The following is a 72,089-nucleotide window of genomic DNA, read 5'->3' as shown; positions in this document are numbered from 1 at the left end:
GCAGTTATTTAAAATTGAGCAATTGAACTGTCTTTTTTTTTTTTTTTCCTAATAGCTGTCATTTCAAAAACTGACAGTGCTTTTTTAAAAACAGAGAAAAAAGCAAACCTTCTTCAACTGGTCAGTGTGTTCCCTTGAAACACAACAGATACTCTTCTATCCATCTATATTTGGATTTAAGTATATATTTAGACGCTTTATCCTCGGGAGCTGAGTGCTCTGCAGTCCGAAAGCATGTTCTCTTCTGTTGTTAGTCATCTTAAGAAACCAGTATTGTTTTCCTTTCCAACTTCAAAAAAAAAAAGTGGGGCTAATAAAAAAATCATTTGATTAAGAGCAAGAAAAGAGGACAAGCGGTAAGACAAAAAACAAAAAAAATTATAGCAAATTAATTTGCTTGCGTCTGTTATGTACACCCATGTGCTCTCCACAAGAAATCATTGTCTGCTCAGGAAACTCTCCATGATCCCTGAAGTCACAACTAACCCCACCTTTCCTCCGTGGACCCACAGATGCTACTTGAGACTCCAGTTGACGCTTACTTTATTTTGTTGTATATTCCATTACGTTAGTTAACTGTTTGTCTCCTCCATCAGAATTATTTTTCTTTAAGTATTGTGTCCGAATACGGTCGAGTCACAGTGAAGAAAAAGCTAGCCATTCCCCAATTTAAAGCTCACCAAATTCTCCTAAAATGGGGGGGATGGATATTTATGTTCTTTGAATAGCTCCTTATACAATGATTTCACAAAGTGGATCTCAATATACACTTTGTTGAACTAAATTCACCTGTGAAATCATTCAGTTAAGCTTATCAGATGGCCACCTTGGGTTAAAAATTGGCAAGAATTCTATTACTCTGGTTGCAAATGATTTTCAGAAACTCATTGTTTAGCATTATTTTCCTCCCTCCCTATAAATGGGCTGTCCTATCAGGTACCTCACCTTCAAGTGATTTTTGTCAACATTATGAAAATTACATTACATTAAATTAGTACTCAATTTAACAATTTTCACTAAGTCATTTTAAATTTACAGAAGCATTTTAATGATAAAGGCCACCATTTGAAATTAATCTCCTCTTATATTTCACAGATTTGGTATTTAAGAAGTGTAGCAGGGCCAAAATGGCCAGTAAGAATGGAACATAAGGTGAAACAATGTTTCTTAGTTTTTTGAAGCATTATAGAGCCCTCCAGACTCTGACAGAAAATAGGGACACACTTCCCAGAAAAATGTACACATACCATTTTGCATATAATTCCCGGGGATAACAGATCTTTCCATCCACACCAAGCCATCAAGTAATAACTTCTTTTCTACAGGACTATATGCACAAGATAAAGAAATGTTGAGTAACTGTCCAGTAATTTCAACCATTTCCCAATTTCAGAACAAGGAAAAAAAATAAGTTGATTTTTACCCAATCCACAAATTACCAGGTGGTTGCTACTCTTGCCTGGCCTGTATAAACACAGCTAAATTAGAAGAGGATATGATATATTGTTCAAACTGAGATACTTCTGAGGGTGAAAAGAGCACTAATAATTACACCAAGACAAAGGAACCATGATCTATAAAAAGAAAATGTCATTGCTAAATATTTGTAAAGCTTATTTTGAAAATGTGTCAGACCTCTCTTATCCAGATGATCATCTCATTTCTCCTCTTTCCACAAGGGGTTCATGTCTACCACCATAAAAGACAATGACCAAATTCATGGATTTTCCTTCCCTTTTTTTTTTTGTTTAACTAGAGTAAGTCCTTTAAATTCTATAGGACTCTGTCTCCTCACCAGTAAATTAATAGATGGAAGACATGTTCTCAAGTGTGGCTCTACCATCCTTTAAATCCAATTGTAAAATAAAGTTAGTTTTTTTTTTTTTTTTTGGTAAAAGAAGGGTTTTTATCAGAATGTTTCTAAGTAAAAAGATTTTTAAGCCTTCTGCTTAGGAAAAAAAAACATTTAAAATCACAGTATATTTTTAAAAAGCAAAGAAACTTGATAAAAAGTCACTCGTAGCTTACAAACGTACAGTCTATCATCTATCTATCTATAGATATATCATATAAATAACTGGTCTGTAATTTTGAAGTGTAAATTGTTAAAATGTCTTATTATTGATAACCGTATCACTAACTTTCACAGAGTGTTTATTGTGTGCCAAGCACCATGTTAAGGACATCATGTATTTTCTCATGTAATTACCACAATGAGGTAGGTACCTTAGTCCCCCTCTACAGACAAGAAAAAGAGAACTTTGTTAGTGAATGAGAGAATCAAAGTTAAAACCCAGTCTGACTGCAGAGCCTCATCCCTTCACCCATGAACTAAATCTAATGATTTGTCCCAGCTTTGAACTTAGCTGTCATTCTACGTGTAGCCCTGGCATATATAAAAATATCATATTCCCTAACTTCATAACAGATATCTCTTGCATCCTCACTTAACTGCTCATTATCACAAGTGATAATAGTCATGCTCTTGGTTCTGATGGGAGGAAAACTATATTCAATATTTGTTAGTACATATTAAAAATATGAAGTCTGTTGAGACCAATTATCTAAGAAATAGTTTATAATGGACCATGTCCTTGAATACAAAATAGCTACAATGATGAGGGATATCATTCCACCTGAAGGAATTTTTTAAATGACAACCTGTGAACCTCACTCTGTATTTTTACATGTGATAGTTAAAATGAACTTCTATCAAGATTTTTTTATGTTAAAAAATAATATATGTAAAGCTGTCAATTTTTTTCAGCATTGGGAACATATATTAGCACACCATAAGGCTGCTCTCACTGCCACTTTAAAAGGTATTACTTTATATTACCTAAATATGTACTACCTTGGAGAAAGTATTTTTAAACCTAGCTGATTTTTTATTTAATTTTTAAACTGAACTAATGACATGTTTAATGTTTCAACCTTGAAACCTAAGGTTATAAGTTAAAATGCAAGATTTTAATGCAGATATTCCTGGAGATAAATTAAAAAGTCAAGCAAAATTTAGTAAAGGATGTTTCATTTAAAAACCTAAGTGAACCACTTCACCAACACTTAACATAAAAAATGTGAGGATTGTGCCATTTTATATGCTCAGGATTATACAGTAACCAGTTAACAAATAATCATACAGTTTCTACATCTAAGTACCTTCTTCTCCTTACATGAATCTAGAACAAGACAAAATGAAGATACTTTATCAGAATAGAAATCTTTGAAGATCCTATAGATGTTCTACTAAATTTTTTTTGACATTTTCTCAACTCTAAAACACGTTCTTAGTTGTGTAAATGCTTTAGTCTCTATTAGATTTTAAGCACCTGACAACAAGGACGATCTCCTAAGCAAGTATGTGTTGCTAGCCAGCAAAACAACAAGAAAAAATAGTATCAGAAGATATAAATGTTAAATTAGTCTATATTCTTGGTGACCCAAAGCCATAAACTTTAGGAAGTTATTTTAGAAAAAATTTAAAAATTTCATGCCTTCGTCCAGAATGTAACTTAAGTCCCTCTAAACACAATATGAACAAAAATGATTACCAATTTGTTTCCCTAAAACACACAATTAGGGTGAGAATGGTGTAAATTTTCCTTGGGAGATCACATTACATGATTAAAACCGAAATAATAAATATGTGCATAAAACGTATCTATTGGAAAACCAAAGCTGAAGATAAACTGTCGTGTAAAAGGTATCAAAATATAGGTTCCAAACCAAGGGCCATCTTTAACACGGTCCTGAAATCTTACTAAATCAAAGGCAACACTTGAAGGTTGTTTTAGCGCAACGATCCAGAAACTTAAAACCAGCTGGGTACTGAAAAAAACAGAAAGAGGTTTCTTCAAAACCACCCACAGAGTGGCTGTCTTCCTGCTCCCAGGTCTGCCCATGGAGACCAGCTTCCAGCTTAAGCATGAGGAGCACACGGTGCACTGGAAAACTGTGGAGTCAGCCAAATTCCCACCCACACCAGTTCCTCTTCTCAACAGCACCCTAACAACCCACAGAAACCAGTTGGCTCAATGTGATGATGACATGAAAGCAGGACCCATTCTCTTGTAAATGGAAATGTTTAGGTACATTGCAGAGACTCAACCAGCCCACAGAGCAGAGGAATGAGGAGGTATCCAGAGCTTTCACAAGCAAAAGCTGAAGAGATGCATTTCATTAGAAATGGAAACTTGAGGCATGAAGGAATGGAGTTTTCCTAATTATAAATGGAAAAAAGGAGCAAAAGATAGTAAGTGGCCACATAAAGAAAACTAATATGAAAAATAAAATCCGGAGTTCCCGTCGTGGCGCAGTGGTTAACGAATCCGACTAGGAACCATGAGGTTGCGGGTTCGATCCCTGCGCTTGCTCAGTGGGTTAAGGATCCGGCGTTGCCCTGAGCTGTGGTGTAGGTTGCAGACGCGGTTCGGATCCTGCGTTGCTGTGGCTCTGGCGCAGGCCAGTGGCCACAGCTCCGATTGGACCCCTAGCCTGGGAACCTCCATATGCCGCGGGAGTGGCCCAAGAAATAGCAAAAAGACAAAAAAAAAAAAATCCATTTCAAAGAAATTAGAAAAGGAAAAAACTACTTTGAGTAATGTAAATAAAAATTAAAAATTGAAGTCTCTCCAGAATCCTAGTGAATGAATTTTGTGTAAAGATTTCTGGAGAGCTGAACATTTACTCCTTTAACTAACACAACTAAAACAAATTTAACCATCTTGAAGGCAAATCTTTCTAAAATCTATTATTTTATTATCTATTATTATCTGTTACTTTGACTTCTTAAATTAATGATAAGGCTCATGATAAGAAACACTGCAACAATTTACAAACTCCAGTCTAAGATTAGCTTTTAGGTTGACTTATAAGAATCACCCGGGAAAACCCCATAAAAATATGAGAAAGATATTCTGATTTATTTGGGCAGGAGTGAAGTCCAGAAGAAATCTGTGCTTTTTAAAACCTCCCCAAGTGATTCTGATGCACGGCCAGTTTCTCTAACCAAGAGTTTAAGAGGAATAACCCTTGTCTGACCATTAGTATTCAGGTAGCCTTATTTCTTTTTCTTTGTCTTTTTTTTTTTTTTTTTTTTTTTGTCTTTGCTATTTCTTGGGCCGCTCCCGCGGCAAATGGAGGTTCCCAGGCTAGGGGTCCAATCGGAGCTGTAGCCACCGGCCTACGCCAGAGCCACAGCAACGCGGGATCCGAGCCGCGTCTGCAACCTACACCACAGCTCAGGGCAACGCCGGATCGTTAACCCACTGAGCAAGGGTAGGGACCAACCCCGCAACCTCATGGTTCCTAGTCGGATTCGTTAACCACTGCGCCACGACGGGAACTCCAGGTAGCTTTATTTCTAATAGCTGTGTATGCATTCAACACACATTGATTGGACATCTAATACGCCCTAAAATGGAGCGCCTAATGTGGTCTGCGGTGTACAAAGACGAATAAAACAAAGTCTGTCAAAGTCCTCACATTCAAACAAGGTAGCCAAATACATAATTATAGTGCAAGTCAATCCAACAATAGGATGCAATGAAAATCCATCAATGGACAGTGAAAGACGTCCTGTCTTAGTCTGAGCTTCCTGAAGGGGATGGCATCTGAGGTGATTTCTAAAGGTTAAGGGGGAATGAGGAGGGAGTAGGGGGCAATGTGTCAAGTCCCCAACATTATAGCATAAGGAGTGGTAGAAAGCAGAAAAGAACTGGATAGGAGCTCAAAGTTCATCCTGAAGGCAATGAAAAGTGTTGCAATAAAGTGGGTGAATGTCACCATCAGATTTGCATTTCAGCCAGATGTCGCCACTGGCTGGATAAGCGGTATGTAGATGTAAGGATAAGAAATGGAAGGAGAAAGATGAGTCAGGAATCCATGAAAGAATTCCGGGCAAAAGGTACTAAAGGTCCGATACAAGGCACTGAACACTGAGATGGAAAAGGGAATCTAAATTTGAAGAAAATGGAGGCAAAAAGATAAGGTGATGGATTAGATGGAGATAGCATGTGGGAAGGATGGAAAAAGTGAGGAAAAGAGTAAAAAAGAGTCAAGGCTGAGCCCCTCACACCCACCAGACTGAGGCAAGTCACTTACCCTTCCCAAATGTCATAAAATGTGGAGCCTAGATCTAATGCTAAAATCTAGGAATCATTTTGCAACACTGATTACTGCACTATTCAATGATGTCCTCAAAGCCTCTTAAAGTTGACCTTACACTAAGTGACTCCTGGACATTTTAAGTTTACACACCTACTTTCTAGAATATTGCTAATTTTTTAAAATTTATTTTTATTTTTTTTCCATTATAGCTGGTTAAATGTTGCTAAATTATTGACATCGTGCCTGCCTATAGCAGTTCTTCCCTCTTCTTCTTTTTTTTGTCTTTTTGCCTTTTCCAGGGCCGCTCCCATGGCATACGGAGGTTCCCAGGCCAGGGGTCTAATCAGAATTGTAGCCACCGGCCTACACCACAGCCACCACAATGTGGAATCCGAGTCGAGTCTGCAACCTACACCACAGCTCACGGCAACGCCAGATCCTTAACCCACTAAGCAAGGCCAAGGATGGAACCCTCAGCTTTCATGTTTCCTAGTCGGATTCATTAACCACTGCGCTACGACAGAACTCCAGTTCTTCCCTCTTCTAAATTTGGTCATTCAGATGTACACTGTAGGTATGGAAGTTAGGTAATTAAGTAATCTCCCTCTCTCCTGAACTACATAGCACTTCATTTTTAATTCTTTATGATACTTTCCTCATTCTACACTGCTTTACTCTTGGTTGAATAAATGCTTTATATGGTTTAAGCACCTGAGAATAAGAAGGGTCTCAATATTCTTTGTGCCCCTTCACATAAATCATTCCATATACAGCCACCTTGCATACAGAATTTAAACAATATGTAGGTGTCTTTTTGCAACAAGACTGGTCGAATGCGAATAAACCAGATGCTAAGGACCTAAGCAGCATGTTTTTTTGAGTAGAAGAACTAACGTGCTTAGGAGGCTTAGCAATTTTTCAGAAGGCCTTTTGTTTAGTTCCTTGTTCTCAACTGTATTCTAGATAGATAAGGTTATTAAAAGGCAGAAATAGGGAGTTCCTGGCGTGGCTTAACGGTTAACAAACCCAACTAGTATCCATGAGGATGTGCGTTCAACCCCCAGCATCACTCAGTGGGTTAAGGATCCGGTGTTGCTGTAAGCTGTGGTGTAGGTCACAAACACAGCTCGGTTCCCACTTTGCTGTGGCTGTGGCTGTGGCTGGAAGCTGCAGCTCCAATTCGACCCCAGCCTGGAAATTCCATATGTCGCACGGGGGGTCTTAAAAAGACCAAAAAAAAAAAAAAAAAAAAAAAAAAGCAGAAATAGAAAACAGCATTAAATCAAGAAAAACTGAAGCTATTCAATTACAACTTGAAAAAAGAGGCACCTATCAAGGAAAATAAACATAGGCAGTCCTCAACTTTGGCATAGAATGGATTTCTGAAAATCCATATGAAAGTTATATGTGTATATATATTCTCAGAAGACTAAGAACCATAAAAATTCTTTAGGTATATCTTATTGGTGCCATTTGAAAAGATATGTCTAACAATTTGTACCAACTCTACTTTCACCCTCCATGACGAACCTCCCAGATAAACTGAAAAAGCCAAAGCTAGACGGTGTATTGTTAATGCCAAAATTACACCATTAGAGACATGCCTGTTTACCTTTGCTCAACTGTAACCAAGTTTATGAGGCCTATACCTTTTATGTAGGTTTCAATAAAACTTTCATTTTTATAGCACACTGCTTCATATCTATTAAAATGTTATGTCAAAATTCAACTGAGTAGGAGTTCCCACTGTGGTGTAGCAGGTTAAGGACACGGTGTTGCCATGGCATTGGTCGCAGCTGTGGCTCGGATTAGATCCCTGGCATAGGAACTTCCATATGCCACAGGCACAGCCAAAAAAAGAAAAAAAAATCAACTGAATAGTTAAATTGTCAGTATTCTTCAGAAAAATAGGGCAATGGTCTTCTTCCTCTAATGCTTCAGAATAATCATTCTCCAGCTGCTGAATATAATAGCATCTAATTTATTTATGAGTGTCAAAGATGCAGAAATTACAAGTTGGACAGAATCTCAGAAATTATGACTTAAGGATTACCTACCTACAATTTGAATAGTTAAGGAATCAGAGAATTTTGATTTTTTTTTTGTTTTTAATAGATATTTTAATGGGTTGCAGAAGTAGAAAGGAGGAGTTCCCCCTAAAAAGATAAAAATAATAAAAGTAGAAAGGAGTAGAAAGTAGTATTCACAGAAGGCCTAAAATTTGCATCTCCAGGGTCTTCCACATCTCTTCTCTACCTGAATTCTGTACTACATGAACTCTGAAAAAGGTTAGCAATCAGAGGCTTACTGTTCTTATTCTCTCTCTTTTTTTTTTTGTCTTTCTTCTTTTTAGGGCTGCACCTGCAGCATATGGAGGTTCCCAGGCTAGGGGTCTAATCGGAACTGTAGCCACCAGCCTACACCACAGCCATAGTCACACCAGATCCAAGCCATGTCTGCGACCTACACCACAGCTCATGGCAACGCCAGATCCTTAATCCACCAAGCGAGGCCAGGGATCGAACCTGCAACCTCATGGTTCCTAGTTGGATTTGTTTCCACTGCGCCACAAGAACTCCTATTCTTTTTTTTTTTTTTTTTTTTTTTTGAGCCGCAACCACAGCATCTTGTTCTATTCGGATTAAAGTTTGGCAAACATCTTTTCACTCTTAGTTTACTTGATAGAAGTTGGGAATTTTCCAAATATACTTTAATAGGAAACTAAGCAGAGCAGGAGGCTTCAAACAGAAAAACAGAGCAGAGCAAAGGAGTGAGTTTAACAGGGTAAGGACTTTCAACCCAAACCTAATCAAAATTTGGATATAACAAAATCAGGTCAAACACTGATTATGTAACTGCTGCATAACTACACTTCGTAAAGCCACAAATGATAATAGTGGCTCTTCCTTCTGGAAACGTATATTCCAATTGGAGAGAGGAACACATAGATAAAGGAGTTACTATAATGTGCTAAATGCTAGGATAGACATATACAAATATTACTGATTTACTAACAGAATATTTTATTTCAATCTACTAATTTGACAGAATATTTTATTTTAATCTACTAATTTTTCTCTCTCCCCAGTCTTAACGGTATTTACTAGCCAGGTGTCAAGTTCCCTCCCTACTCCTGAAATTAGCCTTCTGTGTCTTTTAGACCTAGATCACAGAGGCAAACACATGGCACTTGTGCCATCACTCATATCTTCCATGCCACGCAGTCAGTCATTCTTTCCCAAAAAGCTCTCACAAGCTATCATATTCAGTGTACCAGGTGGCCACAACGAGTAACTGGCACATGAGATGGAATCCATCTGCTTTCCTTAACTAGCTTTACTTCCACTAGTACTGTATTGGCAGATGCTGTTTGAAATTTTCAGCATGGGGTCTAATTTCTTGCCCATCCAAAAACACATATTCTTAATGTCTGTTTCAGCTTTTTGCATTCCCTTTTGGGCCGACCACAGATTTATTTCCCATGTGAGGCGACTCAAGGTCCAACTTCATTTGCAGAGCACAGATAACTAGGGTTTCCCACAAACAATGAAAAATCATGCACAGAGCATGGGAGCTCTATTCACATAATAACACTAATTAAGATGTTCTGAGTATGAACTTAGGTACCAATAATCCCCATATTTTGCAAATATGAAAACTGAGGATTAGAGAGAGCCAGGATTGAAATTCAGGCAAAGTTAAGACTCAGAATTGTTAACCCCTACCCTGTACCACCTCCTCTTCCCCACACCCTTCTAAATGTTCCCAGGTAAAGGTAGCACTCCATTTAGAAATCCTTAGTTTTATTAATATATGCTATTTTAAACACACATTAAGAGGAATGTATTTATTCAGGAAAACACACAGGAAAGCAAATACATAAAAATACCCACAAGAGGCCAATCTAGATGAAAGCTCTGCAGGTATGCATTGTAATATTCTTGCAATTTTTCTGAAGTTTTGAAATTTTTCAAAATAAAAAGTTTGGAGACAAAAGAACAATAGATTTACTTTTCACTGAGCAAAGGGAATTACTTCACGACAAAGTCTTAAAATTATAGATGCCTTAGAATCATATTAGGACAATTTATGTGTTAGTTAAAACATTTTAAAAGATTAGGGGGTAAGGAAAATAACCTTAAGTAATTTAAATATGATTGATATAGACGTGGCATAGAAACTTCCTTCTATCCTTTTGCTTTTGAGAATTAACCTTTCCAATAAGAACAACCTGACCAACTGGAATAAAGGCAAAGGACAAGCAACCAAGACACCGAGGTTAGATCTGGCGGCAGAGTCATACAGAAATCATCACATTTTAAAGCAGGAAGAGATTTTTCAAATTGTCTAGTTAAACTTGCTCATTTTACTGATGATGAAATTCAGTACCAGAGACTTTAAATGAGCTGCCCACATTTCTGCAGTCTGACAGTAGTAGAACTACTCATTTCTTCTGTATCCTAGATTAGAGCTTATTCATCTAACTTCTTTAATAAGTAATGAAAAGCCAACCCAAGATGGTATATGAGGGGAAAAAAAGGAGGGAGAGCGGCATTACGGTGATACATTCATTGGCTAACATAGTTGGAAAAGGCATACAGGGGTAGCTTAACTTTTGGAGTAGTTAAGAGCTGCCTTTAAAAAGCTCATCTCTCAGGCATGCATTCTGCTGGACAGACTTCATTCTTAGGTCCTATAAGGTGGTTCGGCTGTAGTTCCAAGCTCATATCATTATACACCAATTCTGCAGACAAGACTTTGCTTTTCCTACAATACAAACAAAAAAATCCCAGAATTGCATTTCATTGGCCCCAACTGACCTGATTTGGGTCATGTGCCCATCCTTAAACTAGTCACTGTGGCCATGAGAGGTAGGAAGTGTGAACTGCGTTTGATTTACTTAGTAAAGTTTATATTCTCTACTCCTGGGTCCATCAACTTCACTGAAATCACAGATTGAGAGTGGGAGAGAGTTGGATCAATTAAAAAAAAAAAAAGCTGGGGTACTGTTAATATAAGAAGTAGGTACAGATAACAAATGGCAAAACCTACAAATTTTACGTCTGTCCATAAACAACAGTTGAAAGAATAAAGGCTAAGAAAAGATAAAAACTGCTTCTAAAAAACATCCAAAAGACTCTTTTATAAGGGAAAAAAATTAATCAGTTCTCTTGTACTTCAGGAAAGAATTAGAACCAATAGGCAGAGGAAATAAGGGTACAGATTTAATTCAGTAGATATAAAGAACTTTCTAACAACTAGACATCTCCAATAATTGAACAGGTGGCATCATGAAGTCATGAGTCTCCCATAGTTGGAAGCCTTCAAACAGAAGGACGGTGACCATCTGTCGACAATGTTATGGGAGGGATCCCTGCACTGGGTGGGATGTTGTTCTAAACTGCCTCTTAGAGTCTTTCCAACTCTAAGATTCTAAATTATTGAGACTAGCATGAATAAAAGATCCAGACCCATTCAAGAACTAAATTATTCAACGAAGGTAATAGAACTTTCAGCTATGAAGTTGAATCAACCATTCGTTGCATGCCAGCCATCCAATTTTACAAAGAAAACAGAAACAGATCTTTAAAAATGATTTTTTAAAGTTACAACATTAAAATTAATTTCACAGTGAAACACACAACCCAAACATTTCAAAATTTTCTCTTCCGAATTTGATCTACATGTTCACATGATTTCACTTCTGTCAGGTTTATTCCTTAAACTGAACAAGGTTAAGTTCCCTATTACTCTTTTTACCTTCCCAGATCCTGAGTTACACGATAACTAAGTGGGTTGGCTACTCTCAGGCTGTACTTTTTCACTTATTGTTAAACGTTTATCACATGGATATAAAATCTTCATCATTACTGTTTTAAGGCTGTATACATTTAATTGTGTTGGCATATCATACTTCACTCAGCCATGTCCCTAGGGAAGGGCATTTAGGTGTCTTTCAGCATTTCACTATAGTCCTGCCTTAAACATCAAACAGTTTTTTTACTTCTTCTGAACTTTTTCCTAGGTCTGTAGTTAGTGGGCCAAAGGGTATGGATATTTTTATACTTCTGAACATGTACTGCCAAAAGAATGCCAGCAGTGCTACTAGTAGTAATTGATTTTAACCATTTCTCTTAAGGCATTAGACTTAAGCAGTCACGTTAGGTTTTATTCAACATTCTAAAAATTGCTAACATATTTTAAGTGGTACTTTATAAATGTTTACATTTCCTTTTTTTCTCTACTAGTAAGTTTGAATGGACTTCTGAACTCTTTTTTTTTTTTTAAATAAAAACACAACTCTTAATTCTACTGTAAGGAGAAAACTCAGCAATATGTGAGGATGCAAAGAAGTCACATCAGAGAAAGGGAATAAAACAGTTGAGGTAAGCAGATTAAGCCCAAGACGGAGTCACTCACACTAAACTCCACATCAGCAAACCAAAATTTAGAACTAAGTTTCAATGCTCAGAAAAGGCAGACCTAGGTCACCTGATCAGCGATTGCCCACCCAGCACAAGTCACTTCATGAGGCCCCAAGACTTCCCTTTGCACCATATAAGGGAATAATCCTGCATTAACTAATCAGCAAATGCCCAACTTTCTTGTTTCTGCTCACTTTGGTCTATAAAACCCTCTTGAATTGTGTAATTCTTTAGAGCTCCTTTCTATCTGCTGGGTTGGATGCTGCCTGATTCATAAATGGCTTAATAAAGCCAATAAGATCTTTACAGTTTACTCAGTAGAATTTTGTTTTTAACACATAGAGTATAGAAATTAATTCCAAAAGGAAGGGCAAATTTTTCCTTCTCCCAATCAGAACTGACTTTCTGAGAAGGCTACAGAACATTAAGAAAGCACTGGTTCAGCATGTTTCTGACATAGCTTCCTTTTTAATAAAGGAAATGAGTATTTTCCAATAAGCTTCTTTTCCTTTAAATTCATGTTGTCCAGAAACCATAGTTTTTCCTGGGATTTTTGGTTAAGATTCCAAATAGCTCAAAAATTATTTGCCATACCAAAGGCTTTACTAAACAGGAAAGAAGAAGTTAAAAAATAGCATAAAGGGCAAAAATTTAAGCATAGGAAGCATATAACAACATCACAGCATGTCAAAAACTAAACTGAAAAATGAAGCTTGGCGTAGTTTCTACAAAAAACTGCATTTGTTCTTAATATATTACTAAATGAGTACAGGCCACTCTGATTTGTTTGTTTTTCTCTCCAGGAAAGATGTACACATAAGAGTGGAAGAACATTCAAAATAAGATATTAAAGATGAGAGTGAGAGATTCAAAGGCCTTGTTCCTACAGCAACTGCGCAAGACACATTTGCACTACACAGGACGCTCCTTAGAGATGAATCTGCTTTTGCCACTTATTAATTCCTGGGAAAACACAAGGTAAATACACTAACAAAATCATCACTAAACTACATACAATTTGAGAACAACATGTTATGGTTGCCTAGGTAATAACAACCTTATATTACCCATGGGAAACTGGCAGTAATAGCTTTATGTAGATATTATTCATATTATGCAACAGAGTGAAAAAACCCTCCCCTTCCATACAAATGGCTTGAAAGTATGTTATCTGTGATGTTATCTGAATAACCTCTTTTTTAAAAAGAGAGGTGATTCTTAGGAGTTTGCTGGTGGCCTAGCCGGTTAAGGATCCAGTGTTGTCACTGCTGTGGCATGGGTTTGGTCCCTGGCCCAGGAACTTACACATGCCATGAGCATGGCCAAAAAATGAATTAAAATAAAAGAGATGATTCTCTAAATCTTTAGGAAAGACTAAAGTCTCTATGAACAAATGAATAACAGTTCAAAGAGAAACTCATGCACTAAATAAAAGACAATAAGAAAAAGAAAAGATTCTGACATCTATCCTAGGCAGGAATCAGAGGATTCCGGCCACCTTTTGGTTAAAGGTCCTGGCTTTTGCCAGGAAAAGCAGAATAGAATTCAAAAAAATAAAATAAAATGGAAGCTTCATAAGAGTAAAGACCTAGACTTGGGCCTAATGCCTAGAGGTATTCAATAAATATCTACTAAGTGACTGAATGAATATACTTGCCAAAGAATCAAAGGAGAAGCCTGAATCTCCACAAGGACAGACAAGCATAGTCTAAGGACATCAGTAAGACTTGTTTCCTAAGTTGAACAAAGCTAAACAGTATTATTCTTTATGTTCCCTAGCCAGATGTATATATTATATACCTTCTGAGTCCTCACATGTGCAAGGATTATTCTGTTCACTCTGTAGCCTGACTGAAGAGTGCCTATCTGCTCGACTTACCAAATTAAGATACACAAGCCAAAAGAGGGTAAATGTGCCTTTAGCTCCACAGGGTTGGCAATAAAAAGTTGATCTTCTCTGTGCTACTATATATAATCCTAAAGTTTTATCTTAAAAATATATAAGGTCGCTTTTTATTAAAAACACTACTAAGAGCCAAAAAAAATCTTCAAGAATGAAAATGTCATTAGAGGAAAGCAATGAGGCCCATCAGGGAATGCGTTTGGGTTCCCATGGTGACATTTGTTTCTGATTTCATATAAAATATTTAATACTTTCCTCTGGAGTTTTAAAGGCTTTTTAAAAAGGAAATAAGCCAGATTCATTTTCTTCCTAATTTGTGATATCCAAAGGCATATTTTCTAGTTTCTACAGTCCTAACTACCAAAAACAGGAAAAAGGTCTTTAAAACAAGCCTTTAGATTCCTCACTATTTTAATTCCCTCTCTGGGCTTAAAGACATATTAATAGAAGATCTCACACAACTCATTCTTCTCCATACCTAGGAATATTTACTTTCCACTGAAAGATAGCCTGATATTTTATCTATACAATTGTCTATCATTTTCTCGCAGTACAGATAAGAGATATACAAAATTTGATATTTACGTGCCTTCAACTTCCCTTTAACAAAATGGGTAGGCTAGTCTGATGTGTCTCTCCCAGCACCACTAAGTAATTAACTCAGTTCTGACACTACCTACCTGGAGATAAGATCAGAGATCTCATAGGCTAAGGACTCAGTTCCACAAGACTGCACCCCTGCCACCTCGCTCCAACTTCACCTCACCACACACACTTCAGATGCCAATCGTGAGTCCAAGTTGTTACCTGTGCTTCTACCAAGCAGCTCTATATTGAAGGTTCCCACCATCCCCTCTTTGGGTTCTATCAACTTGCTAGAGCTGCTCACTAAACTCATAGAAACATTTGCTTACTTTTACCAGCTTATCATAAAGGATATTACAAAGGATATAGGTGAACAGCCAGATGAAGAGGTACATAGGGCAAGGTATGTGGGAAGGGGTGCAGAGCCTCCATGCCCTCGCCAAGCTGCCACTCCCCCTCCCCCATCTCCATGTGGTCACCAACCTGGGAGTTCTCTAAACCCCTGTCCTTTGGGTTTCTATGGAGGCTTCATTACACAGGCATGATTGACTAAACTGTTGACCACTGGTGATGGATTCAACCTTCAGCCCCACTCCCCTCCCTGGAGATCAGGGTGTGAGACTGAAGTTCCAATCCTCTAATCACAAGGCTGGTCTTCTGGCAACCAGACCCCATCTTTGTTACCTAGAGGTTATCCAAAAGTCACTTCATTAAGATAAAAAAAAGATATCTTTATCCCTCTCACCAAACTCCAAAGTTTTAGGAGCTCTGTGCCAGGAATGGAGACAAAGGCAAAATATATATTTCATATGATAAATCACAATAGTAAGAAAATAATTACTAATTAGATGTGTCTTCCTTACCACACACTGAGAGTGACATATTCTTACCCATTTAAAGAAATACACACAAATGCAGATACACCACCAAATGCTCCCAAGGCTCCAACAGCCAACACACAGCAGGGAGGCACGCAAGAGAGAGACCTTCAGAGAGACACAGAGAGGAGGTAAAGGGAACAAAACAGAGAATGTGGATTACTTGCAAAGGATGGACAGCACTCGGGACAGGCAGCCAGCAGCACAGCCGGGCACACCGCCTGCGCCAGGCAAGCACAGAGGGCCCCGCTGAAGTGTGGAACTCTGTGTCTGTGTGTGTTCCCCTCTCTCACACCAACACACGCTCTCCTCTCTCCCTCACAAACACACTCTCTTACATATGCCAGGTCTTTCTTCCAGTTTTTATCACTGTCTTACACACACAGTCTCTCCCATGCACCTACAATCTCTTATACACAATCTCTCACAGTCGTACAGAATCATACACAACCTCCCTCGCAGAGTTTCTCTCACAGTCTCACAAACGTGCGCGCGAAAATACACATTCCCTCTGCTAGATCTCTCTCACACAGTCTCTCGCTCGTTGGCCCCGCCCCGCCCTGGCCCCTCCCCCGCGTGGGCTCCGCCCCAGCAGCCGAGGGCGGGGCGAGCCGGTGACAGGAGGGGCAGGGCCGCGGCCGGGCTGGTACTTCTGGCGACCTGGCCAGCCCGGCGCGCTCTGGAGACGCCTGACAGCGGCGAGTGCGGCCGGTCCAGGGCGGCCCACGGGCGGCGATCGCTGCCTCCCGCTTCGCGGCTTGGCCCCTCGGGCAGCCGTCCCGGGCAGCGGGAGTTGGCTGCGGGATGTGCTCGGCCGGAGAGCTGCGTGGTGGCGGCGGCGGGGGCAGCGGCGGGGAGCACGACGAGAACGGGGACGCGCTGGCTGAGCGGGCGGCGGCGGGGACGGAGCCGGAGCCGGAGCCCGGGGCGACCCCGCGGCGGCGCGGGCGGCGGCCAAAGGAGGAGCTGGAGCAGGTGAGCGAGGAGGGACGGCGCGGTGCGGCCGGTTTCCCGAGCCCCACCCGGCGGCGGAGGGAAGTGACCCGGCAGGTTGGCGGCGCCAAGCTCTGTTCCGCGTGGGGCGCTGCTCGCCGCGCGTTCGGGGAAGCCGCCGCGAGGAGCGGTTGGACGGCGCGCTGCGCTCGGGGCCGAGCCGCGGGGTCGCGCCTGTGCGCTGAGAAGTGCGGGCCCGGAGTCGCGTGCGCGGGGGAATCAGCGCCGCCCTTACCCACCCAAAGGGAAGAGGATTCTCAAGCCGGCGCTCTGGGCTCTGTGGAGGGCCCTTCTTAACCATCATTTACCTAAAAGCCTTCCTTGTAAACACTCCAAGTCCGCACCCCTAGGAGTGTTTCAGGGGACGGCTGCTCCCCCCACCCTCCATCTTGGGTTTCTGAACCCACATCCAGCACCTCTGAAAGGTGTGGGTGTATTTCTCCAGACACGCTATCAGTATCTGAAGGCATGTGTGGGAGCCAGTATTACAATAGATGTCTTGACAGGGACTCTCCGAGAGCAGGCTTTTCACATGAACACAGATGAGATCTAGACTTCATTTTAAAACTGAAAAAGCAAGAAAATTGCTTTCAGTTGGTACCAAAGGGGGGGAAAAGTATGGGGCTAGCCATAATAAGGGAAAAGAGAAGTTAGGTAGTTTTTGAAACTCTCTGAATTTGCTTTCACTTAAGTACAGCGCTTATAACACATCATTTACCTTCAAGATTAGGCAAGAAGTTTGAGAGAGATTGAACTGTGTGTGGGATGAATTTTCACCAGAAAATATTATAGTAATTAGACCTTCAAAAATACCCGAGATAAGCTAACCTTCAGAATCACATTAAGGAGCAGGAATTCTAATGATTGCCTTTATTACTGCCTTTATTACAGCCTATACTGTTGAGCTCAGTTGAGGTCTCTTGTTATCCTTCTCCATCCCTTTCGGTCACGTTTCTCAAACTCCAATATCATCACTAAATGTAGTAATAGATAAAGTATAACTTCTAGTATCTCAGCCTTATATTTAGGAAAGAAATAACTGTGTGGCACACACAAAATATGCCTTAGCATTTGGCTTGCTTACCATGTGGAAGTGTAGTTTTTCATTCTTTTGACAATATAAGAGATGGTGACTGAAGCAAATAATTGGTAGCTAGGAGATCTTCCTGATTACTTTCCTGGTGGTTTTCCCCCCATTAGCTGTACCATGACTCAGTAGCTAAAGAGCTCTTTCCTCTTACTTTAGTTTGTTCAACTGGAAAAGTGAAGAAAACAGCAACAGGAACTTCAGGGGAGAGGGGTTGGCGTATACATTTGAGCTGAAAGTCCCAAAGTACATTTTCAAGTGGTTGTAAGGAAGCATGTAAAATACTTTATTTAAGCTCCTGTGGATTTTTCATCATTCGTAGCTCTGGTCTTAACAAAATTGCTTGTGGAACAAAGAAAAGGGATGAAATAAAACAAGAATGACACGTATGTTCTAGAAAACAGGTACACTTTGCATGGCTGATTTTTTAACTGCATATCATGAAATTTATTTTCCTGGACTCCTTTGAAAATGTTATTTTTCCCACGATTTGTTTCTGTACTCTAAGTCTACATACATAGTACTTGAAAATTACACCTCAGATATGCATTTCCTCCTATATCAGCAACCAAAGAAGAACTTCTTATCAAGAAATCAAAAATAAAAAACTGTTACAACCCAATCCATTGGTGTAAGTAGTAAACTTTTGTGATAAATCATTTCTTGGTAATGAATGTAGTTTTTTCAAGTCCTGAAAATGAAATTTAAAATTTGCATGCATTGCCTTGCAGTGATGATAGAGATATAAAAATACTCGGAGAGGTAAATGAAATTTAATAACTATAAAACATAAGAAAATTTTTGTTTGTTTAGGCAGATGGTGTGGGTTTTTTTTTTTTTTCTTTTTGCCATTTCTTGGGCCGCTCCCGTGGCATATGGAGGTTCCCAGGCTAGGGGTCTAATCGGAGCTGTAGCCACCGGCCTACGCCAGAGCCACAGCAACACAGGATCCGAGCCGCAACTGCGACCTACACCACAGCTCATGGCAACGCCGCATCGTTAGCCCACTGAGCAAGGGCAGGGATCGAACCCACAACCTCATGGTTCCTAGTCGGATTCATTACCCACTGGGCCACGACAGGAACTCCCTGTTTTGTTGTTTTAAGGAGACATGGACTCCAAATTACGGATGGAATATTTTCAAGAACTTGGTTTGTAAACTTGTTATTTAGAACTTAAAGCGAATTTTTCTATAGAAATAATGATATAAACAGAAACAGAAGCAAAACTAATCAGCTGTAAATGAGACAGAGGCCATCTCCCTGCTGTCCTTTCTGCTTAGCACTCAGTGTTCCAGAATCTGAGTAGCCTGGTGGATGTTAAGAGAGAATTGGTAGCAGTGGCAGTGGTGACAGTAATAGCAGAGGCTCCCTTATATCTGGATCAGGGCTCTGGGTGGTGTGTTCTTGAACCCTATAGGTCCAGAAGGCTCTGACTCTTGCTCCTCCAGCTCTTTCAGTGATTTGTGTCAGCCTGCAATTTTCTGTATTAAATCCCTGTCTATTTCTGGGTTCCTTCCAGTTTGCCCTTAGCTGATAATTTGATGAAGCAGGTTTCTTCCTTTGGCCATTCCTCAGGCTGAAGTCTCCCCTACATGCATCTTTCCCTTCACTGACTTTTCTTTCCACTCCTGTCTGAAAAGCTCGTGTCCTTCCCTCAACCTGGAGGGCTCTTGCATCAGATTTGATTATACAGAAGGTATCTTTGGCTCATTGTTGTTATGATACATCATAAATGTATCTGGATTTTAGGATTTATTTCATGTAGTACCAAAATACATGGTATTTATGTAGGTGTTTTCTTAATAACGAAGAGACTGTCAGCATCACTTTTTATAATTGATCCTTAAACACTACTCCATCACCTTGCATTCCTGCTTTTTTCATTGCTTATCAGAGAGAAAACTAAGATTCCTCTGTCCTTTTGGCCTAAATCTTTCCAGGTAGGATGATTGACAAGGCAGCCTGTATCCCAGGGGAGGAGGACTTCAAAGACTGGACCGGGTCCCCTAGATGAAGGAACTGTGTCAAGTTTGAAGTAGGAGTTTGGCCTCTGAGAGAGATAAGCAAGGGTGAGAGGTAAAATACCCAGGAAACCTGAGGGACAAGGCACAGCTATCCTACCTGTGTGTTGGTAGTTGTGTGCATAAAAGATGATCCAAGTATGTTCATGACTGAATGCCAGGTCCCTCTATGTAAGTCTCTCTACCCTGCTGCATATCTGGAAGGTTAAATATCTCCAGTCCTTTTGTTGCGTTTCTGTGTGTAACGTGAATGGCATACGCCTCAGTGTAGCACTTTACAACCTGAATAACGTCAAATGGCCCTGCCATCTCAGAGCATAAAAAGGCCCCACTTATCCTTGGATGGGCTTTAGAATCATTATTTTTAGTTTTTAGATCTATCTTCACACTTATAAAAGTATGTGTACTTCAGAAAATGTAGAAATTTAGAACAATCTAAAGAAAAAAATGTTTATATGCTCCTAGTGATACTGTGCTATAAAATATGAAACATTACATTCATATACCTCTGTGTGTATGTGCATATATAACACACATTTTCAACATGTTTTAGTGTAATATTTACATTTGGTATCTTGTTTTAACTACTTAGCATGTTGTGTCATTTTTCTCATGTTATCAAAAATTCTTTGTAAAAATTATTTTTACGGCTGCCTAATTAATAGTCATTCTCTTAATGCTGCATATTTAAGTTGCTTCAGACTTTTTTTTTATAAATAATGCTGTAATGAAAATCTTTGCTTATAAAGTTCTTCCTTGTTCTCACAGCTCTCACAGTTCTACCTTGGAATAAATTCCTAGAAGTGGAAAAATTAGGTCAATAAGTCAAATTCTTTGAAGCCTCTTCAAACATCTTAAATGCATTTGGGAAAGTTGCACAATGTGTACTTTTGGCATTAGGATGTAATAATGCCGATTGGAAACCATCCATGCCAGCAATGAATAATATAATTTATAGATTAACCTTTGCCAATTTAGTAGGTACAAATTATCTTGTTGTAAGATATTGCTGGAGAGGTTTACTAAACCATTCATGTATATATTGAGTATTTGCATTTCTTTTTAATCATGTTCTTTGACCATTTTTTTCTTTTGGCATCATGATATTAAACCCACATTGTCCATCGATTATAATTATTTTCCCTGCTTGCTGTTTATCTTATGATTTTGTGATTTTTTGATTTAGAAATGCTTTTTAGCCAAAGGAATTTTTTGAGAATTTCATACGTACATCTCACACACACATGCACACACACCTGACACACACAATACATATATCTATATCTGAATGTATCTGTTTAGAACATTCTAATCCTACAGTTAAAATATCCACCAATATTTTCTTGTGTGTGTGTTTATAGTTTTATTTTTACTCTATATATTTAATCTCTATAGAGTGATTTATGTTTTTTTCCTAATCACTGAATAACCTATTTTCTACCTGGCTTTACAAACCTTTATGATAGTTATAAATACTGAATTCTAAGTTCCCATCATGAGGCAGCAGAAACAAATCCAACTAGGAACCATGAGCTTGCGGGTTCGATCCCTGGCCTCACTCAATGGGTTAAGGATCTGGCATTGCTGTGAGCTGTGGTGTAGGTTGCAGATATAGCTCAGATCCTATGTTGCTTTGCCTGTGGCTGGCAGCTGTAGCTCTAATTCAACCCCTAGCCTGGGAACCTCCGTATGCTGTGGGTGTGGCCCTAAAAAAGCAAAAAAACAAACAAACAAAAATGCTGAAGTCTATATTTTTTGTTGTTGTTGTTGTTGTTGCTATTTCTTGGGCCGCTCCCGCGGCATATGGAGGTTCCCAGGCTAGGGGTCGAATCGGAGCTGTAGCCACCGGCCTACGCCAGAGCCACAGCAACGCGGGATCCGAGCCGCGTCTGCAACCTACACCACAGCTCACAGCAACGCCGGATCGTTAACCCACTGAGCAAGGGCAGGGACCGAACCCGCAACCTCATGGTTCCTAGTCGGATTCGTTAACCACTGCGCCACGACGGGAACTCCTATATTAAGCTTTTATATTTCTGTTGGCATTGTGAAAGGGATTTCTTTTTCCACATCATTTTTTAACTGCTGGTTTCTAGCTCTTGGTTTTTGTATATTTCATTTTAAACAAGGACCTTTATGAATTCTTTTATTAATTCTAATATCATTATATATTAGTACCTGTGAGACTTGATTATTTTGCATCTTCTAGTGGATATAATTATCCACTCTAAAGATAAGGTTGGTTTTGCTTCCTTTCAGATGGTAATACTTCATTTCTATTTCTTGCCTCTTGCGATGGGGAACTATTGGATAAATGCTTGCTTATAGATATTTAAGTAAATAAATGAAGGAACCTATATAACAGCATTTATCAAAGTATATTCCACAAGATCATCTGTTTAAAAAAAAATGGTGGCAGAAGGAAACCTTATATCAGCTCTTTGACCTATGAATAAAGATATGATGAGCAGTACATATTCTAGATCCAGAACACCTAGGTTTGAATCCTTACTCTGCCACTTACTAACTATAACTTTGTGCAAGTAATTAACCTCTTTGGCTTTCAGTTTCTTCATCTGTATAAAGGGAATAATAGTTGTATCGACCTCATAGGATTGTAATATGTATGTAATATATGTAAAGTGTTAGGGCGTAAGTACCTAGCACATAATATGCATATAAGGGTTAGCGTTTAGCTTTTGGACCTAATTTTCAACCAGACCCCTAAGTGAAAAGAAATCTGAGAAATGGTAAGTTTACCAGACTCAGCCATTTAGAAAGCCACCCTAGGAGGAACGTGGAAGAGAACAGTGTTCCTAAGCTCTAATGTGCAGATGAGTCTTTCCTTGTTAAATGCATATTGTGATTTTGTTATGAGGTGAGACCTAAGATTTCTCTTCTCTGCATGCTCCTAAAGTGATGCTAATGCTATGCCCATGAACCATACTTTGAGTGGCAAGGGAATAATAAGCAAGCCAGTAGCAAGCCAATTCACAAACTGACCATACTTGCCTTTCAACATAGTATCAGTAATATATCTATATGTAATATAGATATGAATTTAACTACGTAAGTTACTTAATATATATGTAAGTTATTTAACTCTGTCCCTAGAAGGGTATATTTTCTGAACTCTTGGTTAAGTGTAAGAAGCCAACAAGCCTAGGTTCCCCAGGCCAAGTGATTTGCTATATAGGTTTTATAACTAGTACTAGAGCAGACCAGAACCCAGGTCTTCAAACTCCAAAGCTGGTTTTTTGTGGGGTTTTTTTGTTTTTTGTTTTTCCCCCAGAAGTACAAAGAGTCCTCCTTCATGATGGGAGAACAGACTGATAAATCTCCTGTCCCACCCCCTTAGAATGTGTAGTTCAAAAATAGATATTTGTTTATACCCACTTCCTTTCACATCTTTTAAAAGCAGTTTGCAAGCAATACTGTAGCAAGTGCTATGAGTTTAGGTAAACTCAGCCCTAAGCTTAATCTATTTTTTTTCCAATGGTTATCTAGTCACTCGGAGTAACTCAGAATAATTTTGTATATGGTAGACATCTTTTGTTCATTTTTTAATCATTATTCAAAAATAGAATCTCTAAATCAGTGGTTCTTAACTGGGGGCAATTTTGCTCACAGGGGATATTTGACAATGTTTGGAGACATTTTCAAATGTTAAGACTAAGGGGGTATGGTTCTATTGGCATCTGATAGGAAGAGTCCAGGGATACTGCTAAACATCCTATAATGCACAGAATAGTCACCTACAGCAAAGCATTGTCTGACCCAAAATGTCATTAGTGCTAAAGCTGAGAAACTGCTTAAAATGCATTAGGGTTACAGTGGTTTGAATTGTAATTACTCTGCTGATAGACAATCCAATGCATAGATAATAGTTTATTTTCTTGAAGCCTACAGTCCAAACAAGTACTCTCCCAACTGATCTTTTCTTGTATCTCTTCTTCTAGCAACTCCTTATATGCAGCTTTCTCCATTTTTCTTTCCCTCTGTGTTGGAAGATGGAGGGAACAAAAAGTATCTGCCAAACTGAGAAGGTATCTTGAGACTGAAAAACAGGGCAGACAGTTCCATACAATCCATGGATCCATTTGTTATAACTTACTTACAGGGTGGGAACAGACAGACAGTCATCCAGAAGCATTTGTAGCTGCACTCCGCACCACTGAAAGGCCACTGGGACAATTTTATAGTCAACCTAGGGTATGGGGGTACATGCTTAGAAAGTTTCCTAGGTCTTGATTTATGAATGGGTAACTAGTCTTATGGATACAATAAGTCAGTGAAGGGTTTCATCAATGTTGGGAACAGATAAAAAGGCGAACCTAGTCCTAACGATTATTAAACAATATCTGTTAGCTGCAAAGCGCTTGAAAACAAGTGATTTACCACACAGTACAGCCCTGAGTAGGGTCAGCAGAAGGACAAGGACCGTATGGGCCCAAGATGGTGTCAGTTATACTAACAGCCAAATACTCTTGTGTTCTTTTTCTGTCCATCTGTCCTACTACCCATTTCTTTCCTCTCTCCTTATTGAGTGTCTCATTCTCCATCATCTTTTATTCTCCCCCCTCATCTTGGCCACTTTCTTTTTTCATACATCTTCTCTACCCCGCTACCTCCTCTCTATAGAGGCTGAGTATTAAGAAACAATGAAAAAGGTTTTGGAGTATGACAGTTCTGAGTTTGAATCTTGGCTTTACTACTTCATTAGCCTTATCCTAATAACCTAATCTCTTAAAGACTGAATTTCCTCATTGTAATGAGTATAATGCTATCCACTTAAAGTTATGCATATTCAGTGACATTTTGTATATGAAATACCTAGCATATGGTAGGTCCTCAAGTGAATACTAGCTCCCTATTTTACCCTCATCTTCTCTCTCATCTTTGGTTCCCTTCTTATTCTTAACTAACCACATCATAAAACTGTACGTTTAGTACATCTAGTTTTCAGATTCGTAGAGTATTATTTATTGAATAAAGTATTTCCTAATCTAAAAATCAGAGAAGTATATCGTATTTCTTTTAAAAAACCCACCAACCTAAGTTGTGTTGCTTTTTATATAGCTTTCCAGTTGTTGTTGTTGTTGTTGTGGATCACTGATCTTTGATAGGAAAAATACCCACCCTCCTCCGTACAAGTTGTTCTCAATGTTCTTTTTAAGAGACATGGTAAAGCAAGCTTACAGGGAAAACCCAAAGGCAGTATCATGAAATTAACATTGCCCTAAGAGGCCTAAGCAGAAACTCTGTCTTTTTTCACACCTTCTTTAATCCTAGCCACACTATCTTCAGTTTCTATCTTCTCTAGTGTTGCAGTCTCAGCTTGCCGTAGCAGCCACATATCCTCAAAAAAACCTTGAGTCCCTGCTAACCATGTTTTTGGTTCATTAGGTATGTAGTGTGTTCCTGTGTGTGTGTGTTTTCAAGGGAATAGATAATTTAATCAATGGTAGTTTCATTTGAGCATAGAAATTGAATTTTTTATTTTTTTGCTTTTTAGGGCCACACCTGTGACATATGGAGGTTCCCAGGCTAGGGATCAAATTGGAGCTATAGCTGCCAGCCTACACCACAGCAACACAGGATCCGAGCCACATCTGCAACCTATGCCATAGCTCAAGGCAGTGCCAGATCCTTAACCCACTGAGTGAGGCCAGGGATCAAACCCGCAATCTCATGGTTCCTAGTCAGATTTGTTTCCGCTGTGCCACAACAGGAACTCCAGAGAAATTAAATTTCTAGTTAACTTAATGAAAAAGAAAAAGACACTTTCTTCTTATGTAATTTTCCCCATAACTGGTTTTGGTTTGGGGTTTTTTTTTTTTTTTTTTAACATCATTGGCAGCTATGCCTTATCTTGCCTTAGGAAGTGGAAGTGGTTGGCTTTGTTTTTGCTATTTTTTATGGCAACAACTATAGCTTATCAGATTTCTCATCAAAGAAAAGGTATGGTGCAAATGTTTTGAACATCATGGAAAATGAAGGATAAAATACTTAGTATCTAAACACAGTATTAAGAAAGTTAAATTCTCATTTATGGTTTTACTGTATTCCCCCCCCCCCCTTTGTTTTAGCCCTACAGAATGTGGAATTTCCCAGGCAAGGGATCGAACCTACACCACAGCCTGAACTGCTGCAGTGACAATGCTGGATCCTTAACCCCCTGTGCCACAAGGGAACGCCTATATTTCCTTTGAAATTTCCCTCAATTTTTGCTAACATCAGTTAGCAAAATTAAAGAGATTTTCTTTAATTCTCTCCTCCAATTAATCCCCCAAAATTGATTTTTGTATTTTACCTCTTGATCAAAATTTTACTCAGATGTATGCCATCTACAGAGGCAGGGAATTTAAGTTTGATTTCCCATGGCTGGCAAATTTCATTAGTTTAATTGAATTCCTTATTCCATGGTTTTCAGATGTAATAAAATATAACAGAAGCTACTATCATTGCCACAAATTGAGAAGTGAAAAGACATTTTTAAGGAAAGGTGTTTTATTTTGGCTGTTTTAAATAAACATGCTGTCCCATCTTGTGGCAGCAGCTAGCATATTGCCCTGTACAAGGTACTCAACAATGTCACCAGAAACTTCTTTAAAAAAAAATAGATTTTAAGTATGAAGTGTAGAAATTTTTAACCTGTAGCTTGAATTAATCATTTTCTGTACTTCATGGCCCACTATTGTCTGTCATTAGTTCATACACTGCCCTTCTTTTATTTTTTCATTATGGAACCATTCTCTTCCACTACAATGGGCAACTCTTTTTAATAAGTTTGATAAATATAGCTGAAATTATATTTTTGAATACTTGCAGTTTAACTTATCTAAATCTGCAACTGATTTTAAAATATTGAATTCCATTGGTTAAAATGAAAATGAATACAAACTTTAGTATTTATCTGTAAAAATAACTTCAAAGACTAATTCAAGAACTAGCTGATATTCTCATTGATTTGTATCCATCTCCCCAAAAGTTTTTTTCCCTTTTTTTGGGGAAATATGTAGCTTAGTGAAAAAGAAGTATAAATAAATGTTATAACTTTGCATTTCATTTAAAAATGACAAGTTATAAATATAAAAAAATTTTATAAATTATATATGCTGTGGTTAGGTGAAGTGTTATATCATTAGTAAAATTATATATTTATATTATTTTTGAACATTGTGTTAGGAAATAAAAAACTTCAACATGTAGTATCCAGTGAGGAGGAAAACATCCAGTCTCACTAGAAATAAAAGAAATGCAAAGTAAAACTACTAGTAATAATATTTCACCTATCAAGTTGATAAAGATTAAAAAGATGAATGGTATGGGTTTAAGGAAACATTGTATGAAATAAGAATACACTAAAGTTAGAAGTAAAATTTGTTTTATCCTCAAAACAGAACAGACCTGAAGATTTCAAGGGGAAGGGGAGAGAGTGGGATGGAGTAGGAGTTTGGGGTTGGTAGATGCAAACTATTTCTACAGCACAGGGAACTATATACAGGCTCTTGGGATAGAACATGATGGAAGATAATATAAGAAAAAGAATGTGTGTGTATATATATATATATATATGCCTGGGTCATTTTGCTGTACAGCAGAAATTGGCACAACATTGTAAATTAATTATAATTTTTAAAAATCTAAAACAAGTAAAATTGGTTCAGTCTTTCTAGAGGAAAATCTGGTATCAAACCTCATGGGTAGAGACTACTATTGCCCCTCACTTTAAAGATATAAAAACTGCACAGGGAGGTAAAGTAAAATATTGAAAGTAGCACAGCTAGTAAGTTCCATAGGTGAGATTCAAACCCATGCTTAAAGCCTGAGTTCTTAACCACCACGCTAGTGTTGATACATAAAATGAATTCAGTGGATTGTGAACCAGATAAAATAGTATACAAATTGTTAGAATACACCACAGATGGTATGAATGTCATTTTGTGGAACGTTAGTTTATATGTACTAGGTCAAGAAATAAAATATTACTCTTACTGTGGATCACAATCAAGGTAACAGCACTAGCCCAGCCTGCTCAACTCTGTCTCAGGGCCTCTGCCTGCACTCTTGTCCCCAGATCGTCCCCTGGCAGATCTTCATAGCATTAGCTTAGCTATAACCTCTCAGAGATCCCAGCTCTGCCTAATTAATATATAGAAAGAACCTCCAATCCACCCCATCTTCCTCTCTTCCATGACTGATTCCCTCATAGCTCTTATGCTATTTGAAATTATTTTGTTATTTAACATGTTTATTCTCTGCCACCTCCCACTTTCTGCTTTCCCTTCCACAGGCTCACACTAAATCATCATCTCCATGAGAGCAAAGACTGAATATACAAATGCTTTGGACAGTTATTTTGGCATCTTTGAAATAGATGAGTCTCTAAAAATGTCTATCTAAAATGACACTGCTAATAAAAACTCAGTTGATGTTTTTGCTGAAGCAGTGCATCTTCCCAAGGAAACTTTCATGACAAAAATTAGTTTTGAAGAGAGAGGATTTTGTGTATAACAGGAACATACTCTATTGTCAGAATCAATAGGAAAAAGAAAAAAAAAAAGTGGTGTTAGCCGAACACTGAGGTAAAGATCCCTGTAAAACATTTGTAAGAATTTTGTCAAGGATTGTGTGCCTTGCTGTGCTGTATTTAAACACCAGCATAATATCAAGGAGATGAAAGGCTAACAAACATAGGATCTTGGAACACTGGTATTAATTTATGTAATTGGTAAAAATATGCAATTTTGTTTTCTCTGGAAGTAAACATAGGAAAGACAGTAAATGAAACCCAGTGTAATACAGATTAAAATTCAGATCATCATACATGTATGTAACTGGGTCATCATGCTGTACAGTAGGAAAAAAAACTATGTATTGGGGAAATAAAATGAGATCAGCCATTTTAATAATGGCAGTATTAAAGGCTAAGTTTTAAGAAGATGTAAAATTATAGTGCTCATAAAATGAACACATGTTAAGTATTTTTACTTAACTCATCATTAATGAGGGAACCAGGCAAATGTTACAACCATTTCAAAGGAAAAATCAAAGAGTCAAAAATGTATATGGAGAGAAAGTATGTTGAAATGAATCAAATGGCCATAAGACTGGCTTTTTCCTAGGTGGGGAGGGAAGACAATTGAACATCCACTGGAACAGAATTTGTTTTCTTGTATATAGATAAGATTTTTGCATCACTCTTGGTTATCAATAATTTATAGACTTGTAAATATCTTGAAAGCCATAAAAACCAAATAACATTCTAGTAATGCATAGTTTTCCATGGAAACACCTATATAGGTTGGTTTTTTTTTTTTTTGGCTTATTCTTAATTTTCTTGTAATACATTCCTAAAATTTGCTACACAAGTGATTAATTGGTGGATAGTAAGGGTACTCTCCCTTTATGCCATCTCCTGCTGCTAGAAAAGATTCTAATCTTCTTCCATGGTAATACTGTATACATACATTCATTGCACATGTGGAAATTCATGATTATTAATCCCATTAATCTTGCATTGTAGTAGGGAGAGAGACAATGACTGAATGAACAAATACATCACTGGGTTATAAATGGTATGGGGGAAAAAAAAGTACAGAAGGTGGATAGGGAGTATGTGAATGGTCTTTAAATAAGATGGTCTTGGAAGGGCTAAGGTAATATTTGAGCAGAGACTTAAGGAAGTTAGAATTGCTTGCTTGGCTATGCCTCTTCTCTTACGTGACTCCCTGGAGGGTAGAGCCAAATTTGAGGCTGTGTTTTATAATCAGGGTAACATATCTTTCCCCAGTCTGGACTCTGTTCTTTCTGATCCATCCCCCCTTCCAGTTTTCTATATTTTATTACTACTTTATTCATTTGTTCCTATTGTAAGCAAATTCAAATCCCATGTGGAAGGAGGAGAGGAAAAATTATGGACTTAAGTAAATTAAAGATTTCATCTTTTAAAAAGTACATTTCCTAAAAGGTATGATATAATCATACCTTTTAATAAATTGGTTTAAACATTTGGTTTCTTTTTAATACCTGGTTCAGTTCCTTTGCACTGAAGGATTTGGATGTTTGCAATGCAGTTTATTGGAAAGAGCTCAGAATTTTTGGTCTGAGGATTCCTGTGTTCAAATTCTGGCTGGTTGTCCGATTCTGGAGAAGTTACTTGACCTCTAGAGTTCTTATAATGCCCACTTCATGGTGTTTTGTGAGGGGTAAGTGCCTGGAATATGTGTGTTTAATAAAGTTTGAACAGTAACAATTCAACAAATGGCTAATAAAGCTAATAACATGAGGAAAGAATTCCATTTAAAAATGGGGAAAGTGGAGTTCCCATCATGGCTCAGTGGTTAACGAATCCGACAAGGAACCATGAGATTGTGGGTTGGATCCCTGGCCTTGCTCAGTGGGTTAAGGATCCCGTGTTGCCATGAGCTGTGGTGTAGGTTGCAGATGCAGCTTGGATCCTGAGTTGCTATGGCTCTGGCACAGGCTGGCGGCTACAGCTCCGATTAGACCCCTAGCCTGGGAACCTCCATGTGCTGCGGAGCAGCCCTAGAAAAGGCAAAAAGACTAAAAATAAAAATGGGGAAAAGAATCAAAACTACAGGAATTATTTTCTGAAGAAATAAAAAATATTTCACTAATAATTTTCTCTTAGCCAAGGTGTGACTTAAAAAGTGAGTCTACTGAGTAATAAAAAAATATAAATAAAAATAAAAAGTGAGATTCTTAAGCATGTAAACCATATAACAATTAGCACAATCATTAGAGTATATGAAACTTCTACCAAGAGAGAGTATAGAGTAAGAAGACAGCCTGCAGATAAATCCCTCTCAGGGACTGTAGATAATTCCCTGAGAGGTTCTAACACACACTCAGAGGGCAATGAGGCAGCACAAGTAGACCAACAAGGACAAAAGAGGTGAAGCCATCTAGAATGACTAGCAGGCTTTTTGCTCATTCTCCTGGGTTGTACCGTTCACTGAGGTAGGGGACCCAAGACCAATTGAGGCAGGCGATTATGAGTTTGGTACAGGGCATGTTGAATTTGAGGTCCTGTAAGACAGCAGCATGGAAATGCTGAATATGCAATTGAGTATACAAACCTAGAAATCTGAAAAGTTGTCTGAGCTGAGATGAAAACTATGAATCTTTTATAAAAGTACTGGTCATTTTCATTGTTAAGGGAAAATGTAGCAGTGTTTCAACATGGTGCTTGGAGTTTGTATTTTTGCTTATATATTAAGTAGCTTAATGGTAAGGAGAATAGATTATTTGCTTTATGTAGCTCACAGCACTTACCTTGCTCATGGTAGGCATCCAATTTTCATTTATTGAATTGAACTTAATTGACTAAAGGATTTAGTTTGTAAGCCAAGCTGTTCTGTGAGTCAAGGACTGAAGTATCAGAGTTGGAGTTTAGTGTTAGAGATCAGTGGTACTGAAGGAGGACGTGAACACACCAAGAACCAAAGTGTGGTTTCCTGAAAATAACCAGCTGTCGGCCCGGCAAAATCAATCAGGTCTGTGCAGGTTTGCCACAAATAGGGCACAACACACGTCTTGCATAAAGTGCAGGTGCAAAACATGCTGAGAAGAGAGGATCATAAGTTTAGATGTGACTATAGACATTACTACAGTAGGCGGAAAACTTCACTGTGTCACCATTCACCCCAAATTAAAACAACTAATATACTCTACTATAAAATAAGGTGGCTTTATGTAGATGTAATGTTTTCCAAAGAATTTCTTCCATAAGAAATTTCATAAACCCACATACTTTTATTTATAAGACTAGATTCCTATTGATCCTTTAGTGCCATAAATAAAAAGAAGCAATTATATTTTTCCCCCACCTAGTCCAAATGGTTGACTGATAACTCAGTAGGCATTTCATTTCATACGAATTGCACCACAGTAGTTATTTTCAGAATACAAAGAAAAAGATCAGCCAAGTCACTGGATTAGACAAAAAAGTACCATATATAAAACAAGCTGTTATTGTACAGCACACAATAAACAACTCCAAAACATTGTTATGTGAGTGGCATTTTCATAGCTTTTAAAAAATTGTCCCATTCATAAGTACTGTTAAATTTGCCACGAGACAAAAATGCCATTATAGATCTTAGGGAGAAATGAATAGGGAAAAAAAAAAAAAGCTAACTTAAAAGGCAATTTAATTCTAATAATGATGGTTCATATATTTGCCCAGTTCTATTAGATGTACCAGCCATATTTATCTTTAACTCTCCAAATATAATATAGAAAAGATACATAGTAGCATAAGGAAATAGAATTTTCAAATTTTCATAAAGCTATATACTTTCTTAGCCCAGGTGCTAAGTTAAAACTCCTGTACTAAAATTTAAGTTTAAAAGAGGCATTCACTGGAGTTCCCATTGTGGCCCAGCAGAAATGAATCCGACTAGCAACCCTGAGGTTTCGGGTTCGACCCCTGGCCTCGCTCAGTGGGTTAATGATCTGGTGTTGCTGTGAGCTGTGGTGTAGGTCACAGATGCAGCTCAGATCCTGTGTTGCTATGGCTGTGGTGTAGGCCAGTGGCTATAGCTCCAATTTGACCCCTCGTCTAGGAACCTCCATATGCCTCCGGTGCAAACCTAAAGCAAAAAAAAAAAAAAGCATTCACAAAGTCATAAATGTTGATGACTCTTCCAATAGATAAGGTCAAGCAGCTAGAACAGCAGTGATAGATAACAGTGCTTTGAAGAATCAGTCCTCATGTACTTAGTGCTTCAGATTCTAACAAGTGCCTTTGATTTTATATCTTTGCCTTTCTTGATTTTGTCTTAAAAGGAAGTGTAACTTACCTAATGCACAAATGTTCCAGTTCCAATAAGGACCTCTATTTTGCTTCTTTTGCTTTAGAAGTGAAAGTACATTACAGTATAAAACCTATTTTTGTAGTTAGATGTATAGATGTTCATTTGGATTTATGAACATTGGTTATAGCAATAAATATAAATATCTCTAAGGAGAAGATAGAGAAGGCAAGATTTGGAACAATAAATGTAAGGAATTGGATGGATAGTTACCAAGAGGTGACTTGCTCCACTTGGTAAGTGTAGGTGTACCAAGAATGCTAAGACAACATGATTTTATAAGGAGGCATCTGAGCACAGTTTTTACCAACCACAACACTAAGCATCCTAGAGGAAGCAGGGAAATTGGAGGCTGCTGAAAGTCAGAGAGAAAACATGCGGCTATGAATTCATAATTGAAATGGGGAATTGTGTGTTCCAAACTGCAAGGAGAAAACAAAGGGCTAAATCTATAACTAATCCAGAGGCTTTTAAAATTTGTAACTTCTCCTTTCTTAATGCCTATTTTCATGTGTTTCTTCATCTCAGTATGATACTGTCTTGATGTTTTACAAGTGTGAGACTCCTGCCCTTTTAAAAGCAACAAGATCTTTTTCAAAACAGGTCTTTCTTTTGAGAAGGGATGATGAGGTAGAGTGAGAGAAACAAAATCCAGTATTTTTGGAGGGACCACTTGTCAGTCTAAAATCCCTCTGAAACTGAATCTCAGCTGGTTTCTATCATTGTTCTTCTTCCTTCATTTTTGCCTCTCCATAGCTACATTCAACCAAAAATCATGTTATTTATCAAAGCAGACTTTAAATGATCACTGGAGCACATTCTACTATGTTAGAAGGTCATTGTTTAGACTACAAAGGCAAGATTTCAAGGGGGGAAAAAAGGGTGTTTATTTTCTGTCCAAATAAGATACATATTTCTCTCTCAACTGGATATAATTAGAAAAATGAAACCAAATATCTGCCTCATGGTGTTCTGTGTACTTTATACCAAGTCTTTATACAAATTAAGTTGCTTTTCTTCTGCCAGTAGTGGTGGGACTAAGAATTAGATGTTGGTTTGGCTTTTTTTTTTTTTTTTTTTGTCTTTTTAGGGCTACACCTGTGGTATATGGAGGTTCCCGGGCTTGGGGTCTAATTGAAGCTACAGCTGCTGGCCTACACCACAGCAATGCCAGATCCGAGACGAGTCTGTGACCTACACCACAGCTCACGGCAACGCTGGATCCTTAACCCACTGAGCGAGGCCAGGGATTGAACCCGTAAGGTCATGGTTCCTAGTTGGATTCATTTCTGCTGCACTGTGACAGGAATGCCTGCTTTTTACTTTTTTATTTTTTTATTTTTTATTTTTTAGTCTTTTTAGCTATTTCTTGGGCCGCTCCCGCGGCATATGGAGGTTCCCAGGCTAGGGGTCAAATTGGAGCTGTAGCCACCGGCCTACGCCAGAGCCACAGCAACACGGGATCTGAGCCGTGTCTGCAACCCACACCACAGCTCACGGCAACGCTGGATCGTCAACCCCCTGAGCAAGGGCAGGGACCTAACCCGCAACCTCATGGTTCCTAGTCGGATTCGTTAACCACTGCGCCACGACAGGAATTCCTGGTTTTTATTTTTAAAGAAAGAATAATTTTAAATCCTGGTCAAATTTTATCACAATTGATGCCAGTTGCTTACAACGAGCCAAATGGAAACACCACAAAACCACTTTTAAATGATTTATTACTTTTGCTAAATATAAATGAATCAAGATGTGTGACTATTTGAACTGCTGTTAAAAACTGATATATTAAAGCAAATAGAATGTGAATGATTACAAGATTGTTTTGTATTCATAAGGGCTTTGGAACACAGATTAGAACAGAATGTCTGAATATGAGTCCTCATTCCACCAGTTAATAGGTGATCTTGACTAAATAATGTGATATCTCACTCAGTTTATGTTTTGTTTTGTTAAGATCAAAGTACTTAAAATACTGCCCAGCATATATAGTATTCAGTAAATATTAGGGCCTTAAAAATTAGTAAATATGTTGTGAAATCCATTAAAAACTTCACTTAAACGTTACTTAGTTGTTGGTTTAAGGCTTATGTACCAGAACATCTCTACAAAGGGCCAGCCTTTGAGATGAAGAGGAATAAAAAGCGAAAAATGAGTCTTTGCAGGTAACCAAATACTGGAGTAAAGACGTTTAAACCACAGAATTAGTTTTGTAGTACATTAGTGCTAGAAACAGTTATTCTGTTACATAAGGCAAAAGCAGTTAAACACATTTTTAGAAAACATCTAAATATTTGAAAGCACTGCATTAATTTTTTTGGTCAGCTCTCCTGATCTAATTTTTTGCCTAAATTGACCTTTTTTAAACTAAATGCTAAGCATTTTGCAACTCTTAAACACATATTTTACCTTAAAATTACTTATTTTTATGTAAATGTTAACCTTTTTACTAAACTTGTTAGCTTCTTAAAATTAAGGATATAGCTTATCTAATACATTATAGGCACCAGGAAAGTTTTGTTTAATTGAATCAGTTCTATAAAGTAGAAGTGTTTTTACAGCAAAATAATTATAAATGTTATACTGAATATACATGATAGCTTAAGGTAGTTTTATTTGCTCTTATATGTATTAATGTGTTTATATCTTTATTTTTTTCTTGCTGTGCTGCCAAGTTTTAATATGGGGAGTTAGGGAGGAAGAGATAAATTTGAATATAGAGGATTCTTTTTTTTTCTAATTGAAGCATAGCTAATTTACACTGTCATGTTAATTTTTGCTGTACAACAAAGTGATTCAATTATATACAGATGTACATTTTTAAATATTCTTTTCCATTATGGTTTATCGCAGGATACTGAATATAGTTCCCTATGCTATATAGTAGAACCTTGTTGTTTATCTATTCTATATATAATAGTTTGCATCTGCTAACCCCAAAGAACATTCTTGATTTACTTCTGACATTTCTGCATCTCAAACTTTTCCAGAGGGTTGTAAATACAGATTAGAAAGTATTTTACTATGCTAAAAATTAAAAAAAAAAAAAAAACAGGTTTGGGCATAAAACAATGTACTGAAAGCAACTAAAGGGAAAAACAGGACTATTCTGAAGTTTAAATTTCCAGTTAACCTTCCTTAGGCTTAACTTTTAAAAATGAGTTAATTACTAGTTAAAGTATTTGGTAGACTCTGCTGAGCAAAGAACTATGGTTGCCTCTTTAATGGTTTGTATGGGAGGATGGAACCTCAAAAGTTGAACTTTGATACCAGAATTTGACTATTGTAGCAAATATGAAAAATAAATACTCTTCAAAATGCTTAAAGTCCTAGGGCTGATTCCATAAAACTAGCTGAATGTACTACCTAGAATCATCCTTACAGGAATTATCCTTCAATTCATCATCAAAAGTTAATTAATGTCCAGAAACAACCATGGCAGGACTTGCAGAATCATGAAGTAAGGGACTCAGCAGACTTTATTCTAGCAAAATAACAATTTAATTAATGAAAAGTATTTAAAAACAAAATAATCATTTAAAATCTTTGGGAATCATCACAAGATCATACAGCAAATGAAAAAGCATTCATTAAAGAAAATCTACTAAATCTAGGTAAGAACAATGAGTATATGTGGCATCTGAGCCACAAACTAATCCATTGCCTCCCCATCACAGAGCTGTGTTGTAAAATCTCCCACCCCAGCATGGGTAGCCAAGATGAGGTTCCCCTTGCCCCAACTCCCAGCCTTCTCATCCCTTTCCCTTCTCCCCATCTCAGCTCCTTGTTACAGGACGTCTGTTCTAGCTAGACATGGCCAAAAGGACCAAATCTCTGTTCCTCCAAGCAACCCCCCACCCTAGGCACAGCAAGCTAAGAACACAGAGGCCAAATTACCCTGCCCCAACTCACTATAGGATAGAGGTTCCACGCCAAGAGAGGCAAGCCAAGACCAAGAGCTGTTTCCTACCCCTGTCCCTACTTGTAGAATAGGATTGTCACTCTAAGAAAATAGGGTTCTTCCCCCCAATTCCAGTCAATGGTACAGGTGTTCTGCACAGGGGAAAAGGCAGACTATAAAAGCAAAGAGATCCTTAGATCTGCCTGAAAGGACTGACTTCATTGGGAAGGAGTGGAGAGCTCCATGCTTAAGGATGTTGTTGAAACAGTACAGATCTTGATGAACAGGAATTAAAGAGGGGTCTGATAGCTCCATAATACATCAAAACAACAGAGCAGCCAGAGGTTTTAAAGAAAGAACCAGGAATAGAGTCAGCCATGAAGAACCCTCCTGGGATCATAGTCAGCTGCGAGGATCAGGCAGGCAAGTGTGCATGTGCTAGGCTGCACCCACTCAGGAACAATTGTAGCAGGATGTGGGGCAGACTTAAAAGCATTCCCTAAGCTGCACACAAACCAAGCAACAGAGGGCAGAAACCTCACAAAAAATAAGGGGCTTAAATACTACCTGTGACCAAATACTGATGGAACAATACCCTGCTCTGACCCAGGGACAACTTCTAGAAAGCAAGACTCAAAAATAATCACCATCACTTCTGACAATCTGGAAAACTGTATACATGCCCCAAGGCTGTACCCTCTCAAAAGCTGTGTGGGAACCTCAAAGCTTACTGGTCCCTGGCTGAATGTAGGGCAAAGAAGTAAAATCTCTGGACTGTGACAGCAGTATCCAAGCTACAGATACAGCCGATGGTAAAGAATAAAAGTGACTAAGGGGACTTAAGCACAGCCTCTAACTAATAAATGGCTATACTAGCCCAGAGGCAACCCCTAAGTAATGAAACTAAAAGATGAAAACAAGGGGAAAAATATGAATAGGAATATCACAGGCTGTACACTGCAGAATAATAGACTGTAGAATTAGTTGAGCCAAGTCACTAAACAAATAAACAAGCAAACAACAACAACCCCCAGAGTAGTAATAGGGGATCAATATCTAGTGTTGCTCAAATATGTCTAAAATGTCAAGTTATTGACAAAAAATTATGAAACCTGGGGGGAAAAAAAAACAGGAAGATGTGATCCATAAATGGGGGGGGGGGAAGAGCAGACAACAGAAAATGTCTTTGGTGGGGCCCAGATGATGTACTTAGCAGAAAAAGACTTCAAAACAGCTATTATAAATATATTCAAAGAACTGAAGGAAACACGCTTAAAGAATGAAAGTATGATGACAGTGTCACATCAAATAGAGAATATTAATAGAAATTGTTTTTCTTTTTAATTAAATGGAAATTCTAGAGTTGAAAGTAGAGTAACCAAAATGAAAAGTATTTCTGTGGGCAGAAGATTAAAAAAATCAGTGAACTTGAAGATAGAGAAACAGATTATGCAACCTGGAGAATAGAGAGAAAAAAGGAGGAAAAAAAATGAACAGAGCCTTAGAGAATTATAGGACATGATTAAACACATCAACATATAAATAGTGGGAATATCAGCAAAAAGAGAAAGGAATAGGAGCAACACTCTATAAGATATAATGGTGGAATTTTCTTTTTTCAATTTTAATGAAAAGTGTTAAGCTACACATATAAGAAATTCAGTGAAATCCAAGCAGGATAAACAAAGTGATCCACATCTAGACACGTCATGGTTAAAATGTTGAAAGAGAAAATCGTGAAAGTAGCAATGGAAAAACAACTTATTACAAGGAAGCCTCAGTAAGATCAATAGATTTCTCATCAGAAACTTGGAGGAGAGAAGGCAATAGGACAGCATTGAAAGTGCTGAAGGTAAAAACCTGTCCATATTCTTATATCCAGCAAAACTGTCTTTCAAAAATGAAGGCGAAATACATTCCCAAATATACAGAAAACAGATTTTTTTAACCAACAGACCTGCTTATAAGAACTATTGAAGGCAATTATAAGGAGAAAGCATGTGATACCAGGTAGTACTTTGAAACCCCACACACACAAAAAAAGCACTGGTAAAGGTTATTATGTAGATAATTACATAATATAGTGTAATTGCACATCTTCCCTTGACTGATTTAACATCAGTTGCATAAAACAATAGGTATGTAATTTTATTGTTGAGTCTATAATATACTGAAATATATTTGATAATATCAGCACAAAGTTATATCAGAGTAAGTAAATTATACTAAATAATTACTTAAATCCACGGGAAGGAATAAAAAGAATTAGAAAAGGAGGTGTCTTCTCAGCCAAGAAGCAAGAGAGATTGGAAAACTATAAATGCCTATTATCTTCTTCTGAGACACTTCCTCACAATTGCTTATGAATAGGAACCAATACCATTTTCCTGCTTATAAGAATCTACTTATAAGGACAAAGGGCAGGATTTAGAACAAAAAACAAATGTGGGGGGGTGTGAGGGAGTTTGGGGAGAGGAAGCAGGGAAAACAAATAAGCCTCTTGAACCATTATAGTAGTCTTGCCAGGTCCTATGGTTAATTCAATAATGAAAATATTACTCTAGGATTTAGTATTTTAATTGATGTCACTCTCTTTATTAGTGTTTTTCACATACTGATTTTCCCGGCACCCAGTAATTGAGATCTTCACTGCTAATTGTTTGGTTACATCTTGCTGAATTTCAGTATTCATGCATTAACTACCCATGGAGACTAAGTGTCCTCCATTTAAAAGGCTTTTCTTGCCCTGACTCAGAATTTTCATCTTACCTGAAAATTTAGGGCTTGGATTTATAAATAAATGCTCAACTCGTATTTTATGACTAAGCTATCAAGAACTTTTTACATACTGAGTTTAAAAATGGGAATAATATTACCTCACTTGTATAGTGCCATAGTTGTGGAATCCATCCAAAATTCAATCTTGGTTCTTCCAAATATATCTGTTTGAGCAAGTAGTCTCAGACTCAAAATATACTCATGAGGTTTTTTTGAATTTTAAAAAGGATACATAGGAAACAAGCATAGTAGATGTTTAATACCATCTTTGTTACCTTATGCCTTATATGTAAGGAGGATGCAGAGAGCAGGGGATGTGACTAGAATAGAGCTCGTGTTAGAGGACAGTTAGAAAGTAGGCTGAATTAGTAGAATGGTTGCATGGCCCACCTTGTAAGATATTGTAATCTGGATGGAAGTACCTAAACTATGACAAGCCCTGAGAATATAAGAGTTAAGATGGGGACAAAAAAGAAAAACAAAAACTATTTAAAACTTTTAAGGGGGAGAAGAAATCGAAGAAAGGTAATGAAAAGCCACAAACTTCCAATTACAAGATAAATAAGTACTAAGGACATAATGGGCAGAATGATGACTATAGTTAACACTGCTCTATGATATAAATGAAGGTTGTTAAGAATTTTTTTTCCTTTACTGCTTTATTATATTCCATATGAGATGATGGATGCATCCATTTTACATATATGTTAGCCAAAAGTTAAAGCGGAAGAAACAATTTATGCTTTTTTGCTGCTTACAGCCAGTGAAGAAGATAAAGACAAATCAGATAATCACACAAACAAAACACGAAATTCGTCTGAGATAAGGACAGCTATGTGGTGTGATGAGAGCATTTAATAAGGAGATTTTTATTGAAGAGGGGTCAGGACAAGCTTTCTCAAGATCAAAAGAAATAGGAGTTAGCAGTTGAAAAGAAGAGGGTAGAAAACACCAGGCAGAGGGAATAGGAATAACATAAAAAGTAGGTGAGCTTGAGAAACTCAGATTAAGACTGGGAGGCTACAGTAGTGAAAGTAAAAGAGGGATCAAAGTGTAAGTTGGGACCAAGTGAGACAGGTAGATAGAGTCATATAGGAAGAATGATATAGACTATGGTGATATTTAGGATATAGGTGTTAAAAATCAACAGAACTCACTGATAAATTGGACATAGGAACTTAGGAAAAAGAAGGTTCTACAGATCATTCCTGAGTTTCTGGCTTGTAGAAATTAAGGCTTAGATTTCATTCCTGAGAATCTGGTCATTGAATGAAGACCAGTTTTGAGGGGGAAAAGTTGAGTTTGGCCCTGGATATATTGAATATTACAGTACATGCAAGATATTTCAGTGGAGATGTCGAGATGGCAGTTTGAATATATTGGTCTACAGTATAGGAGAAAGGTCTGAGCTGGATATAATATTTAAATAACCAATTTATTGGTGGTAACTGAAACTGTAAGGTTTGAATGAGCTTATTTGAGAAAAGAATGGTTGAGGAGTAGCTGAATAGAGTTGAGAGCCTAACCAGAGGTTGAGGGAGGGTCAGCATTTAATAGCTAAGTTGAGGATGATGAACCTACAAAGCAGAATGAGAAAGGCATAACCAGAGGGATGAAAATAGAACCAGGAGAATATAATACCATGTAATGAAAAAGAAAAAAAAAATGGTTCTCATTAATGCTACTTAGAGGTTGAATAAAATGAGAACTGAAAAACTCTAATTTGTTGTTGCGGCAGTTTATTGGTAACCTTTACAAGAGCTGTTTTTGTGGTGTAACGCAGACAAAAGCCAGACTCAGTAGGTTGAGGTCTGATTGGAAGATGTTCAGAGCAATTCTCCATGGATCTCTTACACTGAAAACTCTTTTTCAGGGCTGTTTTTCAAAGATGTTTGTTACATGAACAGACTTAGAAGATAGGAATAGTGCCTCCTTTAGGAGCAGAGGGCAGATTTGTTTGCTACCCAGTGTAATAAACATGATGTCTCCCTCTGGGAAAAGGTCAGGCAGATTTGACTATAACCCGTTATAAAAGATGAGAGTTCCCTAAGGTAAGAGTTCCTCAGCGGTGACACAAACCCACTGCATGCAGCATCTACCTGTGCCCATCTCCCTGCAGAAATTTGGAGAAAAGGAGAACCAGTGTCAACATGAACCTCAGGTTGCTTTCTGTGGCATGAGTAATAAAGTCCTTTGTCTCTGACCAGGAGGCTTGTGTCCTCTGCCAATATCCCTGAAACTGTGGCAGACTAACTTGTTAACTTGCAAGTAGGATAAAACCTCAGCCCTTTCACAGTTCCTGACAGGAAGAGATGGAAGCAGGCAGAGTAGATGGTTTCAAATAGTTTGGTTATGAAGGAGAGGAAAAGGAAAGGCAGAACGAGTGGAGGATGTGGCACGGAGAGTGTTTTATTAAAGGGGAAAGGTCTAAGCATATATAAATTCTAAGAGAAGGAGCTGATTGAGAGGAAAAGATTGAATATATATATATATATATGACAGAGGGATAATGGGAAAGGATGATATAAGGAGGGAAGGATGTGAGCTTAAGCATAGGTGAGAGAAACTGGACATAGAAGGAAGGATACTTATTTATTTGTAACAAAAGAGAATGCAGGAAAGATGGACATAAACTTTAACGGTACATTTAAAATCACAAAGCTAAGGAAGCTCTTTTTCTGACTGCTTCTCTTTCTTGAGAAATGCAAGGTCAGGTAATTTGCTGGAGGAGAGGGATAAAGAGAAGGAGACAGTTCAAGATTTTTTAAAGATTTGAAATCACCTGTATAGAGGGCAGAAAAAGAAAAAAAAAAAGAGTTGAGCAGAGAAATTAAGTAGGAATGTATTTGAAGATCTGTTTAGGATTGCAGTAAACTATTGGTACCCTATGGTATGACTTTCTCTACTATCACAGGTGCTCAGGTGTAGACATAGAAAATGGCTAGGTTACTCCAAGATTAGGTTTTTCCCTATGAGACAAAGGAATTTAAAATTTTATTAAAATTTGGGTCATAGAACTCAAGCTAAATGAGGAAAGTGAAGAAGAGAGGGTTAGTGGATTGAGCGAAGTTTAGAGATTGGACTACAATCCCAGTGAAGCTAAAAACTAGTCATTGAGGATACAGGTATTACCTGCTTTTCAAAAATTTGCTTTCCACCGCTTCACTTTTACAAAAGATCTAACATAGTTTGTACCTGTTTTCGATAAGCAAAAGAAATCCAAAGAGGATTTTTGCTTTTAAGGAAAAAAAAGGGTAAAACAAAAATAGCATTCAACCTTTGTTTTGCAGCAAGCTGTTGGAGAGGCAGCACCGCCCCCCCCCCCCCCCCAAGTAACTAGAGTGGCCCGACCAATCTCCTTCCCCAGGAACTCCACTCAGCAACTTAGTACTATTCCAGAGCTTTGAACCGTGTCTGTGAGCATCTGTACTTTCTTCTCAGTTTGTGTATCCATTAGCAAGATGTGCCCTAAAATAATTGCTTCTTTGCTACACCATTTCAGCTTACAAAAGGTTTTATAGGAACCTATTTCCAGATAGTGGGGGAAACCTACAGTTGAATATTAAACAAACTGAAAAAAGAGGTTGCAGCAGAAAGGTTCAGGAGTTGTTCATTCATTCATTTCTTCATTCATTTAATAAACCTCAATTCACAGACTACTATGTTCTATCCAAAAATTTTTTCCCTTTTGCTCAGTATGCATCTTTTTTTTTCAGTATGCATCTTAATATGTATACCAGAATAAATTTGCCTTCCCAGTTATGTTTTCTGAGGGCTTGGGTTATTGAAGCTGGCTCTGGTTGATAGCTAGGAAAGGTTAACACCTAAAGTGGCAAAGAGAAATCAGCATCTTAGTTTTTACTTTGTATTCTTCTGTGTTATCTAAATACAGTAACCATTTATCCATGTATTATTACATAGATTTTTTTTGTTTGTTTTTTTAATTACTTAATTTTATTATATTTATAGATGAACAACAATCATCACAACCAAATTTTACAGCATTTCCATCCCAAACCATCAGTACATCCCTCATAGTTTATTTATTTACTTATTTGTCTTTTTGCTATTTCTTGGGCCGCTCCCACAGCATAAGGAGGGTCCCAGGCTAGGGGTTGAATCGGAGCTGTAGCCACTGGCCTACACCAGAGCCACAGCAACGCGCGATCCGAGCCGCGTCTGCAACCTACACCACAGCTCACGGCAACGCCGGATCGTTAACCCACTGAGCAAGGGCAGGAACCGAACCCGCAACCTCATGGTTCCTAGTCGGATTCGTTAACCACTGCGCCACGACAGGAACTCCCCCTCATAGTTTTTTAAAACTTTTAGAAAGTTTTATCTAAAAATTTCTGCTTACATAATCCCATTGTTTTTATATATTATTAATACATTCTTCATGTCATTTATTGCTAGTAGCAATAAAACCAAATTAATGAGGATATTTTTGAGCATTATACTTAAGAACACAGGCTTTGAAATGAACAATATTTTATAAAAGATAACTAAATGGCACAATGAATGTAAAGTGCTTAACACGCTATCCAGCATATAGTAAACATTCAGTTAATGGTAGCTACTACTACTTTTTATCATCATCATCATCACCATCTGTAGTCAAAACTCTTGGTTCCAAGTGACAAAAATTCAACTTTTACTAGATTTTTGCAAAATAGGAATTTATTGGCTCTTGTAACAAAATAAAAAGAGGTAGATGCACTAGCTGAATTCAGGTATTCAGACAAATTCAACTATGTCATTTCTTGGCTTTACGTTCTATTGGCTTTGTTCATAGCAAGTTTTCTCCTCATTGTAATAGGATGCCCTACATATTACCAGCTAATCAATAGCAGCAGGGGCGGGTAAGGGGTGTCTCTTTTTTCAATAGTTGCAGCAAAAGTCTCAGAGCTTTCACTGGCCTGTCTTAGATTACATGCTTATTCCTTAACTAATCATATGCCCATGGAAATGAAATGTTCTGATTGGCCAGAACTGGGGAATGGAGACAGTTAACCAAAACACATGGACCAAGTGTGGGTGGGAGTAGGTTTCCCCAAAATTAAACCAAGGTCATACCAGCAGAAGAAAGTAGAATGAAAACCAGAGAGGCAAAAACAGCAGATTTCCAATACTGCACATGGGAAAACAGTTAAAAGTGAATCTTAAATTGTCACCCACTCAGTGAAAGCCTGTTTATAGAATGTAGCCTGTACAGTGAATAAGCAGGTTCTGCCATACTAATGTGCACAGATTGTTCCATAGGTAAAAATGTGCTGTAGAAAACATCCCACCTCAACTTCTATATAATTAAATTGTCATAACACTTGAAGAAAAATACAACTGAATTTAATTATCCTGAGAAAGATAATCACTAAGGTATTAATTATCTCAGGCAGCATGTGACAATAGAAAGAAGTAAAAATCACAAGACAAAAATTCTACCAAAAATGTAGTAATAGTAGTTACTATATATTGAGTGATTAATGTATGTATTCTAAAAGCTTTTTTAAAATCTTTTTCCTCATTTTATTATTACAACTCTATGAGAGTAAATATTAATACATGGAGAAACTGAGTGTCAGTGGCTAAGTAATTTGCCCTTTATACATGAGGGAAAGATGTGAATTTGTTCCATTTGCTTCCAAAGCCTGTGTTTTTTGTTTTTAATAGACTGTGTGACCTAACCTCTTATTTTTTGTTTCTGAAATAAGAGACTTTGATTTAATTATCTTTAAGGATCCTTTGCTCTTAAATAGCCTATGATTATTTAAGGGGTCACCTTTCATTTCTCATCACTAATTTTGTGTATCTTTTAAAAAAGATTTTCAGTCAATTACAACACCAATATATCATTAATCATGGACAAAAGTAATAATTTCTCTATTTTGGTGAGAATACATTTTAAGGTATACAGCGCTATTATATGATCATGAAGGAAACTGTGCATTTGACAAAAGTTCTTCCTTTGGGCCCTCACATACAAAGAATAAAATTTGGAAAGAACATAAAGTGATCAATGTTAGAAGCGGGGGAAGCACCACATAGTGCTTCCTTCACAGCCTGTTGGTAAGGTCAAACAAGATACTGCATGTGCAACACGGTGCCTGCCACATAGTAGGCACTGTTAGCTGTTCTATTGATAATACTACCACTGCTACCATTACTCTGAAAATTACAGACATCTGCGAGTGAGTCAAGGACTCAAGAAGTCACCTGTTCAATTAGCCTCTTCTCTTAAATGGTTTAGGAATTGAGCTGAGCATATAAATTTTAGCTAGCAGCTACCATATCTTTAGAATTTATTCATAAATATTTGAACAAATTCACAACAGTACTCATGGGAAAATTAAAGAATTGATGCTAAATGTAAATACCGTTTTTATTTTTCAAGGAGTCTTTTGCCTAGTATGTTCTTATTATAGGATATTTCTATTGTTCATTCAACAGATTTATTATCAGCTTACAGTGGGCTGGGCACAGTGCAGTATACTAAATACTAACGTTAAAACTTCTAAGATAAGGCTCTTGCCTCTAATGGCTTCGCCTTTCTAATCAAAGATAGTGACAGGAAAAAGATCTACAAAGAAATAATTTTAAAATTAAATATTGTGGTGGGTAGAATAATGGCACCCCCACAAAGATGTCCACCATCTCAATTCTTAGTATCTATGAATATGATACCTTACAGGTCATGCAGATGTGATAAAATTTAAGGACTTTGAGATGGGGAGATTATCCTGGATTATCCAAGTAGGTTAGGCTTAATCACATGGGTCTTTAAAAGCAGAGAACCTTTCCCTGCTGTGATCAGAGGGAAAAGTTAACTGTGGTCTGAGAGCTGCAACTATGCTGACTCTGAAGATGGAGGAGGGGAACTAAGAGCCAAGCAGTATGAACAGCCTCTTGCAGCTAGAAAAGGTAGAAAAACAGATTCTTTCCTAGAGCCTGAAGAAACACAATCCTGCTGACATGACTTCTCACCTGCAGAACTATTAAGATGATGAATTTGTGTTTCAAGCCACTAAGTTTGTAGTAATTCATTACAGCAGCAATAGAAAACTAATACAAATGTAATACGTGTTCTTTACCTAAGAAGATAAAAGATCGCTTTCCAAAGTTGTATCAGAAGAGCTAGGAAGAATTTTTCCCAGAAGACCCAAAAAGTCATCATTCCAAAGTAGATCACATGTCCCTTCCAAAGCCAGCTTCAGGAAAGGGATGGGGATTACGCTTAGACCTGTCATTTCTGAAGCTGTAGATGGAATTTTCCTCACCTGAAGAATGTAGACTGGATTAAGGTTCTAATAGGAAAGAGGTGAGGTGAAGGTATGCTTAATAATATCCACCAAGAAAAAATACTGCTAATCCATAAAAATCTGTACATTGTTTTGAGATTATTGTAGTTAATGCTTTTTTAAAATTAGGACCATCTTTTCCTTGGCAAGAAGTGAAGCAGGCAGAAAACCTATCAAGATATTGTCCTAATGCTTGCCAGACATGTGGCAAATTCTCTCCATTTAGTCTACAAATATTTACCGATACCAAAAATACTGTAATGATTGTAACGTCAGTGATTTAAGAATGCTGCCAATTTTCTTTTCCATATTTTCAAGTGTCTTTTCTTTAGGATTATTTGAACCCCTCCATCCAATTCATTGCTGGATAGCTTTGATGTTCCCGCAGAACTTCTTTTGTGAAGATATGCCCCTTTTAGGCATACTTGTAGTGATTTTACTTTTTTCCTCTCCTGTAGGTTGCCCAAATTAAGAAGTGCTTTGTAAAGTGGCAGTTTTTTAGTGTTATTTAATCTGGTTGTTAGATATTTAAGGGTTGATTGTACTATTTTATCTAATTTTGTGTTTGCAATTTTTCCCGTTAAAAAGAGAAGCCGGCTACCACAGCCACAGCATATATCCAGACTAGTCCTTACAGGGCCGCTGCTTCCAGCCTCAATCCCACCAGCTACTGCCAGGATCTGAGATGTGACTCACTGTTGCCTCTCCACCTGGCCTCCAGGAGTTAACTAATTCCCTGTTTTGATTTAAGTCTTGCAACACCTACTTCTTCCCCTGAAAAACCCACAAGCAGTTGGTAGAAGAATTTAAATCTTCAGAAAGTACCATATCAGATTCGGGTACTTTATACTAAAACCACAAAAATACCAAAAAAGTCTTAAAAAGCTTTGTTAAAAACAGAAAACCCAAAAGTACCATAAGTGCATAGATTAAAAGAAATTAGAGGTGGTTTAAAAAAAAAAAAAGGAAAGAAGCAGAAAAACTTTAATTAAAAAAAAAAGAGGCTAAAAATGATACCAACAGACCCTGGAGTAGAAGAGAACGTTGAGGAACCAGAAAAAATTACAAACTCTAAATCAAGAACTTTTCAAACTCCGTCCTTAAAAAAAAAAAAAAAAAAAAAAAAAAGCCTTAATTTCCGGCAAGAACAAGATTTTTTGGTTTTCTGTCTTTTTCTTCTTCTTCTTCTTCTTCTTTTTTTTTTTTTTGGTCTTTTTGCCATTTCTTGGGCTGCTCCCGCGGCATATGGAGGTTCCCAGGCTAGGGGTCTAATCGGAGCTGTAGCCGCCGGCCTACGCCTGAGCCACAGCAACGCGGGATCCTGGCCAAGTCTGCAACCTACACAGCTCATGACCGAATCCGCAACCTCATGGTTCCTAGTAGGATTCGTTAACCACTGCAACACAACGGGAACTCCGCAATTTTCTCTTTTAACATAGTGTACTATCTTGCAACATATTTTCAAAAGTATGGAAAGCTAACAAACATAAAATTGACTTAAATCATAGCATAGTAAAGGAAAAAATAATTTAGAAGTGGAGTTCCCGTCGTGGCGCAGTGGTTAACGAATCCGACTAGGAACCATGAGGTTGCGGGTTCGGTCCCTGCCCTTGCTCAGTGGGTTAACGATCCGGCGTTGCCGTGAGCTGTGGTGTAGGTTGCTAGACGCGGCTCGGATCGCGCGTTGCTGTGGCTCTGGTGTAGGCCAGTGGCTACAGCTCCGATTCAACCCCTAGCCTGGGAACCTCCATATGCCGCGGGAGCAGCCCAAGAAATAGCAACAACAACAACGACAAAAAGACAAAAAATAATAATAATAATTTAGAAGTTAAAATACGAAAAGACAAAATTAAAAAATAAATTATAATTTAAGAGGATATTATTAGTATCAAAAAGGGTTCATATAAATCTGATTTTATGGATTATGAAGCTCAGAAAAGTGAAGTAATTTGGTCAAGGAAATTCAATTTGAGTGTTAGGAACCTGGATCTGAACATCCCAGATATCCCTTCAGTTTTTTTTTGTTTTGTTTTGTTTGTTTTTTGGTCTTTTTGCCTTTTCTAGGGCCGCTCCCGCAGCATAAGGAGGTTTCCAGGCTAGGGGTCGAATCGGAGCTGTAGCCACTGGCCTACACCAGAGCCACAGCAACTCGGGATCCGAGCCACGTCTGCGACCTACACCACAGCTCATGGCAACGCTGGATCCTTAACCCACTGAGCAAGGTCAGGGATCGAACCTACAACCTCATGGTTCCTAGTCGGATTCGTTAACCATTGTGCCATAACGGGAACTCCCAGACAGCATAGTTAATGGCATTTAATACTTTTATGTGAAACCCCGTACCCAAAGCCTTTTTTTAAATATATGAGAAATTTTCCATCTTTTATCTACTATGAGCAAGTATAAATTCAGTAAATAATTACCAGTTTGAATCATCACTCCTAAAAAATTAGGTTTAATAAATTATAATTACAACTATATCTTCAACATGTCATAGGTTTTCTTTTGTGACTGTACTAGGGTCTAGTGAGGGGACAGAAACTATACCAATTATTTTATCAAGAATAATCTAATACAAAGAATTGTTAAGTAGGCACTGAAAAACAGAAAAGGCAAAAAAGAACATTAACACACTGATACTCAAAGGATGGTAGAAAGATCAGCATCATTACGAATCACCTGGAAACTTGTTAGAAGTGCAAATTCTCGGACACCAAGTCCCACTCATGGCTTACTGAGTCAGAAACCCTGTCAGATGGCCAGCATTCTGGGCTTTAAAAGCCCTCCAAGAGATTCTAACTTATGCTAAAGTTTAAAAACCACGGCACTACAACAAGCTAAGTGCCACAGACAATAACAGCAGGAAGCAGCTACCACTCCTGGGCCAGGGGAAGCAAAGAAAAGAGGTAGAATTACTAAAACCGAGAAGACTGGGGAAGGCCCCGTCCCATAGATCTGGGACTCAGACTTCCAAGAACTGATCACTGCTCACCTGGTGCTGGTGTTTCTGAGCTCAGAAGAGGGACACCATAGATCTGGGAAGCAGATATCTGAGGAAGAGGAACCCAGGAGTTAGATCTGATATCTCAAGAAGGCTCACTGAGATTGGTTCTACAAGGCTTGGGAAGCCACTAAATTGAAATCAGTGACTGCTACCAGAAGGACCTTCTACTGCCAGAGTGAATTATCACTAGAGTAGGTAGGATCGAGAAACCCCGGCAAGGCAAACAAGGAAAGAGTAAATCCCTTCCTCCTTCTCTAACTGCACAAAGTCTCTCTCGTTCCTCTGTGGGCAGAGCCCAACAGGGAGCCAGCTATGTCTTGCAGAATTCCAAAGGGTGTGGTTGAAGCTGAGAGAAAGGAGCTTAATAACGAAAACATGAAGGCCTAAATTGTAGTAAGACTGAGATGTACTAGAAATAGTAAATAATTTTTGCTATGTATAATTGGGTACAGATGGACATCTTCTGGGGAACTCATGTCTAGGTGGACTTTGGGGTTTATTGTTCAAAATGATTCCTACTTGGAAACTATATGTTGCTTCTGGTGGGATTCATAAGGGGCATTTAGGACATGTGTTAAATTACAGAAAACTATGCAAGGGCCTACGCTGAAGTCTTAGCTCTCCAGCTAAAACTGACACATCACAGCAGCAATAGCTGAGGATTGCTCAACAGTAGCACCAAGCCCTGCTCCAGTCAGCTGAAGCGAGGTTCCTTAAAGTCTTGGAGTCAGTGGAATGGACTAAAAAGAGCTTACCTACCAGAACAGAGAAATCCAGGGCTCTACCACAAAATAAGAGATTAGTAGAAAAAGGCTGTTCTGAAATCATAGTCACTAATAAGAGTAATATGAACATGACTCTTCATCTGAGAAGTTGTCTTTGTGCAATTCTGGGAAAGTAGAAAATGAATGGAAATTAATTCTTCATCTTATAAATCAGTGTTCTGGTAGTTGAGGGTCCAGTCAATGTTGATTCCACACAAATCAATAAATCAGTGCTTTCCATATTCTTGAAAGATGGGCACAGACAGTTGTTACTATATGACAATCAAAAGGAACATTCCCAAATATTACTGAATGATTATCAGAAGTATGCCCAGTACATACTTTGGTAGATTAAAAATAACTATGAGTTAGTCATTATTCTTAAAGACATGCACCTATTTCTGATTTTATGTTTATGTTTTGTCTTTTTTTTTAAAGGATATTGAAGAATCGCAAAATAACACTGGTGAGCCTGTTGGAGATGACTACAAAAAGATGGGAACACTTTTTGGTGAACTGAACAAAAGCCTCATCAGCATGGGCTTCACAAGAATGTATTTTGGAGAACAAATTGTAGAACCAGTGATAGTCATTTTCTTCTGGGTTATGCTGTGGTTCCTTGGCCTACCAGCCCTTGGACTAGTTGCTATTCTTTGCCTTGTCATTATTTATGTGCAACAGTGAAATGTGGCAGAATGAACTATTAACATTTAGTAGCCATATGTGTATTTAGTGAAGTTAATATTTCACTACATGAAGGCTGAAAAATTTGCCTTGTTTCGAATTGTGTGCTGTTTTGTAATTAAATTCATAAGTTGATATTGTTTAAAATTAAACTCAACTGTTGATTATAACAGGGTTGAATATATATATTGTAGCTTATTCATAATTCTTGTTTAATTACTGTGACCTGTGCCCAATTTTAAGCACCCCTATTACCATGCCAGATCTTAACCACCACCAAACAGTGATCAGGCAAAATAGGAATATGAAATTCAAGTCCAAGAGTTCCCATCGTGGCTCAGCAGAAACAAATCTGACTAGCATCCATGAGGATGCAGGTTCCATCCCTGGCCTTGCTCAGTGGGTTAAGGATCCAGCGTTGCCGTGACCTGTGAAATAGGTCACAGACATGGCTCGGATCCCACGTTGCTGTGGCTGTGGTGCAGGCCAGCAGCTACAGCTCTGATTCGACCCCTAGCTTGGGAACCTCCATATGCTGCAGGTGTGGCCCTAAAAAGACCAAAAAAAGAAAAAAATTCAAGTTGGGCAAGATAGGTCTTGTAAAGAGCTCCATTAAAACATTTTAGAAGCAAAAGGACAAAACAAGGAGCTTAAAAAAAAAAATTTTACTTGGAGAATTGCTCCCCATCTTCCACCAAATGAACCCATATTATCTGGGAAATAATTTGGATTTCTACTGTCCCTGCTTAGCACAAGCCCATATAAATGCTAACTGCTATACACTACCTTAATATTTTGATGAAAATCAGTAAAGCTAGCACATTTTCTGAAGATTGAAAAGAAATATATTTATTACTGTTGGGAAAGCTTCCCAAGTTAAATGTAACTTTTTTATAAAGTAGTACTTGGGCTTGGAATCACTTTAGTGTATCATTTGATGTTTTAGACAATTTTGGTGCTAATTACTTTTTGTGAATTTTTAGTCTCATAAGCCAGGCCCATAGTTGGCTGCATCCCATGATGTTATATTTTCTTGTATCCAACCAGTTGTGTATTTTTTTTCCTAGAGAGACATTTTCAGTGTATTTTTTTCAGAAATTTACATTTTGTAGTTCTTTTATAGCAATTATTCTTAGGATTTAAAAAAATCTATTTACTACCTTGACATAGGTTTCCCCCACTACCAAAAAAAAAACAAAAAAAACAAAAAAAACAAAAAAAACAAAAACTGATTTGTATTATGGTTGAAATTCTTTACTATTCCTTTTTTTTTTTTTAAAAAATCAGCTCTTTGATATCTGTATTAGAAAGTACAGTATTACAGTATAAAAACCAAATGCTTAAAATTAGAACTCAACAGTCAATTGTATAATATTCCTCTAAGGCTAAAGCCAAGTCAGTAATTAATGTCTTTAACTTGGCACTTTTTGGGTTTTATATTGAAATGAGCATTTCTTTAAATATACTTAGAAAATGAAAAATGGCTTACTGATATTTTGGATTTTGTTAAGGAACCTAAAATCTTTACACTTTTGTCTCAAAGACTTTCTTACTTGGACAAAGGAGAGGTAGTTAAGATAATTACCTAGAAATTTAAGTTCAATAAGAGGAAAATGAAAAATTGGGGCATTTTTATCTTTGGCAGGGCAATAACTAAAGTGTGTAAAGTGTTTACTGTTCTACTTTATAAAGTTTTTACCCAATCCTGTTTTTAATATTATATAAGTTCTCAGTGTCTTCCATTCTGAAGCAGACAATTGATGAAAATGTACAATTTAGATTTCTAAAATTAGATAATCCTGAACAACAGTACCAGTCAGAGGGCACTAAAAAGTATTGTGCATTTGTATAAATACAGACCTTTTAAAGTTTAACTTAAAAAAGACTTTGTACTATATCATTGTGTTTTTATTGGGTTTCCAATATTTTTATAGTAACCTTTATGGACTTGGCATAACTGCAAGTTATTTAAGAGGTGTCTTAATTTGCATACGGTAGAATTGTGAGGTTTTTAATAGAAGTCATGAGATTTTGTATATCTTCACTAAATATTAAAAAGTGTATTCTTTTCTAATACTACTAGAAATTTGAATTTCTTTTGGAATGTAAAAAATATATAGTATGTGTAGTAACAGCTCTGGTCCTACCAGTATCTAATATTGAAAATATTTTAAAAGTAAGTTTTAATTGTAATTATTTAGTATAGTGTTAAATACTATGCATCTACAAATTGATGTTAATAGGATATATATTAAATTCTATAAAGAAATGAGCTATTTTTCTGCTATTCTTTCTGCATATATTTTTAATGCGGTATACCATCACATTATTTGCTTTTAGAGGGAAAAAAAACTTTGCTTATTTGATGGAAATATTTTATTTTATGAAATATTAGAATGTAAATTATACTGATATCCTGAAGTGAAAACCTGGTCTTTTTTTTTTTTTTCAGTTCATGGTATAAGGAATTCAATTGAAAATCATTCTCAATCACTTCAATCTCAGATTCAAGCCAACTTTAGAAACCATTATTGCTATGAATAAAGAGATAAAAGTTAAAATACTATATTAGATTATTAGTGTCTATCACTCATACCACCAGCCCTCAATTCAAAAAGGAAAAGGTCAAGACCTACAAATAAACTAATAGATGAATAAATCAGTTTTCATTAAAGTAAAAACTCAGTGTTTTGTAGAATTCAGTTGTCTGTGTAAAATCTATTTTCCATCCCTGGCCATCAGTTAGCTCATTCTTGGCCCAGTAGTGTGCTGAAGCCCCACTGGCTGGCAAGAGCCAATGTATACATTTTATCCCTACTCTGCCTTCAATGACATCAAGTTGGTAGCTTGAAGCTGAAGTTGGGGGTAGTATTTACACTATAAAAATTGGCAAACGCAGCAAATCAGAGCTCTTTTTTCCTGGCAAGCTAGTTGTTAAACATACTTGACCACACCCCTGATTAGCCACTCCAGAGGTCACATTTCCATTTCTACTCCTACAAATATAAAGGAAGCATATTAAGGCAAATCTCCGTTGCACCATCCAAAACTGTTTTGAGTTTTTCCATGTGGGAATTAGGGACCATGGTTGTCTTCTACCCAATGTATACCTCTTTCTTTACCAGAGAAATAGCTCTGAGCTATTACTGAGCTGCACATCCATTAAAGATTATCCAGTTGATCAGAAAATAAGAAGCAGTTACAGAACTGATGGAGGGCAAATTACAGCGTGAGTAAAGTTTTGTCGTAAAGCAGAAAGTTCCAAATAAAGTTAGGTATTGAGCAATCAAGGGTGGTTTGGTTTATAGTTTATATTTTAACAATTATTTTACAAATGTTTATTGATTTCAGTTTATTTGAAATGTTTTCATTGACAGTTAATGGCTTTACAAGGTAAAAAAAAAAAGAATTTAAAAAATCACTTTCATACCTGTTAATACTTCTAGTACTATATTTGACCAGGGAGAATATAAACTAATGTACAAATTATGGCTTCAGGATCATTGCTGGACTTGATATTTTTTAAGTCCTATTTCTCTGCCCAAACCTTAATTTTTGGTGTTCCAGGTGGTTCTTTCCTCATTCTACACATCGCCTTGGGCAATATCACACTCTCACAGCTTCAGTTACCATTTCATACTAACAGCTCTCCAGTCTACATCTCCAGTTTAGAGGGTTCTGTTCAGAATATAAGATTCATACATTCCATTGCTTGCCCAACATTTGTACTTGCTTATCCCTTAATACCCCAAATCCAGTATATCCAAAAAAGGAACTCAGCCTCCTTCTCCCAAACCTTTGCTTCTTCCTGTGTTTCCAGTCTCAGCAAATGACAGAACCCTCTCCTACACTGCCCATATGTAGCTAGTCACCAAGCCCTGCTCTTTTACTTCTTAAAAATATCTTTAATCTTTCTACTTCTCTCCACACCCACTATCACTAACTTCGTCCATACCACCATCCATACATACATTGCTATCTGACAATCCACATTGGTCTGCCTGCCTTCATTTTTCTACTTTATAGTCAGAATAATATAAAGAACTCCTTGGCTTAAATCTTTTTTCGTGGCTTCCTGTTCCCTTACTCCATAATATGTTTTACAAGGCCCTCATGAACTGGTTCTTACACACCTCACTCCCTATACGACCACCTTCCCTTTCCAAGACTACTATACTGATTTTGTTTTCGGCTGAAAGAGACATGTTTCTCCCTTGCAGAATTGCCTCTCTCCCACCAAACTGACCAACACGTCCATAGTTTTAAGGCCTCAATTTAGATATCATGTCTCCTGGGAAAATTTCTCTGACTCCTTTAAATCCAGTTTTGGTACTTCATGTGCTTTACAAGAACCCTCTATTTCCCCTATCAGCTTCTGTCATGCTATATTGTAGAAGCTTAAGGTCAGTTTCTTCCATTAAACAAAAGCTTTCTCAGAGCAAAAAACCTGTCTATCATGTTCATAATTGCATTACCTAACACAATGCCTGGCATAAAACATGTTCTCAAAATTTTTGTCAAAGGAATAAATCAGCTTCATTTATTAATGCTTCCCTTACAGTACATTAACAAAGAAAACCTAAAGTCAGTTGTAGTTCAGCTTTTGGACTCCAAAAATATACTTACGGTGCATAGAGAGTGGATTAGATGTATACATTTTCATATATAAATTTTATTCACTTTTGATGGAAGAATATTGCTGTTATCTGCATATACACACACACACACACACGCAGTATTGCTACTATATGATTGCATTTTTTAGGAGAAAATGTAGTATTTTCAGTGTTGTACTTGGTGGAATCACTTTGTCCGGAAAGATTATGGTCACTCACGCTACCTGCAGTTCATGTTTTTCTAGTATTTTTCAATAGGCCTTTGTCGACAAAATTTTAATTTTCTAAAAATCCAGGAACATGAGCAGGAATCCCCAAGTATCTAAGCTTGGCATATGAGGTTCCAAAATAAATTCACTACTAGGATGTCCTAGTAGCCCCCATCATATATGTTAAATAACATGTATTTAAAATACTTTGTTATTCTAATAAATAATACTCTTTCACAACTTTGCATTCTGAGTCTCCCTTCTGACTCCTTATGTTGTCCTTATGTTCTAATTATCAGTTAATTGTTGCCATATCAAGTTTAGAAATTGTCACCTGAGAGTGAAAGGAGTTTTTTTCCCCTCATTCCTATTGCTGGAGCAGAAAATCCAGGCCTGATGTGTGTATGCCTTCCTAGGCAATAAAATAGTGGGAAAATCCAGATCAAGATTAACCTGGGCATCCCAGCTGTATTCTACTTTCTGTTGACTATTGTATAAATTAGAATTATTGATGAGTTCTGCAGGAGTCTAAGATCCAGAACTTGGTCATTTATTTGCTTATTAAATTTGAATTATCTTTTCAGCAGTTAAAATTTTGTCATTTAACCTTTCACCAACCTAATTAGTTGGAAATGACCTTGTTATTTTTCCAAAGCACCACAGAATACATTGACTTTTTATCATAAAGTCATGGACCTTTTTTTGTTACAGGTTTACTCCTATGTTACAAGACACTAATTGATGGTATATATTTTAATGTGATTTTTTTATCAAAGAATGAAAATTCTGTATACAGTATACTTTATGGCATAGTTGGTTTAAGACAAAATCTTTAATGTTTTTTGTGGGTGTTGCAAGAGAAGAGGGCCGAGAGAATGGCCACATCCCAGGTCTCAGTTGAGTCCTTGGGACAGGCTGCCAAGTGAGAGTCTTTGGCTTCACAAAGAATTCAAGAGTGAGCCAAAGTAGAGTGAAAGCAGATTTATTCAGGCAGGTACACACTTCACAGACAGAATGTGGGCCATCTCAGAAAACAAGAGGACCCCAGGTCCAAGGTTGTTAGTTTGTATGGGCTGGGTAATTTCACAGGCTAACAAGTGGGGGGATTATTCCAATTATTTGGGGGAAAGGGTAGGGATTTCCAGGAATTGGGCCACTGCCCACTTTTGGCCTTTTATAGTTAGCCTTGTAACTCTCATGATGCTGGTGGGCGTGTCATTTAGCATGTATTACAAGGAACGTATAATAAGGCTCAGTCTACAGGAAGTCAGATCTTCTGCCATCTTGGGCCTAGTTGGTTTTAACTAGTTTCTGCTGTATCCTCAACATTGTTTTAGGTTGTGCCCTGCACCCTTTCCTCCTGTCTCACGGCAGGTGGGGGAATGGGATATGTGAACACTCTCAATACTTTATATCATTTAATGAGTGCCTTTCTCTGGTCTGTCATGATTGCTTCTGTTATATATTCTTCTGGTTTTACATATATACTATCAAAAATATTCATGCCTAGAGGGGGCAGTATCAAGATGGCAGAGTAGTAAGACATGGCGCTCACCTTCTCCCACAAATACATTAAAAAAAAAAATCTACCTGTAGAAAATTCACATAGAACATCTACTGAACACTGGCAGAAGACCTTAAACCTCCCAAAAGGGCAAGAAACCCTCCACATAATTGGGTAGAATAAAAGGGGGGAGAAAAGAGAGAGAGAAGAGGATAAAAGGAATCAGGATGGGATCAGCACTCCTGAGAGGGAGCAGTGACAGAGAAAAGGAATCCACAGCCTGGAGGATATCAGTGGAGATAGGGAACCTCAAAGCCACAGAGAAAAGTGCACCAGCTGGACTAAGGAGGGAAAAGCAGAGAGGCAGCCACACAAACCATTGGTACCACCACAGCCTGAGATACTCAGACAGGGGCTGGGCACTGAGACTCAGGCTCCAGAGGTTAGTTCCAGGGAAAGGGCTAGGTCTGGCTGTGTGGAGACAGCCTGAGGGGCTAGGGAGCAGTGTACCATGGGCTGGGGAGCAGAGCACTATAGCCAAGGGAGCACAGGAGGAGGCCTCAGCCCACAGGAGAGCCAAGGTGCCATTTGGTGGGGGGGCTAGAGGAGGAGGGGAAGGACCCCCTAAAAGTATCTTTCTCTGCACAGGCGCTTGAGCAGTGGGGTACCCCTTGCACCAGCTGTGGGCAGCAAGGGCAAACTACCACAGCCATTTCAGACTCCAGAGGTGAGAGTGGCCCAGCACCACTAGGGGTCCATGAATAAGCACCACCTACAGCTCCAGTCACCTCAGGGGTCATCACAGAGGAGGGCACTGCAATCAAATGCCACCTGTTGTTGCTCTCACTCCCCTGGGAAAGCCACTTCTCTAAGCCTGAGAAACATAACTTTCCACATACAAAAAATATAAGGGAGCCCCCCATAAGGATATCAGCTGATTTCTCTACAGAACACTACAGGCCAGAAGAGAGTGGCAAGATATACTCAGTTTTAAAAGGGAAAAATCTACTTCCTAGAATACACTACCCCAAAATATTATCATTTACAAACAAAATATAAAAGAATACAGCAATACTAAACCCATTCTAAAAGAAATACTGAAAGGTCTCCTCTAAATAGGAAAGAAATAAGATATATAGAATGGAGGAAATAAAAATTGGAAAGTAATCACTTAAATAAGCCAGTATACAGATCTAACAGGAAAAAAAAAAACTATTTGTAAAAATGATGATAAACACAAGGAACAGCAAAAGGATAAACATTAAGATGTAAAAAAATGACATTGAAATCATAAAATTTGGTAAAGGAAAATAAAATCTAGACTCTAGAATGTTTGAGACTATATGACTATCAGACTAAAGAAGCAAGCAGCTATAGTAAGGGGTTAACATACTTGGAAAACAGGGCAAGCACAAATCAAAACCAAAAAATACATTCAACAAAAACTAAAAAGAGGACACAAGCATAAAGTAAATCATCCAACAAAAAAAGAAAGGAACAAAGGAGAAACATAGACTCAGCTGGAAAACAAGGTTTAAAATGACATTAAATACATATTTATCGATAATTACCTTAAATGTAAATGGACTGAAAGATTCAAAAGACAGAGTGGCAAACTGGCTAGAAAAACAAGAGCCTACAATATGCTGCCTACAAGAGACTACCTTAGGGCAAAGGACACCTATAAATTGAAAATGAAGGGATGGAAAAAAAGATATTTCATGCAAATGGAAAAGACAGGAAAGGAGGAGTTGTAAAACTCATATCAGACAAAATAGACTTTAAAATAAAGGCCTTAAAGAAAGACAAGGACACTATTTAAAAGGATCAAGAAGAGGATATTATATTCACCAACATATATGCCCCTAATATAGAAGCACCCAAATACATACAACAACTACTATCAGACATAAGAGAAACTGATGGGTATACAATATTAGAAGATTTTAACACCCCACTCACATCAATGGACAGATCCTCTAAACAGAACATCAATATGAGAATAGAGATCCTAAATGAAGCAATAGAACAGTTAGACTTAATCGATATTTTCAGGACATTACACCCAAAAAAATTAGAATATATGTTCTTTCCAAGTGCACATGGAACATTCTCAAGGACTGACCACATACTGGGGCACAAAACTAACCTCAACACATTTGAGAGTATAGAAATTATTTCAAGTATCTTCTCTGACCACAATGGCATGAAACTAGAATTAACCGCAGGAAAAGAAGTGAGAAAAACTGACTACATACAGATTTAAACAACACCCTACTAAAAAACCAATGAGTCAATGAGGAAATCAAAAGGGAAATTAAAAAAATACCTTGAGATAAATGATAATGGTTGAAAACACAAACCATAGAAAATCTATGGAATGCCGCAAAAGCAGTACTTAGAGGGAAGCTCATAGCGATACAGGCCTTCCTCAAAAAAGAAAAATCTCAAAGAAATAACTTACCCTACCACCTAAAATAATTAGGAAAAGAAGAACAAAACCTAAAGTCAGCAAAAGGAAGGAAATCAAAGATCAGAGAGGAAATCAATCAAATAGAGATTAAAAAAACAGTAGAAAAAAAAATCAGTAAAACGAAGAGCTGGTTTTTTGAAAGGGTAAATGAAATTGACAAATCTCTGGCCAGACTCACCAAGAAGAGGACAGAAAAAACCCAAATAAATAAAATAAGAAATTAAAAAGGAGAAATCTCAATGGATACTGCAGAAAATACCAAAAAAAAAAAACCCACTATAAAAAACTATATGCCAACAAATTTGACAGCCTAGAAGAAATGGACAACTTTCTAGAGCCATATAGCCCACCAAAACTCAATCAAGAAGAAATAGGTCATTTGACCAAACCCATCACTAGAAATGAAATTGAATGTGTAATAAAAACACTCACTACCAACAAAGGTCCAGGACCAGAAGGCTTCACAGAATTCTACCAAGCATATAAAGAATAACTTATACCCATATTCTTAAAACTTTTCAAAAAGGTTGAAGAAGGAATAACCCCAAAGACACTCTATGAAGCCACCATCACCCAATATCAAAACCAAACATACTACCAAAAAAGAAAATTATAGGCCAATATACTTAATGAATATAGATGCAAAAATTCTCATCAAGATTTTAGCCAACAGAATCCAGCACATAAAAAAGATCATATGCACCATGACCTAGTGGGACTCATCCTTAACAAGGGTGGTTCAACATACTCAAATCAACCAACATCATACACCACGTTAACAAAAGAAAAGTTTAAAACCACATGATCATCTCAATCGCTGCGAAAAAGCATTTGACAAAGTCCAACACCCATTCATGATAAAAACACTTATGAAAGTGGGTATAGAGGGACCATACCTTAACATAATAAAACCATGTATGACAAACCCACAGCCAATATAATACTCAGCAGAGAAAACCTGAAAGCCTTCCCAATAAAATCTGGAACAAGACAAGGAGGCCCACTCTCACCACTTTTATTCAACATAGTATTGGAAGTCCTAGCCACAGCAATCAGACAAACAAAAGAAATAAGATGTATCCAAATTGGAAGAGAAGAAGTAAAATTGTCACACTATGCTGATGATATGATACTATATATAGAAAACCCTAAGGACTCCACGCAAAAACCTCTCAAACTGATCAACAAATTCAGCAAAGCAGCTCTTTCCAGAAGAAATTAACATGCAGGAAATTTATGAGGGAATGCTCTGGGGTCAGCACTTGGAAAGAAGTAAAAGAAGCAGAATTGGGTAGTTCAGCACAGTCACAGCAAGGCCCCAGCGACTCCACAGTTTGCTCTCCAACAGGGGTAGCCTTAATGACCAACTTATAGATGGGACAAGGAGCCTCTCTTCTGCGAAAAGCAATTGCCTGAGAGGGCCAGGGGCTGTCATCTAGCAGTATTCCAGCAGCTCTCAGAAAAGCCTTTTGTTCTTGAAGGGAAAACCTGAGCAGCGCAACACAGCATCCACTGTAGACTCTATTCTTTTCTCACCTCACCTTCCATGACCCTTGAGTCACTTCCAAGAACCCTACGCTTCCAAGTACAGTATGAAGAGGACTAATTTAAATCAAACTTATTGGTCAGAATACATAAGAAAATTTTAATTTAAAAACAGGGGTACAGCCTTTAGCCTGCTATGTTGCCTGTTTCCATTATGAGATTCAAGTCTTCAATTATAATAAAGTTTTAGCTAACTGAATAGTATGTCCAGGAGTTCCCACTGTGGCTCAGCAGTAATGAATACAACTAGTATCCATAAGGATGTGGATTTGATCCCTGGCCCTGCTCAGTGGGTTAAGGGTCCCACATTGCTGTGGCTGTGGCATAGCCAGCAGCTGTAACTCCAATTCGACCCCTAGCCTAGGAACTTCCATATGCTAGGGGTGCAATCCTAAAAGAGTGTGCCCAGAGTTCACAAGGCTTGAAGTTATTATGAACAGGTGAAAAAATATTGAAAGAAAAGCCCTTACTTAAAATTGAGTAGGAAATCCATGAAATTTTATATATGTAAACTACTTACACCAAAATTTATGCTAATAAATTTTGTCCCTCAGATAGGGCCTCACAAGACATCAGGAGAAACCATCAAGGCATGCCTTAGGAGCTGGGTAGCTTCAAGCCTAGATGTAAGTGCTATGTGCTTTCTAGACCCTTTCCCAAGTTCCAAAGCGGTTTTAATCCTCAAACTTTCAGAGCATGTTTCAAATAAGATTACCAGGAGTTCCTGCTAAGGTGCAGTGGAGTAAGGCTCTGGTGTTGCCACAACTGTGGTGTTATGTCACAGCTGTGGCTCAGATTCGAACCCTAATTGGAGAACTGCCATATGCTGCAGGTGCAGCCGAAAATAAATTAAAAAATAAAATAAAGATTTTCAATAACAGAGCAAATCTTACTGGTAAAGAAACCATATTCCCCTTGCCCCCAACACACTACTGCAACTGATTTATAAATTGGAGATTTGGCCCTAATCATGGCTCTTCTATTTACTTTTAGCACAAAGGGTCACAGCGGCCAAATTTGACAATTCAGTAGACACTCGAATTTTCTCCAATCTTGGTGCAGAATATTTTGGAGGCCCCAGGAGTAATTTTAGCTATTTTTATCCCTGGGATTTTAGGAGTGAGCAAGATCAAGCAAGACAGTGGCCTCAATCCAAATTACATACTAAAACTATAACATTGTTTAGGCATGATTTCCCCTTTTGGTTATAGAAAAAAATTAGGACAACGTACAAACTTGCAGACAAAACTCTTATTAGACCTGAATTTAAGACTCGGTTTTGCCATTTTACTAGCTGTACAATTTTTATTAAGTCATACCCACATCTATTTTTTTAATTATAGTTGATTCACAATGTTATGTCAGTTTCTGCTGTACAGCAAAGTGACCCAGTTATACATATATGTATATATATATATATGCACACATGTATATATATTCTTTTTCTCACATTGTCCTCCATCATGTTCCATCACAAGTGACTGGATATAGTTCCCTGTGCTACACAGCAGGACCTCATTGCTTATCCACTCCAAATGCAATAGTTTGCATCTACTAACTCACATCTTTTTAAACTGTAAGATTCTCATCTGTAAAAGACAATAAATTATTGCATGTCTTATCACAGTGCCTTACACACAGTAAGCTTTCAGTAAATGCTAGTCATTAAATATAGGAATTTCCACTGTGGCACAGTGGGTTCAAGTCCCTGCCTGACACAAGTAAGTTAATGGATCCAGCATTACTATAGCTGTGGCATAGGTTGCAGCTGCAGCTTGGATTCAGTCCCTAGCCTGGTAACTTCCATATGCCATAGGAGGGGCCATAAAAAAATTACATATATATAGTTATATAATTATTAACATTCACACATAAGGACATTCTTCACTATCTGTAAGTACTTCCAGAACCATAAAAGATGGTTATTTTATTGTTGCAAAAGGATAGATAAATACAAGGAACTCTGTTACAATTCTTAGTTCTTCATGATTGAAATCTTTTGTGAATTGTCTTATTGATTTCAACTATTAGTGCTTCATGAATCAAAATGATCATAAAAATAAGGAACAAAGGACCTAAAAACTTGAATAGAAATGAAATGAGCTCTGGGCAGCCACATCTTCTTTAATGAAATGTTGTTTTCTCTAAACACCTAATCACCCCAATACCATGTATTTTCTGTTGGTCCTTTGCCTTAATAAACTTAGCTGCAGAATCACACTTACCAACGTATACACAATTTTGCTATGGATTTGAAAAATTTACAAAATGAAATCAATTATGAAAATACTTTTCTGAGTTTTATTCCATTGCATAGACCAAAACTATTATGTTATGTTTACACAATCACAAAAAGTATCTTGCTTTGATTCCAAAGTGAAATTTCAGGATAATCTATTGGTTTATGTTATGTTTTCATAGCGTAACATACCAGAAATGTTTCACTTAGTAAAATTGCACGCTAGTACTCTCACATAAAAAAATCCAGTGCTCGCCAATATATATGGATACATTCTATATGCAGGTATACAGTATAAGCAGTAAAGATTATTTGTATATCTATGTTTAAAACAATATTACTAATTTATTCATAAAGTCTTATCTTTTTAGTCTATAAAAACATGCTAAAAGCATATTAAGATCCTAATTAATCTTTATTTTATCATCTTCAATTACTTTGTTCCATCCTGGCTCTCTCTTTCAGATAATTCTCCCCACCTGAAAAGTGAAATTTTCTCAAATCAGATGTTTACAGATATGAGTGTTTTATAATAGGCTACGGCATATCTTTAGTGCCATCTCTTAGCGCATTTCAAAACTGGTTCTCCCACATTTTCCTTAACTGTCAGTTTATGCTTTCAGCTATTTTTACAAGATGCTCAGATAGAGCTAATGTTGGCAAAATACAGCTTTCCTCAGGCATTTCCTCCTTTTTCAAGTTATAAGAGACATTTCTTGAGAGCCCCATGCCTAGGTACCTGATCATCACAACCTCCTCCCTCTGTAATGGAAACATACTGTGCTTTTCCTGCCCCTATCGCATCACTGACACTCAAGTCGATGATACAGATTTTTTTTCCACTGGCCCGGCTTGCAAAAGACCTAGGCTAACAAAGACATTATTTTTGTAATGTAGAAAGATTTAGACACAAAAGAGCCTGAACTTCAATACTGGTTTTAAATCACAGGTGCTTTACTGATATCATTTACTAGTGCCAGATACCACGGCTTCATCTCTGCAAAATCCAGCAAGACAAACCCTAAAACTACCTCTTCACTAGATGAGTCACTTCATCTAATACCTGTCAGAAATGGTCATACCAGGAAAGAGGCCCTAGTGAAAGCCCAAAGTATATCTAAACTTCGTATTTCATCTCTTCATTGCCATCTAGTCTATGAGCAAGGTTACTGTCCACCTGCCTCTCTCTTCTACTTCCTCTAATGTTTATCGCACCTCCAGTTCTATGCAGGCTTAGTGCCTCATAGAATCATGTTTTTCAATGCAATCTAATCTTCAGAGGCCTAGAGCATGAACAATGATTTTTTTTTTAGTAGATTTGTCACATATAATCATAGCAAGCCTGAAATGAAACTCGCTGAAAGATACCATCTGCTACCAAATTTTTTCTTTACGAAGCAAAGAACATCAGTATGAATTCATGTTTAGCCTAATATAGATACAGGTTACTAAATACAGAAATAGGTATAGATATGTTTTCAGGGGTGAGTATCTAAAGACTTCGGGACATGACACTCCCAAATATACTGCTTTGGTACAATGATTCTATTGAACAGAAAGCACTTGGAAAACAGAAAACACAGAGAGAGGTGTTCTGATTGCCCCTTATCTGCCTAAAGCTAGACCCTCCAAAAGGTACTCGGTTGTCATAAATCCCCTCCCCAGGAGTTTCATCAACCGGGCCAGGTTGACTCCTATCACATGAGACAAGACTAGTGGACGCCACAGCCAGACAAACTTTGTCACAAACCATCATACCTCCCATATATTCTTCTAAGAGCCTATTCATCTTTCCTAAAAATCATTTCCTAAGTTGCATACATCACCACTCCCCTCCCCTGTTAAGATTGTATATCAAAGTTTTCAAATCACACTGATTTGGGGAGGGAGTTCACTTTTTTTCCTGTGATGCTTGAGTGCATGAAGTATTAGAATTCCATGAATTTATATACACTTTTTCTATTAATCTGCCTGTTGTCACTTTATTTCATAAACCTAGCTACCGAACCCAGGAAGATAGAAGGAGAGTCTTTGCTCCCCTACAGTATACACCTATGTATTTCCAAACTGAGAGCACCTAGAAGTAACAACATCCCACTGGTAACCAGTACACTAGACCCCAGATCTTTGTTTCTAACACCTTTCTCCATTAAAAGGAACCAGGCTTCCTGAAGAAATGGCCAATTCTAGGGCTGGGCAGGAAATATACAAGATGAGCCTGGGACATCTTAGAGTGCCAGAAAGTACGGAAGAGCTAAAAACATCTATCTGCCTTTCTTTCCTTCCTTCCCTTTCCCTTCCCCCAACCCACACACTCATATACACTGAAGTGGTATCAAACTCGATTGAAAGAGTTCCCAATATCCAAAACTGGAAAAATTTGAGCAAGAACATATGTGATACTGTATTATAGCCCAAGGTATAAAATATCCGTGAGCTTATCCTAATATTTCTACAAGATCATATAAGTAAATGAGAATAAATATCTTACACAGAATTCCAAATAATTCATGTAGATACTGCCTCCTCAAAAGAAGGTGGAGCCTAACTCCTCACAACTCCTCACCCCTTAATATGGGCTTTTACTTTCCAGAGCACTCTGTAGAAGTGGAGCAGGAGGAGTAACTTTATAGTGGACAAGCCTGACCTTCAACTTGGTTATCAAGTTTAGTATCATCAGTGATTAAGTCATGTTAATAGCACATAACCTTGATATGGAGTCTTCCTCTCAAGAAACCGTCTCTCTCTTAATTATGGGGAAAACATCTAATAAATCCAAATTGAGGGTCATTCTATAAACTATCTGACTGGTACTCCTCAAAGCTGTTAAGGTCATCGAGAACGAGAAAACTGTGAGAAACTGTTCCAGACAAGTGGAAACTAAGGAAACATGATGATTATACGTAATATGGTATCTTGGAAAGCCTTCTGGTACAAAAAGAGTACATGAGTGAAAACTAAGGCATTCTGAATGAAATATGGACTTAGTTAATAATGCGTCAACATTGGTTGTGACATTCATTAGTTGTGACAAAGGTACTATATTGTATATTTGTAGTAAGATGTAGTAAGTAGTACACATATTAATAGGAGATGTTGATGTAGTAAGATGTTAAATAGGAGAAACTGGATACCAGATGTATAGAAGCTCTACGAACAATCTTTTCAACTTTTCCATAAACATTATACTACTCTAAAACTATAAGTTTATTTGAGGAGTTCCCATCATGGCTCAGTGGTTAACGAACCCAACTAGCATCCATGAGGACGCAGGGTCGATCCCTCGCCTGGTTCAGTAGGTTAAGGATCTGACGTGGCTGTGAGCTGTGGTGTAGTTGCAGACACAGCTTGGATCCTGTATTGCTGTGGCTGTGGTGTAGGCCAGTGACTATAGCGCCCCTTGGGCCCCTAGCCTGGGAACCTCCATCTGCCATGGGTGCGGCCCTAAAAAGACAAAAAATAATTAAAAGTTTATTTAAAAAAAAAAGCAATTTTAACAAATTCCACCTGAACCCTTAATCGTGTCAATAACTGTATTATCCCATTTACTGTAAATAGAATTTGAGTTATCAGACAACATGAGTTTCTAATGATTCCTGCTCTTTTCATCTTTTTATATATTATTTTATAGCACCAAAATAAAATTCACATTAATTCCCTCTTCTTTGAAAAAAATTGTTTTATTTTTTTCATTTATTTACTTATTTATTTTGCTTCTTAGGGCCGCACCCACGGCATATGGAGGTTCCCAGGCTAGGGTCAAATCAGATCTACAGCTGCCAGCCTACACAGCAACATGGGATCCAAGCCATGTCTGCGACCTACACCACAGCTCATGGCAATGACAGATCCTTAACTCACTGAGAGCAAGGCCAGGGATTGAACCCGCAACCTCATGGTTCCTAGTCGGATTCTTTTCCACTGCGCCACAAATTACTGGAACTCCCGAAAAAGTATTGACCTGTAACTTTCCATATGAGCGTTTGATTAATGTTTAATAAACTTCCAGGGGAGGGGGAAAAGAATAGGAATCTAAAGGTCTTAACACAAAGCAATTAGCTCATACCCAAGAGAGCCTTCGGGTTTGACATATACTCCTATTCTTCTGAAGGTTCCTTCTGGGTGTGGGGTGTGCCTCTAATGCCCTGAAGTGGACATGCTGCAAGTACAACAGTCTGCTGGCTCAGAGGTCGCAAAGAGCCTCGCCACTGTTGAGTATTCTGACCTGCTGAGGACACGCCAAGCTGGAACACCATCTCCTACCCCCACCCACCCCCAAAGAAGTCTTAATCTCAGAGCCTACTCAGAGAGTTCCTGGGCTGGAAATATCTTGAGACATCTTTCCAAGGCAGCCTCCGACATTCCTATCACCACGGCCCTGTGGCCTTAAAGACCCTGGAGAGGAAGCATGCAGGGATGGGTCCTGCAGCCTGGCAACCTCCCTTGGCACGCAGGGCACCCTCAGTCCATCTGCAGGTCACAAAGAGGCCCTCCCAGGGAAGAATGCTGGATACTCTGTAGTGCAGACACACGTTTCCTTCTCATTAAGGGATCTTGTACTAAGAATTTGAAACTATTGCTGCCTGGATATCTGAATAGTATACGCTCTATTTTTTGAAAGTTGGCCACTCTAGTTGTCCGATGGTGATTATGAAGACTATCTGTACATTGAACAGGTGACATAATAGAGAAAAAGGAATTTCACTTGCAATCTATTCTTGATTGCTGCCCTTTAAGAAGCAGGCTGTCTTGGTTTTCCTGTTCGTAAATGTCAATTTAATCTGTCAAAGGGGTAAAACATCATCAGATGATGTTTAAAAAACATCTTGACTTGGTTAAATATCACATTTAAGTTAACTGGATTATGGTTATATATTATATACATATTATGAATATTCTATTTATTGAATTTATATACATTTTCCAGATGATATAGTAAGGTGTTAACTGTGGTGCTCTTGAGTGGTGGATATTTTTTATTTAATCACTTTTGTGTAATTTATTTACTACAATGCAGTTCATGTACACTTATTGATAAAAGGTTATTTTTTATCTATGCTACTTTATGCATTCAGTGCGTTAAATTTCTCTACCTTCTATCTGCCCCTGCCTGGCAGAAAAGTGATTCTTTAAAGGATAATCTAGGTAATGGAATAGAAAAGCTGCAAAAATACATCCTAAGAATGTTAACAAACCGAGTTTCTATTCGTAAATAAAATGCTTCTCAAAGTTTTCCATGAGGTATTGGCCGTCGAGATGGAAATTTCCAAACTATTTTCACTTGCTACTATAAAACTGCATGAGTGGTCAGGCCCGAACACAGATGTAGAAACTTGGTGATGCCTAGATGACCAGAAGGATAATAAATAAGGCCCAGATGCTAACTTGTTTTCTTCACACTGCACCTGGTCTTTGAGGGTCCAAAATGCTCCAAAGGAGATGTCGTAATTGGTTGTTGGAAAAATGAACTTAAAGTCACAGAAAGGTTAGTGGTAACGCTAAAAACCATTTGAACTGAGATGTTCTTATCACTGTACTTTTTGAATTATTTTTATTTTTTTTTTTAGGGCGACAGGTACAGCTTATGGAAGTTCCTGGGCTAGGGGTCGAATCAGAGCTACCAGATCCAAGCAGCATCTGCACCCTACACCATAGCGTAAGGCAACGCCAGGTCGTTAACCCACTGAGCAAGGCCAGGGATGGGACCCGCCACTAATGGGTACTAGTTGGGTTAGTAACAACTGAGCAGAAATGGGAACTCCTGAACCTCATTTTTATAGTTATTTTGTTCAACTGTTGGCATACCCAGGACCAATAGTGAAAATTTAAATTCTGGAATATCCGAAAACATTTGTTAGGAAGTTCCCTACCTCTGCTACTCTTCCAGGCCCATCATAACATAATTCTAGGAAAAGAGGAATAATTCCAAACAAAGCCAAGCTAAGATCTTTTGGAGGCCCTCTTGGGTCATCCGCTGGAGCAGTCCTGTTTTTTTCCCCCTCAAATTGGCAATAATGCCTATTTTAAGCTAACGCAAATAAATAGCAAGTCCAAAATCCTTATTTTTAAATCTTAAATTCTTCCCTTTGTGATCAAAGTGTCCTGCATATCTGCTCATCCAGGCTTTGCCACATTCTAGATAGTCTGGGACTTAGGTATTAGGTATAGCAGCCAAAACGAAATAACATGGCCTGGCTCTCAGGTGATTTGCTCAAGTATAAGGATTGAATGTCTATCCACCAAGCCCAATGACTGCTTTCCTCATTTCCTTTCATGTAAACTTGTGCAGAACTTATTTAAACACTGCAAAAGCAAAAAGTTCAAATACAGATTTTTAGAATATTTTCTTATTTTTTCAATATTTTCTCAAAACAATGGTCAAAGTAAAAATTTCTCGTCTATGTGTTATCCAGACATTTGCATAGGGAAGAGAACCCTTTGGAAGCAAGTTGTGCCTCACTTGGCATTTGCTTTCTGTACTGAGATTTGGGGATTTTTTTGTTTCATTTTGTTTTTTTGGAAAAATTTTGTAGGTTTGCTTTTTCTGTTGAATTCACTCCATCTGCAAACACTTATAAAACACCTAGTCCACAAAGCAATGCAGGCATTACGTGCTGTGAGAAATACAAGTTATAAAGCCTAGCACTTACTGTTACAGAGTTTATAATCTAAAGAAATAAGAAATAAATGTGGAAATTTTAATAGCAACAAGATATAAAAATAGGCTCTAAACCCAATTCTGTGGTTGAATATGATAAAGTTAAGAATACTATTAGATGGGGACTGACATCAGCAAAATCATGGCATAGGAATTTCTAGTGCTTGCCTCCACTCCCCCCACCCCTGCCCAGCAAAAAAAAAAAAAAAAAAAAAAACCCATCAAATTGAACAATTATCCGTGCATGAAAATACCTTCTCAGAGCCAAGGATTCCACGCAAGAGATTACAACACTTGCGTAAAGCACAGAAATAAAAAAAGATGCACTTAGGAAGTAGAGATATATTCACATAATCCCCATCACTCCTCCCCAAAGCCTGGGAAACCAAGCCTGGAGAGAAGCACTCTCCCCTTGGAAGGAGAGAGTGAAGGCCGAATTTACCACAGACCTCGGTGCCAGCCTGCCCCAGCCCCAGGCCAATTCCCACAGTCCTAGGTGGCTCCCGTGAACCCAGGCCCCCTACTTACCCCAGTTTCTGCAGGATCCAACAGCCCCCCCAGGAGACTCCTAAGGCCCCAGGCAGCTCCTGCAGCAGTATTCACTTGGCTCTCGAGGAGGTAGGAGATATATAGGGCCCAGGCTAAGCAGCTGCAACTGGTTTACAATTGAGATAATTGGCCAGAGGCAAACCAGAAAACTGTCTCCACCTGTGAAACCTAAACTGCCCCTATTGCACACAGCTCACTCCGAGTTCACCTGTGTGTTCTTCTACAAGTACTTTGCTTCTAATAAATGCTATTTCTCTTTCACAATCTTGATCTCTTTGCTGAATTCTCCCTTCAAAGAAGACAAAGACCAAGTTTTTCCTTCTGGCTGCTCCCCACTAGGATCGACCTCAGCGCTGGCCAGCTCCCAACCCCCTGGCTCCCAATCAGCCCCCACAAACCCAGAATACTGGTGGCATCAGAAAGCCAGGCTCCCAACAAGATCCAGGGCTAGGTCAGCTACCAAAGACCCAGACTTTCAACCCACTCTAGCACTAGGCTGGCTCCCCAGGCCCCACGCCCCAGTCCCCCAGCCCACTCCAGCACCAGGCTAGACTCTCTAGATTTAGATTCCAGTCTGGCTCCCTCCACTAGAAAGTGCTCCTTATCCTCCTTGGAGACGCTAATCTGTCTTTCTTCCCCTACTATTAGAAATTACAGTTTTAGCTACTCTCTTATGTACTTCTGGAACCAAGAACTATTGCTCTACTCACTTAGACTGGAGATGCAGGGTGCAGGATTCCTGCATCCAGGTTTATGTGAGCCCAGAACCATTCATATTCAGAGAGCTGCATAAACCAGGGTAGAGCATGGACTCTAGAACAAAATAGACTTGGGTCTAAATCTCAGCTTCCCTAGCTCCTAATTTCTGAGCTCTCAATTTTCTCAGTTGTACCTTGTTGAGATGTTCTGACGACTAGGGATAATGAGTCTGGCTTCTTATAAAATACCCAATAGGATAGTTACTATTTTCTCAATCCTTGACTTATTTGCTTATGTCTGTATTACCAGAATTCATACAGATTT

The 72,089-nt window shown here is 38.0% G+C and overlaps 1 protein-coding gene across 1 annotated transcript; it reads left to right on the top strand.

Annotated features, from left to right (window-relative positions):
- Positions 1 to 13,389: 13,389 nt before the first annotated feature.
- On the top strand, positions 13,390 to 51,258 carry LOC125137482 (uncharacterized). Its single transcript, XM_047798143.1, has 4 exons — positions 13,390 to 13,514; positions 14,383 to 14,443; positions 16,333 to 16,877; positions 51,028 to 51,258. Exons 1-4 carry the CDS (start codon positions 13,390 to 13,392, stop codon positions 51,107 to 51,109), a joined length of 813 nt encoding a protein of 270 aa, XP_047654099.1. The 3' UTR covers positions 51,110 to 51,258.
- Positions 51,259 to 72,089: the final 20,831 nt, after the last annotated feature.

This window comes from Phacochoerus africanus, chromosome 10 (assembly GCF_016906955.1).
Source record: "Phacochoerus africanus isolate WHEZ1 chromosome 10, ROS_Pafr_v1, whole genome shotgun sequence".
Classification (NCBI taxonomy): Eukaryota; Metazoa; Chordata; class Mammalia; order Artiodactyla; family Suidae; genus Phacochoerus; species Phacochoerus africanus.
The sequence above is the reverse complement of the archived record's forward strand: the minus strand, read 5'-3'. Positions and strand labels throughout refer to the sequence as shown.

Bases quoted from the DNA above. Each gene is read 5' to 3' on its own strand.
- LOC125137482 (XM_047798143.1), top strand. From the start codon at position 13,390: ATGAGAGTGAGAGATTCAAAGGCCTTGTTCCTACAGCAACTGCGCAAG. The intron at 14,444-16,332 runs GTAAATGTGCCT...AATCTCTCACAG, and splicing joins GATACACAAGCCAAAAGAGG to TCGTACAGAATCATACACAA. The intron at 16,878-51,027 runs GTGAGCGAGGAG...TTTTTTTTAAAG, and splicing joins CAAAGGAGGAGCTGGAGCAG to GATATTGAAGAATCGCAAAA.